This window comes from Castanea sativa, chromosome 5 (genome assembly GCF_040712315.1).
Source record: "Castanea sativa cultivar Marrone di Chiusa Pesio chromosome 5, ASM4071231v1".
Taxonomy (NCBI): domain Eukaryota; kingdom Viridiplantae; phylum Streptophyta; class Magnoliopsida; order Fagales; family Fagaceae; genus Castanea; species Castanea sativa.
In genome coordinates this window covers 7,361,793-7,433,881 of record NC_134017.1, presented here as the reverse complement: position 1 = coordinate 7,433,881, position 72,089 = coordinate 7,361,793, and the positions used below count along the sequence as shown (strand labels likewise).

The 72,089-nt window shown below is 33.9% G+C and overlaps 2 protein-coding genes, 2 long non-coding RNA genes and 1 pseudogene across 5 annotated transcripts in view; 4 read left to right on the top strand and 1 right to left on the bottom strand.

Moving 5' to 3' along the window:
* LOC142636095 (receptor-like protein EIX2) overlaps positions 1–4,014 on the top strand; it is a 9,133-nt gene extending 5,119 nt beyond the window's left edge. Inside the window, exons 4-7 of one of the 2 annotated variants that reach the window (XM_075810171.1) lie at positions 1,869–1,930; positions 2,310–2,570; positions 3,033–3,234; positions 3,439–4,014. The gene's annotated coding sequence lies outside the window, so the exon portion shown is untranslated. Of the gene's footprint in view, positions 1–1,868; positions 1,931–2,309; positions 2,571–3,032; positions 3,235–3,434 lie in introns of both variants that reach the window. The other variant, XM_075810170.1, reaches the window with a different exon arrangement.
* Positions 4,015–26,326: 22,312 nt separating this feature from the next.
* Positions 26,327–27,886, bottom strand: LOC142634653 (uncharacterized). The gene is made up of 3 exons (XM_075808944.1): positions 27,655–27,886; positions 27,326–27,552; positions 26,327–27,202 (listed from the first exon to the last, which is right to left on the bottom strand). The coding sequence occupies exons 1-3, from the start codon at positions 27,884–27,886 to the stop codon at positions 26,327–26,329; spliced, it is 1,335 nt and encodes a 444-aa protein (XP_075665059.1).
* Positions 27,887–30,293: 2,407 nt separating this feature from the next.
* LOC142636100 (uncharacterized) lies at positions 30,294–42,804 on the top strand. The gene is made up of 3 exons (XR_012844254.1): positions 30,294–30,738; positions 31,633–31,905; positions 42,701–42,804. It is a non-coding gene; the product is annotated as an uncharacterized LOC142636100 (long non-coding RNA).
* A 5,519-nt stretch (positions 42,805–48,323) lies between these two features.
* LOC142636101 (uncharacterized) lies at positions 48,324–49,522 on the top strand. Its single transcript, XR_012844255.1, has 5 exons — positions 48,324–48,379; positions 48,515–48,611; positions 48,701–48,802; positions 49,137–49,214; positions 49,293–49,522. It is a non-coding gene; the product is annotated as an uncharacterized LOC142636101 (long non-coding RNA).
* Positions 49,523–67,691: 18,169 nt separating this feature from the next.
* LOC142636094 (receptor-like protein EIX2) lies at positions 67,692–70,415 on the top strand (annotated as a pseudogene).
* Positions 70,416–72,089: the final 1,674 nt, after the last annotated feature.

Genomic DNA, 72,089 nt, shown 5'->3' with positions numbered 1-72,089 from the left:
TTCCTTAAACAGATTTAGTTGTTTAAAATATTTAAAAGTTATTCAAGTAGAGTTGAAGTCAACATCCAATCATTTTTGAACTAGAGTGTCAACAAAAGAAGTCTACTTTTGGGCAGTGAAGTGGAGGGGAAGATGCCTTGGGGGTGCTTAACTTGATTTTATGGAAGGCATCTTCAATGAGTATTTAATCACCGTTTCCAGAATACTTGTTTGGAGTTTGTTGGTGTATCTAATGCTCTATCTGTTATTTCTAGCTTCTATAAGGTCTTTCTAGAAATCATATTTTTGTGTTTGTGATGTGATTCATAGGTAGTTCTATACTTTTTAACCTTTGTACTTCTAAATTAATATTCTTAGATGAATTGTTGATTATATATTTATTGGAATGATAATATGCTCTAGTTGTTAGATTTCTTGCAAACATCAATGTTGCGAATGAGTATTTCCCCCTGTTTTAAGAACAATGTGGCAGGTGAGATTGAGGGTTCAAGACCCACCCATGTGTGCAACTTACCAATAAAACAAAAGGATTACTTTCAAGCTTTGATAATATTAATACATTATAGAGTATCTCTTGGCTTCTTTTTATTGAAGTTAAAGCTCTAAAATAGTATTCATTCTTTTTTGAATGCCATTCTTATTACAGCTAAACAAGAAATTCAACCAGTTAGTAACCTAAAACATGACATTATTAGGGTTGAAACCTTGGAAATCAAATTGATTATAAAGAATATGTGAAGTTCTCAGTTTTGATTGACATTCGTCAGGGCCTTGGTTGGAAGTGTATTGGAGGTAACACATATAGAGGTCCAGATTATTTTACTGCAAGAAAGTGCTAGATTGTGATCAATTCTCACTTTAGTATTTGGATGGCATGTTGCTGGCTAACAATTACATGGATATGTGGGAAAAAAAAAGGGTATCAATATCTCTTGGAAGTACAAGGATGTCCTCCAAGCTGGACTCATGCCCTCCAGTTTAATCTCCTTAAGTGGTTAGAACTAATTGTTTTTCTTTTAATTATATGGTTAATGTTTCAAACTTTTTCCTGAATATATTTCCCAATAACATCAAATCAACCCTTGCCGCATCATAGGTTGGATGAGAGGGTTCAACTGGGTGCTTGTTCCGTAATACATAGCTGTCATGTATGTTTGAATGTTACAAAATTCATTACAAGTGCGCATACAAGCAGTACCCCATATCATAGTCTCTGTACTGGAATCAAATTAGAATGTTTCAGCACCCAGATTTTATTACAAGACTATCAGTTTTTGCTTAATGTACTAGACTATATGTATTTGTTGAGCTTGGACATGATCATGTATCGCCACACTCTTCTGCATCTTGTGGTGCAGAGGCTCTCAACATTTCCATCATCTAACACTTTCATTTGATTTTTCTTGTTGAACTTGCTGTCTTCAATAATTATTGAACTGCTCCTCGTATTTAATAAGTTGTTTTTTTATTTTATTTTATCAAATTGTCACAATGAACAGTTTTTACTAATGCCACTATTAACATAGCTAAACAATGCCCTTTTTGGCCTACATGTAGAAAACACATGAAGTTAGAATGCAATTTATGTCATTTTAATTTTTATAATAAAACTTATGAATTTGTGAAGAGAATGGTTTATATGTACAACGCATATTTTTTTGACCATAATTGCATTATTTGGGTTTTAAGTACCTATCTTTTGTTTAGGTACTGAAGAAGTCTCAATTAATTATTACAAAAATTCCACATTTGGTTCTGATTATTTAAGAGCTTGTGGGTGTGTCATGTGTGTTCTTGTTCTCCCATTAAAGTACCAATTACTAATAATTTTTCTACATATCGTTGAATTGTGTTGAACTCCCTGACAGACTAAAGGACCTCATTGTTTACAAGCTTGATGGTAAAATACTTCACAAGGAAGCCAGCCAAGGTATATGTTTGGATGGTGTCATAGCCTTCTAGCCTGGTGTAACTTTGAGAATAACCCATTTTTAATAATCAAAATCATAAGCTCTTTTTGTCATAAGTAAATAAATTAATTTTAAGGCCTTTGTTTTAATATAAATTATGTTTACAAAGTTAAAATTAAATAAATTTTCACAATTGTGTTTGGATGAGCTTATTTTGACTGCCTTACTTTGATAAAAAAAAATAAGCTGTAGAACAGTACAACTATTCTTAAGAAATTAATACAACTTTTGTTTGTTCCCTACTTTGCCACTTGGCTTCATGTGAATTTATGCTACCTTTGTTGCTCAGGGTATGACTTCATAGGGTGTGCTTTAATCACAATTTTTTTCTCATGACAGACTTGAACATCCAGCTACAACCATTTGGGAAGGAATGCTGAAGAGGCACATGTAGAGGAGATCATAGAATGGCTAGTAAAGCCTCTCTTGTTGATCAACAGAGCCAAGTCCAAGAAAATGTCCATGCTCAGGTTAAAATTTTCGCCATGTCTATGGATGAAATTCTTATTCCTGATAATAAAAGGATAGGTGATGCACATGAATTGCCTCCACAACCAGCAGCTGCTCCTCGTTGGAATGGGGAACCTACTGACCGTCCTGGTAAGGTTCTATTTGCAATTCGGAAAGTTTTTCCAATGCTGCATTATGAGCTTGAAGTTGTGTGAGTGCAGCATGAGATGTTCAGGATCTTAGAATTTTCTTGTGACCCATCCTTTCTATGTTTGAAGTAGTGGGACTATCTTGATTCAAGGGAAAGATCTTTTTTTATATTTTTTGTTGATTACCTTAACTTCTTGACTAGTTTTCTTGAACAAATTTAGTTATTTAAAAAGTTTAAAGTTATTCAAGTAGAGTTAATGTTAACATCCAATCACTTTTGAATTGAAGTGTTGGCAACAGTAATCTACAATTGGGCAGCAAAGTGTGGGAACTATTTCTTGGGGATGCTTAAATTGATTTTATGGAAGGCATATCAAGGAAAACTATTTCTTGGGGATACTTAAATTGATTTTATGCTAGGTAGTGCTAAAGATGACTCTAAAAATTCCAGCTTCTATATAGGTATGGGAGTTGGATTCACAACTGGCTTTTGGGCAATTTGTGGAGCTCTCTTCTTCAATAGGACTTGGAGGCATGCTTTTTTCAAATTTGCTGATGACATAAAAGATCGGATGTATGTGACTACAGTGATAAAGATGAATTGGTTATCTAAAAAGGCAAGAGTCTGCCTGAGTATGTGAAAGGCATCATTATCTACCTAAAGGTATTATTTCAAGTATTATGTCCTTAATATTGGTTGGTTCATGTTAATGTAGCTTTGAATATATGATTTAATTTGTAGCTAATGTTATAGTCATTTGGATTTTATTTCACAAATATAGATTATCTTTAACTTTTGTCTATATTTGTTGTTAGCCCATTGCGTTTGAAATAAAGTTCATTTATGAATTTATACTTTGATAGGTAGATAGTGGAGGAGGGGAAGATGAGTTTCAACTATAGATGAATCATGCACCATAAAGGATACCATTACCACTATGCTACTATTGGACTTTGTCTAGAGATATTTGAAGTGGACAAAGAGGGAACTCATTGGAATACCCTCAATTGAACGAAAGTTGTACTATGACAATAGAAATTGTTTCTCATATACATAATGCATCAAATAGGTGGTGTAGACCATTAGTAGTATCATCAGCAACACTTTAAGCCTTCAAGATCTTTTTCTTAGTTGTTTTTTCTGTTGGGTTAGAAGAGACTGTAATGCAGTAGCCCATAATGCTGCCAGGCTCTGCCTTTTATCATCTAAGTCCTTTATAAGTTACAATAAACTCAGTCTCCCTGATGTTCTTAGATCTGCTTGTGAGGTTGACTGATCCCATTTGTATCCTGCTCCAGTTTGATTAATGAAATTGAAGATTATCCACACAAAAAAAGAAAAAGAAAAAAAGAAGGTGGTGTAGAGTGCCTTTTTTTTCTTTTTCAAATACAATGCGTAGCATGATTTCTCACCTCATGTTGTAAGCTTTAATTCCATAGGAAGATTTACTAATAGAATATCAAAGAGGTGGGCTTAACACGAATTCCTATAATTTTGACATGGCGTTATTTAAATTGAAGTTATGATTGATGCCTAGATATTCATGTTGCTAACCTAATACTCACATCACGTTATTATTGAATATTGAAATTCATTGTTTATTCTTCAGGAGGTGACACTGGTTAATGCTCTTTTTACAAAAGAAACCTTCTTGATCTCATTTCATTATGATTTTATCATAAAATACTCATGAACAAAACGAAACAGACTATGACTCCTGTATAGGATGTGTAAGAACTATTTATCTATATAGTGCTAGTCACTTAAAGAAAAAAAAAATATTGTTTATCTTTTTCCTTATTTTGACTAAGTTAAGTAGATTGACTAAGTGTTTCTTATGTACTTGTTTATCGTAATTGTTTTGCTTGTAATGTAAGTTGTTTTGGTATTTAATTAAAAAAAAAAAAACACTATAGTCGCAAATATATGAATAATAATGTTGTCAACCGAGTAAACTCAAAAGTTTATGACATGGTCACTTTTGCATATTTGAGGGATAGATAATTTCCTATATAAAAAAAAAAAAAAAAAATTATTAGCATGAAAGGTATATTAACTCCACCTTTTTATTTTCTAGTCCCTTAAAACTTAAAAGTCAAATGAACATTCAAAATGTGACATGGTTAGTCTTGCATATTTGAGTGTTTAATAACCTATTAGGTTGAAATATAGAGAGACTTACGCAAGCCATTGATGAAATATTTAGAGAGAGAGAGAGAGAGAGAGACAGAGAGAGAGAGAGAGAGAGATGTTGCAAATTATAGAAGCCACTTTTTGAGTTTTTGGTAACGAGCTATATGAGAGTGTTTTATTTATTTATTTCGCGGTGGTGATGGTTTTTTATTTATGTATTTATTTATTTTGGGTAAAGTAATTAATTTGTATTAAATTTTTAAATATGAAATTTGAAGTGTATTTTAAAATATTAAGTATGAATTTTGTTTATTATATTTTTCTTTTTTCAACAGCTTATGGAGATATTTGTTGTACTAATTGTTTTGTTACTTGATAAATTTTGCAATTTATATTCTAAATTTATCAATTTTTTTATTAACCATGGTTAAACTTTTGTAATGAGATTTTTATACTAGAAAGTTAGAATATTCATTACTAATATAAATAAAAGGGGTGGGGAGGGGGAGGAGGGAGTTGTTAATTTTTTTCAAATCTTAAGGGATGGATGTTTTTTTCATTCAAGTTTGGGGTTGGGTGTCGTTCTCTCAAACCTTAAGGAAGGGAAGTGTAACCACTACATAGTTTTTTTTAAAACTTTTATGTTAAATATATTACAAAATAAGCTAAAAATTAATTTATTTAAAAAATCTAAAATTTTTATTATTAATTAAAAAAAACACTAAGAAAAATTAAAATTTTTTTTAAACAATTCCTAAGGACACAAGTCTTTTTTTTTTTTTTTTTGTGGATAACCGCTCACAAGTCTTAAACAATATGTTTAGAAAGGTTTTTTTCTATTTTTATTTTTTTCTTCAAGTTTTAGTTTAAATTAGAAACTGGACTTTCTATATTTTACCCAAAAATTAATTCAGTTTTTTAGCCTTAGATTAATTAAGTCCTACGCCTTTCGATTTATTTATTTTAATGTAGTCATTTCTTTTAGAGAAATGGTATGTTCACAACATTTTCATAACAAATCTTAAATGGTAGGTTGTTAATGGTTGTTATGGGCAGACAAAAAAGTAATTTCAATTTTGAACTCAAATTAGAACAAATAACAATGTACCATCTATAATTTGTTGTGAAATTATAATGAAAAATATTGTGAATATAATACTTCTCTTTTGTTTACTTCCTTTAAAGTGGTTGTCATTAAGTATCCCAAAACAACATGATTTAGGTATTTTGAATTTCTAATTCAACGTCATTTTAGAATACTTAATGGCACAATGCAATGCCATGGAATTTGATGGAAGGAAAGTTATAAACATGAAATAAATAAATCAAAAGTTACAAGATTGAATTGAACTATAAATAAAGTTAAATGGTGAAATTTATAATCTAGTTTTTTTTTTTTCAATAAAAAAATCAATAATTTCAATATATTCTTTCATATTCCTGTTTTAGATCTTCAAGTTTTCAACTCAGAAAATGCTGAAACTAATATAAATTGTATTATAAAATATTTACAAATTGACAAAAAAAAAAATGATTAGTGGATTTAAAAAACATAAATAATGAATGACTGATTTATTTTTTATAATTAGTGATACATTAGTTTGTAAAAATTATATAGTAAAATTTGTAGTATCTTTAAAGTTACTCTTTCAACTTTTCAAAAAAATCATTTTCTTGAATGTAAATTTCTTTTAATATCGAGTCTCAAGGATAAAAATAAAAATAAAAAAGGTTAGTTACTAAAGAATAATTATTATAAAGAATCTTGCTTATATAAAAAAGGATAAAAGAAAATTATTGATGTCTTGAATAATTGCTAAAGAATAGTACTCTTATAGAAAGGATGCCATAAGTTCCAATTCTATGGATATATAAATAACATTGTGTCACGTTTGAAATAAGTTGGTTTAATTACAAATCTAGCTCATCTTCTAACTACATTTATGCATGTTTCACTACCTTGATTGTTTCCTTTATTCCCTTCTTCCCTATGTGCATGGTTTACACGCTATTTCCTAAACTTCCTCAAATCATCTTTCTTTCTTTTTTATTTTATTTTATTTATTTTAATTTTTAAAATCAATAATGTGGCTCACACTTAACTAATTTTTGTATTCTTTAAATGAATTAAGATTTAACAGACACAATGCTCCACTAATTTCTTTTTGAAGGAAAATTATGGCCAAGACGTTGACAAGAACCTCTTAGTAAATATGCTCTTCTTATTTCTTATTTCATCTCAATAATTAAGATGAAAAAATGAAACGTTTTCCCACAGCTTAAGATCAGAAAGAAGATTATTTAAGTCAATACGAATTTTCTTAAAAAATGAATTTTGCATTACAAGTGATTTTATTATAAGAAATTTGTTTGTAGTGCTAGCAAAAGAATAAAGAGTAAACTATAAGTTCATTCAATATATTCAACTTAGTTATTCAACTGTTACATTAATCATGTTTTACAAAGTATTCCAGTATTACTTTGGTGCATATGCGTGTGTAAAAAATGCATCAAATAAATTCAACTAATTTAGCTAAGACTATAGTAAACACTAAATAGACTTCTATTTTAAAAATGTGTGTTTTTAGAAAAAAATAATGATTTTAAAATATGCCTTTTGAAAAGAAAATTTGAAAAATCACAATTATACATTTGACTTGAGCTTTTGGGATGATTTGCATTTTTTTGGGCAATTTTTGAGAAATGCTATGTCCACAAAATTTTCATAATACTTTTATAACAAATCCTAAATCGTAAGTTGTTATTGATTCTAACTGGAACCTACCAATAAAATTATCTTTTTTGTTCACTATTAATAGCCACCAGTAACAATCTGTCACTTAGGATTTGTTTGTGAAATTGCTAAACATAACATTTCTCACAATTTTTTGTTTCAATCTTCAACGGACCAAACTTTTGGAGTGATCAAATTTTTTTTTAATGGGCTCAAATTTTTATTTAGGGTGTTCAAGTCTTTTTTAGAGTGGTTTAGAATTTTTTTCTAGGGTAGTCAACAACAACACATATTAATTTAGAATTTAATTTTTTTTAAGGTATATATAAAAATAATTTCAAGTCAAAGTGGTCATGTGACCACCCTAATTAACAAGTATAGTCGCCTTTGATGAACAATCTCTACACGGTTACTTGAAAGATGGTTCACAAATGAACTTAACGCAACATCTCATCACTTGTGTGTGGTGAGCATTGATCTTTGGAGGTTTTGCTTAAGCCTTATTATTACTAATTTAATCATGTTCTTAAGAGCACACACACATGATATTTTACTCCATCATGAACATTAGAATCCAAACAAATGTACTCAACATGAATTTATGGTCTTAGATAAAAATTAATGGTCAACAAGTCACCCAACCAAAAAACAAAAGATGTCAATAAGTCAAATTCTTGATAATTTTGATATTGATAAAAAATCTCTACACAGTTATGTGAGAGACGGTCGTCAAATTAACCTAACACTACATCTCATCACTTGTGTGTGGTGAGCATTGATCTTTGGGAGTTGGGCTTAAAGCCAATATTATCACTAATTTAATCATGTCATTAAGAGCACATTCACATGATATTCTACTTAATCATAAGGCTTAAAGTTCATGAATTTTCGGCCTTACATGAAATTATGTCACATGGTGGAAAATATTGCATGATGGATTAATTGTCAACAAGTCATCTACACGATTACATGAAAGATGATTGTTGAATGAACCTAACACTAAATCTTATCACTTGTGTGTGGTGAGCATTGATCTCTAGGGGTTTGGCTTAAAGCATATATTATCACTAATTTAATCATGTCATTAAGAGCATGTTCATGGTATTCTACTCAATCATGATCCTTTAGTTCTTGATAATGTCCTCAACATGAATTTACAGCCTTAGATCAAAATTATGCCACACAGTGTGACGTAGGACACAGTTTAATATTTCATTTTTGTAATTATTTAACTTTAGTATTTTTATGTAATTTTTGTTATTTTAGGTTTAAGTGATTTATTTCCTTATTTTAGGTGATTTAACGTTTTTTTAGTCAAAGTAAGGTTTTACATGCTTTTGTAGCCGCCTTAGGGTTTCTAGCCACCCTAGGTTTTCTTTTTACTATTTAAACTCATTGTAGCCTCCAAAGACAATTAACTTTTGACACTATTTTTCAATAAACACAGACTTTTGTTAAATTCTTTCTCTGGTAGATTCCAGTTTATCTCCTTGTGGATTCAGGGAAAACCCTCGTGGATTTGAGGTTTACTACCAGAAGCTAATAGTTTAGTTTCTGTTTCATCAAGAGAGCATCGTGTGTGCTTTCTTCAAGCTTCTGCGACATCACAGTGGATTATATTGCTTAATGGATTAATGGTCAATAAGTCACTCAACCAAAAAACAAAAGATATCAATAAGTCAAATAATTAATGATTCTAATATTGATGAAAAATCTCTACGAGGTTACGTGAAAGACCAACACTACATCTCATCAGTTGTGTATGGTGAGCATTGACCGATGGGGTTTTGGCTTAAAGCCTATATTATCACTAATTTAATTGTCATTCAGAGCACATACACATGATATTCTACTTAATAATGAGCCTTAAGTCTCAAAAAAATTTGCTCAACATGAATTTCTGACCATGCATCAAAATCATGTCACATGGTGGAAAAATATTGCATAATGGCTTAATGGTCAACAAGTCACCCAACCAAAAAAAAAAAAAATTTATTAATTCAAATTCTTGATGATTATGATATTGATGGAAAATCGCTATTTTGTTATGTGAAAGACAGACATCAAATGAACCGAACACCAAATCTCATCACTTGTGTGGTTAGCATTGATCCTTGTGGGCATTGCCACAGTTTGAAGTGCCCAAATTTGGCTCATGAGTAGATCTAAAATAAAAATTACCACAGAACTCTCTCCAATTAATATCCAACTGCTAAATTTAAATACATCTTACTATTTATATTTACTACTAGTAAACTGAGCAGAAGAATCTATCTTGAAACAGTAATGAGCCTGCAATGCAATCATGTCATTAACGCCCCTAAACATATATGCATATGCATAACAGAGGAATATAAGAACACATGCACGAGATTTAACTTGATCATGGGCATTACTTTTGTGCAAAATAGTATGTGAAAACGAAAGAAGAGACCAAAGTGCGGATGGTTAGAAGTTAGAACAAAGCCATATCAGATCAAGGGAAAAAAGCCTATCTTGGTACAATTATCAAACAATTTACAGGCAAACATAGGTATAATTGGCAAACAAGTCTCCGAACGAACAAAAGTATTCAACAATTCGAAGTTTGGATATAACTATCACTCCGTGGTTACGCGAGAGATAGGCATTGGTCTTTGTCGTTTGGCTTTAAGTCAACAAGTCAAAGTCTTCATAAAAAAACAAAAAAAAGTGACTTTTTAAGAATCACTTATCACAAGCTCTATAAATCTCCAATTGAATCACCACCACCAGCTTCTTTTCCTTCAAAGTTCTCTTTCAACCCTTTCTCTTATCTAAATTCAGGGAAAAAAAAAAAAACCATTCTCTTCTCTTCCACTGTTCTTGCTCTATCATGGTTGCCTCTTTTGCAATTCATTTGCTTTTCTTACCATTGTTCTTTATCATAACCTTCAGTTTATGTTTCTTCAAAGCAGAGTCAAACGTTTCTTGTTGTGAAAAAGAGAAAAACACACTTCTAGGCTTCCAACGAGGTTTAACTGATCCTTATAAACTGAGCTTAGTCTCATCCTGGTCTGACCAAGAAGATTGCTGCAGGTGGGAAGGAGTTCACTGTGACAACAAAACTGCTCAAAGTCACAGAGCTATCAGTAAAATATGTAGGCGTAAGATTAATCCTTCATTGGTTGAGTTAGAATTTTTGAATTACTTGGACTTGAGCGAGAATTTCTTTAATTGTACTTCTATTTCAAGTTTCCTTGGATCAATGGTCAGTTTGACACATCTTGACCTCAATGATGCCCAATTTTGTGGACACATTCCTCATCAGCTTGGGAACCTTTCGAGCCTTCTCTATCTAAATCTTAAAGAAAATAATGGCCTTTATGTTGATAACCTTCATTGGATGTTTCATCTCTCTTCCATGTAACACCTTGATCTAAGCCACACCGACCTTCATTGAGAGGTTGATTGGCTTCAAATTGTAAGTTCACTCTCATCTCTTTTGGAGCTAATCTTAAACAATTGTCAACTTGATAGTTTAACTCCATCGGTTGGAATTGTCAATTCCACGTCTCTTCGGGTCCTTGATCTTTCTGAAAATCTTTTCAATCAAGAGATACCTAGTTGGTTCTCTAATCGTTGTACAAGTCTCTTAGAATATCTCGATCTTAGGGATAATTCTTTGAGCGGAAAAATTCTAGATTTGCTAGGGCAGCTTAAGCATCTAACGGGTCTCGATCTTAGCGATAATTCTTCAAGTGGTCCTATTAATCCTTCATCCCTTGGGAATTACTCTCAAATGCAAGCCTTACTCCTTGGTGTAAATAAATTAAATGGCACCGTTCCAAAGAGTCTTGGACTTCTCTCAAATCTATTTGCGATATCTATTTCACATAATTTCTTCACAGGCAGTCTTGATGAAGCACATTTCTCCAAATTAGAGAAATTAAAAGAACTGGAAATCTCTTATACACCTTTGTTCTTTAACGTGAATTCCATTTGGGTTCCTCCTTTTCAACTTGAATATGTTTCCCTGATCTCCTGCAAGATAGGTCCCAACAAATTATATATATTTACTTTAAGCATGCTACAAAGTATTATTATATTTGAAATGTAATCAAACATTAAAGGAAAATTAAACATTTGTATACAATTATTGCAAAATATGTAGATGAACAAAAAATATATAATAAATGAATGCTTCCTCTGTACAAATCCTGATAGACAAATATATCATTTTTTTTATTGAATAAATATATTCCTTATACTCTATAATCTAGAATATTAAATGATACTCATATTCTACATGAGCACAAAGTAATTAAAATTTAAGAGTTAAAGGAGGAAAAATATCAAGAGAATACAATTTTTCTAAAAAATATAAAGGAAAAAACTCATAACAAACATTAGGGATAATAATTTAATGATTAGCTATTTTTAGAGATAATTTTATTACTAAATTCATCCATAAGTTATAAATACCCTTTCTCTCGCAAACTTTAAAAAATTGCTATGCAAAAGCAGCATTAAATAGAGAACTACTAAAATGTTTTCACATCAATATCTAGAAATTCCTAAGAAAACAATATTCTCATGATAATGCCATTGCATTCTTTGTTGACCCTTTGAAAAGATATTGTGCTATTTCACTTAACAGTTGTCATAAACAATGGTGTGGTTTGTCTTTACACACAATGGCAAAACGAGATCTTTTGTGCACAACTGCTAATCTCCACTTGAAAATATTATCTGCAAAATAATAGAATTCATAACCAAAAAATAATTCATTTAAAAGGATATAAAAGGAATCAATATCTATTTTCTCCTGTTAATGGAGACTTGCAATTCATATGCACTATCCACTTCCCTCCCTTTACCACCCATCCAAAACGATGGTTCCTAAAACGGGGATGTTTTTATTATTGTTTGTATTCAAATCATGATTGTCATAACCCAACCAATTGAGAAACTTGGGAAAAGAAGCTTTCTTAGGTCAATCAATACATTTATGTAACTAAAATTCATTGTGATATGCAATAGAAGTAGTAGCTACAAACACAAATCTAAATCTTTATCCTTATCCATCATAATTTATCCTCAAAACTAACCACATACCACTTCGACTCCGGGAAAAATTATGAAAAGACTAGGGTAAAAGTTCTAAAATTATAAACCTCCCACTCATATCAAACGGATGCTTAGATCAATGACCACTACAATTTTGAATCTTACCCATTATAAATAACCTAAAATTTACACATGCAAAAATGTTGCTTTATTATTGGGGGGAAAAATTAGAGTCAAAGATTATCTGCCTAGATAGGACCATGTCTCAAACCCGAAATCAAACTTCAACCTTAATTTTTTCAACAGCATACCAAGTATGTTTTAAATGTAAGTTTGCATTTGACAGAATTTAAGTAGCTAAAAATATTCATAAAACTAACATCTAGTTATATTATAAGTGTTTCCAATCACATTTCTTTAATAATATATAATCATAATTAAGTTTATGACAATTACATGTTGTGTTTAACTATTAGGTCTAGCAAGATGAGTCGGATTTTTTGGTCTAACAATTCATTATGAAACAAACTCTATAGAACTGAAGCCAAAATTTACGTAAAAAAAAGTCATCCCGATTTCCCATAAACCTAAAGTAGAGGAAATGGATTTTAAATTCAAATATTGTTCTACTTGTAGAATCCTCACTCTACTTTAATGGTAATATGAAACTCACAAATTTTTCCCTAAGTGCAAGCATAAAATCATACCTAGATATGCAAAAATTTTCCATCTCGATCAATGGATCATTTTTTTTTTTTGAGAACATGCCGTGGATCATTTAAAACTGATATGCTTCACCTAATACTGCAAACATAAAAAATAATGAATGAACTTGCATAAATATAAAGAATAAAAGGCATGGTTTATCATTGTCAACCAAGTTCTAAGGGAAAAAGTATTGAGAAGGGGGCAAATTTTTTTTTTTTTTTTTCTAATTCATTTAAAATGAGGTATGTGCGTAGGAAAATCAAGGAAGAGAGATTATCTTTTGCCCACTATAATAATTTCACACAGCAATAGATGACAGATGACAAAGTAAAACACCTTGCATCAAACAACTGAACTTATATGTCTACTTTAAATGTAGTCTAAATTTTAAAGCAAATTTAGTATAATTTACGTCAATGGCCATTCATCTCTCAAAGAATACACGAAATTAAAACCCATAAGAAGAATATAAAAATATAGAACTTTATATCCAATTAAACTGAAAATCCTCAAAGAATACGAAATTAAAACGCAGAAGAAAAATATCAAAATTCTAGGGAATGCCTCCATAGGTTTTTCTTTGCCTTTTGATATCTTAAACTGCTTTAACATTAATGTTGGCAATGGAAAAGAATACTGAATACACCAGATTTTGCAATTCCACAATAACCAATTCTAAACAAAATAGAAGAAGATTAAGAAAGAAAATCTCAAGCACATAGGAAAGAGAAATTGCCTAAACTTTAATAACTATATATATATATATTTAAAAGAGAGGAAAGAAACAATGTTAATTTATGAATAGCATACTTACTTGGTTATGAACTCTTATCGCAAAAAAGAATCAGTAAAACCGGAAGAACAAACAAAAAAAGTCAATTTTACAATATAGAATAATATAGTACGGAGATATATTTGGGTTTGATTGAATTGTAGGGTCTTACCCATAGCGGTTCCACTGTCTAACGGTGGCTGTAGGCTGGTGGAGACATCCCTCTATTCTGTCTCTCCACGCTTTACAAAACCCATACCCTAATAACAACTCAGGTGGTAGTATTTGAACTTCTAGGGTGCTTCCTTGACTTCAACCAAAAAAAAGAATAGAGAGGAAAAAGGGTTAGGAATCAAAATCCCAAAATTAACAACAAACCTAATTATAGACAATAGGAAAAGAAATTAGTCATAGATTAATTAAAAATTACCGATAGAGAATGGTCTGATACTGAGGTCAAGTTGGAGATGGCAGACATGGTCATGCCCTTGCAGGGTATTACTTTGTTGGGTCTACGTATGAGAGATTGACAGTGGGAAGAACGATGGATGAGAGAGGGGACAGGTTATGTGTAGCATATGAATAAATGCAAATCATGAAAGGTTGGTTTTAAATTTAAATTGTAAAAAAACACTATATAATAAAAATGGAAAATATTACTGCACGATTGTGCGTATGAGATGAACTAATAACCATTGCTCTAATCAAAATACAACCAAAACTATAAATAAATAACTGAACATTCACACTGGAGTTTTGAAAATATTTGGCTACATATTTATTTGAATCTTTGAGAGAGATTAAGAACGTTATCTTTAAAGAAGTTTTTTTTTTTTTGATAAGTGGTCCCTGAAGTTTGCCCTATGTGCGCAATTGGTCTCTTAAGTTTGAAGCGAGCATAATTGTTCCCTCAAGTTTTAAAACTCAATTGTATTAGTCCTTTTACCAACTGCCATTAGTGGTGTTACATCTTTAAAGAAGTTTTTTATAAGCCAAACATTAAAAAGGATCACCTAAGCCACAAATATCAAATAAAAGGGAACAATGAGAGACATAGATGTCAAAAAGTTAGTGATTAGTAAATTGTGAATTTCTCAAAACCACTTTTTTTAAAATAAAGATGAAAAAGTTACTTTCCCACCAACAATGAAAACCCAACAGGAACTCAATATGCCACCAAAAAAAGAAAAAAAAAGAAAGAAAGAATCTTTATAGCTATCAATGATGAAACAGAATAATAACAGAGCAAAACCACAACAGCATTAAAACATTTTGTATTGCTTGCCTAATACATTAGGCATTCAGGATAGTCAGCTTCATTTGCATCCTTCCTCATATGTAGAAATTCCCATTCTCACAAGTGGGCAAATATGGCCTTAGCTTCTTCAACAACTGGTGGTGTTGTTGATGAACTTTTTGAACCAATCTGTAGAGCATTAATAACCACACTTGAATCACCCTAAAAATATTCCTCCAAATTCCCACTTCCAAGGAAAATTGGGTAAAATTTTAACTAAGCCATTACCCCACCATAATTCACAAAAACAAAAACTCAATTAAAATTAGAAGGGAAAGTTTCTTGTACCTAGCATATATCTTCTTGGCTGCCTCTTGCTTTGCACATCCTTCTCAAAACACACTCTAATTTAAAAAACCTAAGCAATCCCAATCAAAACCAAAATATTACCCATTGAAAACTTGTAAAAGACAAACTTCGCATACACATATACAAAGAGAGAGAGAGAGAGAGAGAGAGAGAGAGAGAGAGAGAGAGAGAGAGAGAGAGACTTTGTAGTCAGAACTGAAAGGAGTGGTGCATAGGTCTGAAATAGGTGGACAACTTAGGTGCAAAATACCGCTAATTTTGTTGGGATTTTGTTTGCAGGAAGAGAAGTTACAGAGGAGGCAGACTACAATAGGTTTGAGGAAAAGAAGAAACAGAACAAAGACTTTTTTTTTTATAGGTAAACAGAAAAAATATATTAATGATAAAACAAAAAGAGAAAAGTACAAGATGTTCATGATGATGAACAACAGCGAAAAAAAATGCACACAGCACAACACTAAGAGGGAAATCAAGAAATAAAGCTAAGGGAAGACATAAACTCAAAGATCGAAAAACAATCAGTAAAACCCTAACAACGCAACCACTCCAAAAGATTGCGATGACTTAACACCTTTAATTCATCCAACGTTTTCTCCTTGTCCTCAAAAGATCAGCGATTTCATTCCAACCACATAGTCCATAACAAGCACCCTGAACCAAATTTCAAATGTCTAACTTATGCTTTCCAAGCCACTGATGCCAATAAGATAACAAACCTGCCATTGAACCTGGCATGACCCAATGAAAACCAAAAGCCTGAAGCATAAAAGACCATAGGGAATGAGTAACAGGACAATGAAGAAGAAGGTGGTCTACCAACTCCCCATCACAGCGATACATACAACACCAATTAGTTAAGGGGCGATCCTTAAGCATTAGATTATCCAAAGTGAGGATCTGACCATGAGCAGCTGTCCACAAAAAGACCACCACATGCTTAGGAATCTTTGGTTTCCAAATCCCCTTCCAAGGAAACAAAGAATTTGAATCACCCCGAATCGCATTATAGTAAGACCGAGTGTCAAACTTACCATCACCTTCTAGCCGCCAGCAAAGAGTATCTCTCCTCTCATCCCGAGGAATACGAGTTTGGATAACTTGAAGCAAAGAATAAGAAGCAGCCAACTCCCAATCTTCAAAAGCTCTATAAAACCTTAAATTCCACACTCTAACAATACCCCCTTCTGGAATCCACAAGACCTCAGAGATGTAAGCATCCTTGATCACTGAACACACATAGAGCTCAGGATAGAGATCTTTTAGAGTATTATTACCAATCCACCTATCCTGCCAAAAACGGATACGAGTGCTTTCGCCCACTACAAAAGATAGATGCTTAGAAAAGCTCTCCCACCCTTCATTAATGCTTCTCCAAAGGCCACACCCATGAGTCCTCCTGCAGACTTTAGTACTCCACCCTCTCGCCATATTTAGTAGAGATAACTCTTCGCCAGAGATCGGTAACTTCATGACCATATCTCCACAGCCATTTCCCTAATAAAGCTTGATTGAAAGACACCACACTTCTTATCCCCAATTCACCCATCTCAACACGTAAACACACATTTTCTCAAGCCACCAAAGGATACTTGAAACTCCCCTCCGAAGACCCCCATAGAAAATTCCTTTGAAGACTTTCCAATTTAGCAGCCACAGCTTTAGGAATAGTAAAAAGAGATAAAAAGTACATAGGGAGGAAGAAAATTACAAAACCTGAACCTAAAATTAATTACATTATTAATGTAGAGACCTAAATTAATTGAGAATAGCCTAGAGAGATGTCGAGGCCAGGTAAGAGATCGAGAACAACGGCAACCATGTTTGTCTCTTTTCCTCTATATATTTCTTAATTGATTCCCTGAAAATTTTGTAGACTACCAGCAAAATTGTTCCCTCAATATGAGTTGTTATCTGAGTAAGAGTCAACTGAAAAATTATCTTAAACCTAATAAACAATTAGTGAGCATCAAACACACCAAATTTTAATCAACCCATCATAATTTTTCTTTTCTTTCTCAACTAAGGGTCATATCAACAACTAAGTTTGCTTTCATAGCATCCAATGCATTCTTAATTAATTTTATTTGTAGGTATTGATCAGAATATATTGGGTAGACTTCAGAAATAAGAATGACGAGCAAACCTACTAAATGGCTGATTTGCAATAGTGTAAAAAAATCAAGTTTTTAAGAATTAACCCACATAATAACAATTTTAACTAACCAAAAATCATAGCTTTAATTAACAAAACAAAAAGGGCACATGAAGCCAAATAAAAAATCACAAAATTTAGACCAAAAAATAAGAAAAAACCTAAAAACTTAAACCATTGTCTCATAATGTTAACTCTAACTATTAGAACTTTTTTATTTATTTATGACTATTACTATAATGTATGTAGTTCGTAAAACCTAACAAAATCCACATGACTATTGTTTCTTCTTACAAAAACCATAATCTCATTGTATTTGTGACGTTTTCCTTTTACTAAGGCATATTCAGAAACAATAAAACTTAAAGGGAGAAGGCAATGAAGATTCAAGTTCAAATAGATTTGACTATGGTTGCAAGGTATATCTAAGGCATAGGAAGTTTGCTATTTCATGCAATTCATGCAAATTTGACCATTAGAGAAAACTTACCATTATAATAGTGCATTCTTCTGCATCCTTCTGCTTTTCTAGTTACATCAATAGAGTCAATCTCTATTTCATGCAACTCAACCTCAACATTGCAAGTAAAGGTGTTGCCCACCCTCATAAGATATTTCTGCAGGAGTAAGGGAATCGATTAAGATAGACGGTTCAATTGCACACATCCACACACACTACTGTCTCTGTATATTTGTAAATGTGATTTGCAGACATATAAATGTTCAACTTGTAGTATATTTATAACTATTCTGCATTTTAATCTTTCTGAACAAAATATAAAGCAAGTGATGGTTCAATATTAATGGTTTGAAAGAATATTTACGTTTTTGGTGGGCTAACAACAAAAAAGTAGATAAAGGCTAGGTTGCACCGACATGCCATTTTTGGTGTTGTGTCAGACACCGAAACCGATACGACTTGTCGGACTCCAATATCCAAGCAGTGTCTCTCTTTTTTTTTTTTTTGCATCTCCGACACGGCTCCGATGCAGCTTTGACACGTCTGACACGCCAGCAATGAAAAAGAAGAAGAAGAAGAAAATCATAGATTTTGAAACCCACATCTCAAATTCTAAACCCACCCCCCCTCTAACCTATGCCCGCTGCTGCTGGCCTCTGTCCCTCGCCGGAGCTAGATCGGGCCAATTGGCGAGCTCCATAGACGTTGACGCCACCCTTGTCCCTTCCGATCTCTCTCTCTCTCTGTCTCTCTCGGTGTGGACAACAGGTTTGACCACTTCTCTTCTCTCTCTCTGTTTTTTTTTTCTTTCTTTCAAATATTTGGGTGAATCTGAATGGGTCACTATTTACTAACGCGTTTTGTGTTATAACTTATAACGCGTTTTGTGTGTGTGTGTGTGTGTGTGTGTGTTTTTTTTTTTTTTTTAATCCCATGTATAAGTCACTATGTTATACTTATTATTATGATTTTTTTTTTTTTAAATTTTGTTTCTTCACTTAGCCTTTTATTTTTCCTTATAAATTATAATGTTTATAATGAATTTAGTGATTTATTTTTGTGTAGTCCTTACATAATTTAAATTCTAGACATAAACATATTTTTTGTCTAAAAATATTTAAAAATATGCATAAATATAAAATTGAATTAATTATTTAATTGTCGTGTCCACGCCGTGTCGTATCCTTATTTTTCAAAAATTGCCGAATTCTCATGTCCGTGTCCGTGTCTATGCATCATAGGATAAGGGTAATCACATGTCACATACCGATCTCTAGCATGCCAATATAGGCTCCAGTAGCAAAGCTTCTTGAATGGCAAATTGTCCACTTTGTAAATTGTAATGGATCAAATGCTGGCTTTGCAAACTAACCCACAATTCAACCAACCTGTAAACACAACTATAATACAAAACTCACAACCCAAATCCAATACCCAAAAGTTTGAATTTTTGGGACCGTGAGAAGTGCTTTCGCAGTGAAGAGAGACAAATCTAAATTAGACAAAAGAAAGAGCGGGGAGGAAGTGTTTTATCGACTATGAATTATATTAACAAACAAACACAATATAACTTACAGATTTTTTGGGTGCATATCGCACTCTTTAAATCCAAATTGACTTTAGAAACCAATAATACTAAAACTAAAAGTCAATTGACAACAGTTAATAAATTAAAATTGAAACTAAAACTAAATTGAATAAAAGTTAAAATGATTTACAAATATCTAATGTGTTGAACCTGTTGTGTTGTTCTGGCCTTGCAATTGCCATTATTTTTTTTCCAAACAGAAGGCAATGCGCCGAATAATTGAATTATCAAATACCACTCTACCTCATTTATCTCTGCTAATTATTCAAAATAAAAGCACCCCCAAACGTGACCCTAAATCAAAATCAAGCCAATTGAAATGCCAAAAGCCTAAATCATATTTAATTGGAAGTAAAAAAAAAAAAAAAAATGGAAACATTACTGGTAAAGCTTTTGGAGAAAGACCAGTCTGATCATGGTAAACATGTTCTTGATGTCAAACTGTAAGGCAGTGACTTTGAAAAGATGGTAGCAGGATGCTATACAATGGGAGGAAGCAGGCCTAATGGTGAACTACAGTCTGATAAGCAAAGAGGAAAGCTTTTGTGAGAAGTCAGCCTGATTTTAAGGGACCTAAGAGGACATGGATGCACCGGTTCAAAAAAAATGAGCTAGATAGTGCTATGATTAGCAGACTTGATCACTTTCATACTATGATGCACGGACACAAACACGGACACGGGGATTCGGCAATTTTTGAAAAATAAGGATACGACACGGCGTGGACACTACAATTAAATAATTAATTAAATTTTATATTTATGCCTATTTTTTAATATTTTTAGACAAAAAAATATGTTTATGTCTAGAATTTAAATTATGTAAGGACTACACACAAAAAAAAATCACTAAATTCATAATAAACATTATAATTTATAAGGAAAAATAAAAGGCTGAGTGAAGAAACAAAAAAAATTTTAAAAAAAATTCATAATAATAAGTATAACACAGTGACTTATACGTGGGATTAAAAACACACACACACACACACACTCACACAAAACGTGTTATAAGTTATAACACAAAACGCGTTAGTAAATAGTAACCCATTCAAATTCACCCAAACATCTGAAAGAAAGAAAGAAAAAAAAAACAGAGAGAGAGAAGAGAAGTGGTCGGACCTGTTGTCCATGCCGAGAGAGAGAGAGAGAGAGAGAGAGAGATAGAGAGGGACAAGGGTGGCATCGACGTCTATGGAGCTCGCCGATCGGCCCGATCTAGCTCCAACGAGGGATAGAGGCCAGCGGCAGTGAGCAGAGGTTAGAGGGAGGGTGGGTTGAGAACTTGAGATGTGGGTTTCAAAATCTGTGATTTTCTTCTTTTCTTTTCTTTTTTTTCATTGCTGGCGTGTCGGATGTGTCAGAGCCGTGTTGGAGATGCAAAAAAAGAAAAAAAAAAAAAAGACACTGCTCGAACACCGAAGTTCGGCGAGTCATATTGGTTCCAGTGTTCGACACGTGTCGGACACCGACACGATGCCAAAAATGGCGTGTCGGTGCAACCTAGCTTTCATAAGCCATTACGAAAAAAATATTGGGCGAGTCAACATGATTACAAAACTTGTGTAAAAAACCATACTAACCAATCAAAAATTTCATTAGACTTCTAATACTTGTTTGAGCAAGAAAATAAACACATAAGGAGGAAAACCAAGGTTTAAACCCTCCTATCATTGGCCTTGTCAACCAAAATTCCCAAAAAAGAAACAGTACTCAAGGCAGTTTCATACCCTTAAACACTTCTACCTTCTGCATAACATTAAATTTTTTTTTTCTTTTTTGCTACTAAGCATGGTGCTCAAAAACTTTCAAAAACTACAACATGGCCGTACAACTGAACTGCAAGCAGTAGGAAAGGGCAATCACAAATTTAAAAATATTTGATTTCTAAGGACCATGCTATCAACAACTTATCAAGGAAAACTCATAACAAAATGAATTGCATGGTTAACATTGGGAATAAGGGCCAAATCTAACACTAACCCTGGTCCCATAGGCCATAAATTCAATCATGCAGGCCATACTCTGTAATTATTGAATCAGCACATATAGCTGATTACATACATACTTTCAGATCAATCCTTACGTGCCATAATTATACAATTATAAATAACCATATATCTTAGGCTACAAACTTAAGTGGACCTCGAGGCAACTTGTACAAAACTTGAACTTAAGGCCATTCTTAGGACCTAGCAGTTGCCATGCAAAAATGCCTATGTTGGATTATGTTGGATAAGTTTGATTGGATCAATTTCAAACTTAGCTTTTGTTCCAATTAAACACTAACAATCTATTATTAACCCAATAAGTAAGCAATTCATGCACATGCTAATCTGATTTCAAAAAAAGCTCTAGAGAATTACTACAATAAGTAAACCATTTAGCAAAATATTTTCATATAATATGATCTTCTCGAGGCATTTTATCAAACACACATCAAGCATTATTGTTGCAACCACTGCTGCATATAATCTTATCAAAGAACTACCCACAAATACATTCAAATCAAAAGCCAGCAACTAAATCCTTTGATAGACTAAGTTCTCCAAACTCTTTGACAATACCCAACTCCAAAATTTTTCTAGAAACAACATTAGCTTAGCTCTTCCCATATTCTAATCAAAAGTGAATTCGCCAAGTAAAAACTATAAGGTAGCTTATCAAAATCATAACTCAGCCCACTTCATGATTATTAAAAAATTTAAGAAAAAAAAAACCCAATCTTGGAGCGCCTGACCTGACCTTGTTACTAGAGCATAGTCGGGAATGGAGGAGTATACTCGTTGCCGTAGAGGACAAAGGCGCAATATTAGGAGAGGAAGGAAGTGAGAATTGGCGAGAGACATTTGTGGGTCTGATAGTAATATATCAAAAAGCACTCGAATGGTTTGGTTTGGCTTATGAGGGATAGAGAGGTTATCGGGTTTTGTTTGTAAATTAGAGAAAAGAAAGAAAGGGGAGAAGTAGATTCGGTGAGGGTAGCAAATTGATGACTGAAGGCAGTAACAGGGGAGGGTTGGTGGAAACGATGGAGATTGGATAAATATTAGGGGTTGAAGGTTGAGAAAAGGAGAAAAATTTGTTATTGAAAGAGAGTCAAATAAGAGTGGCTTTTTATCACAAATATATATAAATGAATGTTGCGACGCCAATAGAGAGAGTGAAAGCAAGCTTGCCTCAAAGAATAGTAATAAAACCACCCTTTGGTAAACAAAAAGACCGGCAAAGGTAGAAATTTTGGAGATAGCGATTGGATGGAGAGAGAAGAGAGCAATTGAGCAATAGGGTTTTTCAGTCGAGAGAACCTTCGGTTAGGAGCTGGCATAAAGAGCCTTCTTTATGCCACCAATAAATAAATACCACATCATATTTCTATTGAAAACCCAATACACTCTAGCACACATAATTATAACTCAATTAAACTCAAAATCCTCAAACACAATCAGGCCTAAAGAACTAAATAGCTCCAACGTCTAAACCCATTTCATCTCCTCCTCTCCTCTCCTTGTTAGGAACTAGAGGTTCCTAATGGGGATGAGTATGAATTGTAGGGGGATTGATGGGAATTGTAGGGAAATTGACTTAATTCGAGGTAGTTACCTTCCATAGAGAAATAGAGAGATTAAAAGAAAGAGAGAGATGCACTAATACACTAAGAAGTTGGTTTGTTCTTCAATTGATATCTCATATTGGATCACAATCATGTATTTATAGGAGATTGTCTCTAATCTCATTGGCCCACATGATCTCATTCTATTGGTTCTATTAATCCTCATGTGCATTAATAATTCCAACATGTGCTAAATGTGATTAACATTGGTTCTATTATTCCCCATGTGTATTAATAATTCAAACATGTGCTACATGTGATTAACATGCTTGGAATTGTAACTAACTAACTAAATCTCCATACACTCCTCACAATCTTATATTTGCTTTGTGGGCTATATACCAACCAACATAAAGCAAATAAAACACCCACACAGAAAACTGAAAAGCCACAAAATAGGAAAGAAAGACTAAAATTTTTCCCCTTCTATTCTAGATAACACACTCATATAATACATTCATGTCAAAACAAGAACAAGTAGTCAATATATGACCAAGAATCGCCCAAAATCAAGAATCATATTGCCAAACCAGCATCGTTTAGAAATCACAAAAAGAACAATCACAAATTGATAACAAATATACACCCACATTAGAAATCAACGTTTAGAAGAGAAAAATCAATAACTAATCAACACCCAGATGAGAAAAAGGCAAACCCATAATGTTAACAACAAGTATAGAGCCAAAAGAATCAAAATAACGAAGATCCATTAAGTAAGAAACCTTGAACGACGAGGTGGAGCTCCGGTGCGGCGACGCCAGCTCCTAACCGACATGTGTGGCAGCTTCAATGGCGAGGTGGAGGTCCGATGGTATAAGGAGAGGAGGTGGAATGGGTTTAGGCGTTGGAGCTGTTTAGTTCTTCAAGTCTGATACGTGTTTGAGATTGGGTTATAATTGTGTGTGTTCGAGTGCATTGGGTTTTCAATAGAAATATGATGTGGCGTTTATTCATTGGTGGCGTAAAGAAGGCTCTTTACGCCAGCTCCTTACTGAAGGTTTTCTCTTTTCAGTTTGGGGGTTTTATGTGTATTGGTGTTGTAGTCAGGTTTTTTCCAGAGTGTTTGAGGATTTTAGTTTTTTTTTTTTAAGCTACAGTAAAATTTTTGGGTCAGACATAATAAGTTTTTTTAAATAATACTGATTTGTAAAAATGTGGAAGTTAAAATTAAAAAAGAAGAAGTCAAAACTAAGTCAAAGCCTTAAGTTATATAATAATAATAATAATAATAATAATAATAATAATAATAATCTATATATATATATATAATCGAAACCTCTGAAACTCTCACAATTTTTCACGTCAGTATAATATTTAAATAAAATTATCATTTTATTTAAATAAAATCATTATTTTTTAAATAAAATTATTATTTTTAGTTTAAAATTAACCAGGAATGAAACTCTATTTCTTTAATAAGCCCAACTTAAACTCAAACTCAACATTATCATTTTTTTAAATAAAATTATTTTTGTTTAATAAAAACTTAAAAATGAGTGAAACTCTATCTTAAATGTTGATAATCTATATAAAAACAAAAATCATGATAGGACTCAACAAAAAAGAAAAAAGAAAAAAGACTAACTTTGAAAAAAAAGAGACTCACGTTGATAATCGGGGGTTGGGTTTTTGGGTTGAAATTTCTACTAATTATTTTTTTTTTATTATACATGGCAGATAAAACATCTCTATTTTTTTGGAGAAAAATCAAAGATGCAACCTATGTCTTCCAGCCCAGGGAACAATAAATTTTTATTGGGTATGTTAGACTCACGTTGATAATCGTGGGTTTGGTTTTTGGGTTGAAATTTCTACTAATTATTTTTTTTAATTATACATGATAGATAAAGCATCTCTATTTTTTGGAGAAAAATTAAGGGATAATTACACTTTATTCACCTGTGGTTTGCCTTTAATTTGATGTGCCTACCCGTGGTTTAAATTTTGACACTTTACCTACCTGTGATTCCCACCGTTACTGTGCCATAACCCACCTCTCCCTCAGCCGTCACTCCAACACAGAATATGTAAAAAACAAAAGCCCAAATAGATCAAAACACACTCACTCCCATCCAACCCAACTTGCTCACCAAACGAAGATATTACACAATGCAATGCGCTTCACTTGAGACTCTAGACCGAGAACCATCTGGGCTTTGATCGTGCAAGTAACCCGAGGAAGAAAGAGCTTTGATTATGGGTTCATCTGTTGCTTAAGTGAGCTTCAAGTTTTGGTTTTTTACTTTCATATGCTCTGTTCATCTGATTTTTTGAAACCTAGGGTTTAAAAAAAAAAAATTGAAATTGGGTTGTTGCAAGGACAATTTAAATGCAAATCTATGTTTTGTTTTTTTGTTTGTTTTTGTATTCATTAATGTGGGACTGCTGGACCTTTCCTTCATCAATGTGGGGCTGCATGAACCTAAGTCTCTTTATCTTGTACTTGTACTGTGAGGGAACTTGTTTTAGTTAAAATTAAAGTTAATACCTTTGCTATTTTAGTTGGGATTATCCTTCCTTCTAAGAGGTAATGATGCAGGTTACATACCACTTTCATAAATAGTGACTGGAAGATCTTTTTGAGCATGATTAATTAAGGATGAAGAGAACTAGTTTGCCCTAGATCTAGTTGGAGGTTGAGTTGCTGCCTCAGATCTATTGTTTGGTGCAGGTTAAGATGCAGTTTGACCAAAAGCTCTATATGCAGGCTGAGATCTAGTACTAGGTGGCTGAGATGCAGTTTGATGTGTTGCAGTCTGCTTTGTTTTTGTAGATTTACTGCCTTGTGCCTACAAAGAGGGTTGTATAAGTTACATACACATGAAATACTTGAGGAAATGAATATAGTTCAAAGCATGGAAATACTTACGACTTTTGATTTAGTAAGTCTATCTCTTCTCTGCCATGGAGTTTCACTAGTGATGTCTGCCTTGTACCCTCTTGCATTATGTCCTTCTTTCTAGCACTTCCCATGCTTGATTGTCTTGTTCATCCTAGAAACTCTATAAGGGTTCCTTGGCTCTCCAGGATCTCTTTTTCTTTGCTTTGGTGGTTTGCTAGGTGGTTTATACACATAAGGAGCAACAGGAGTAGGTTGGTTAGTCTCAACCCACTCAGTCTGGCCAGACATTGGCTGTATTATCTCTTTGTTAGTTTTAACAAATGTCTCTTTCAAGTAACAAGGATGCACATAGTTCTCCACTTTCTCCAGGTTCTTAACAATAGCAGAGATCCCATGTTTGCAAGGAAGTCCTGTTAAATCCCAAATCCTATAGCTGCATGCTTTCCTAGCCAAGTCAACCACGTGTCTCTCACAACCATTATCAACCTCATACATGAAGCTACCTGCTGGAGTAGCACTGAAAGGTATAGATTCATGTTTTAACTTCTCTAATTTGTCTTGAAGATTAGGACACAGCTTTCTTGTGTATTTTGCTAGACCTTTCATCTTTTTGTATTGTTTGGTCATAAGCCTAACTCTGATCCACTCCAACATTGCTAAAATTGGCTTATCCCTAGCTTCTAAGATCATGGCATTAAAAGACTCACTCAAGTTATTAGCTAAATAGTCACACAAAGCTCTACTACTAAAGTGAGACTTAGACCATTGTGCACGGTTGATGTCAGCAAGATACTCCCATGCCTTGACATCCAAATCCTTCAGTTCCTGCATTCTTCTCTTAAACTCCCTGATTGTTGTGGCTCCAGCACATCTCCACAGTGCATCCTTCAACTCCAAGCCCTTATAATCCACTTTAAAATTATTATAGATATGCTTCACACAATACCTATGCTCAGAAGTTGGGAACAACATCTCAATTGCAGGTATAAGTCCCTAATTCATATACAAAACAGATCAAGTAAATATGTTAGCTAAACATGTTAAAATGAACTGAGGCATGTATTATTGAACTTTAAATATATGGGTTAAATATGTTAGTACAATTGTAGGTCATACCTTTTGTCTATCAGTGATGAAAACCAGATTAAGTTGCTTCGGATTCCCAATGTCATTATAAAACTGCTGCAGAAACCATACCCATGAATCTTTGTTCTCTTGCTCAACAACAGCAAATGCAACTGGAAAAATGTTATCATTTGCATCTCTAGCTATGGCAGAAAGTATTTGCCTCTCAAATCTCCCTTTCAGGTGGCACCCATCTAAACCAATGATTAGTCTACAACCTCCCAAAAAACCAACTTTTTGTGCATTATATCTGATATACATTCTCTTAAATTGGGGCTATGCATTTTTATCTTTCATTTCAATTTGCAAAATAACCCTACTTCTTTTATTATTCAATGTTATCATCTCAGCATAATCCCTAAGCTTCCCATATTGCAACTGTTCATCCCCAGTAATCAAGTCAGTAGCTTTCCTTTTTGCCCTATACACCTGACTGTAACTTATGTTAATTTCAAGTGCTTGCTTCACATGATGTTGAACAGCAGCCACTTTCCAATTGAGATTTTTGTCAAACTCCTCCATAAACTTCTTTGCAACATAACTTGAAGTCATTTGGTTGTGTTTGAAGGATTTAGGGTAGGTGCACTCTGGATTGAATGTTTTTATTTGGAATGTCAACTCCCCAGATAGTTGAGATGCATAACACCTCCATCCACATTCATTTATGCAATAAACTGATATCTTCTTCTTCTCATTCAACTTGAACTTGATATCTACTGGCTTCTTTATAGCATATTCCCTCAATGCCTCCCTAAATACCTAAGAGTTTGGAAACTTCATTCCTTTCTTTAACTTTGGTTTTCTCATGTCAGTTTGGACATTAAACTCAGGTTCTTTTGCAGTAGTTGGTGCTGGTTGATCATCATCAAACCCTACTAGACTTTCCATGTCATCTTCAAGAGGTGGGTCATTGTCAGCTGCAGTAGTCCTATGTGGGGCTACATACACAGGTAGATTCTCATGTGTAGATGGCCCATCATCTCCCTCAGAGGGCCTATGTGGGGCTGCTGCATTAACACTAACTCCATCACGTGTAGATGACCCATCATCTACATTTCCAAATACATCATCATCAAAATTTGGCCCTTTAAACCCTTCCTCCAACCAATCAAATCTTGTCCACCATCACCTTCAGCATCCACATTAGCTCCCTTATGCATCTCATGCACATCATCATCATTCTAACCCACCTTATGCACATCATCACCATTTTGAGGTGCCTCATGCACATCATCATCATTTGCTACTTCCTCATTACCAAATGGTTGTTCAACTGCAAGTGGCTCCTCACCACCCTCAACATATAGTGTTATCTTATCTGTAGGGCATGCAGCATGACTCTCACACATATAAACTACATTATCATCTCCATTTATAAGCCTTAACCCTTGCTCCAAATTACCTCCAGGAATAAGATAATGAAATCTACTTGTACTAACTGCCCCCACATCAGAACAAATATCTTGTATTTCAAAATAACTAAGTTTATCTGAGTCAACATTATCAATAAAAGAAATACTACCTCCTAAATATACCAAATCTGGGTTCCACACAAACTGGCCACCATGATGAATCTCAAAATTGAATGTCAAGTCAACCATTTGCATATAAAATACAATAGAATAAAGTATGAGATGGGCTTGCATGTGGAAAAGTATCATGTGGTCCTGTGGTCCACACAAAGCACAACACAAAAACAGACAATATTATTAAAAGTTTTTGTTTTGTTTTTGGGAGACAAACCCATGGAAAGGGAAAGCAGAAAAGCAATAATCAATACTATGGTCCAGCAGCTCCACATTGAAGAATAGAAGCAAAAACCCAATTTCATGAGAAAACATAGCTTAGAATTGAACCTATCTGCATTGCCCCTTTTTTTTTCTCTTTTAAATTTTTATTTTATTTTATGACAAGCATATTCCTTTGCTGGTGGCTCAAAATGGATGTTATTGGCACAGAACATATTTTTATGACAAGCATATTCCTTTTTTTCACATTTGGTTTGAAAATCAGAGTATATATGTTGGCATAGAACATATTCATAGTATGTAAAACATAGTAATCCTCAGGTTTAATAGAACAAAAAGCTTGTACTTTAGGAAGCAAAAACCAGTTGTTTAACAAGTTCCATGGTAGATCACAACTTGTACTTTAGGAAGCAAAAACCAGTTTGATGAAATTGAAACATAGTTGTTCAACAAGCACTACTAGTTCGATCACAACACTACCAGTTAGATCACAAGCAGTACTAGTTCCATGGTTAAGCAAAAACCCAATTTGGAAGACAGAATTTTAAAACCCAATTTAAAACCCTAGGTTTCAAAAATTAAAAAGTAATAATCCTGATCTACCTGCAACAACTGAATAGAGGAGCAACTGTGTCTCCTTCTTTCTCGGCTCGGTTTGCATGCACGATCAAAACTTAGTTATCTCAAGTGAAGCGAAGCGCATTGCATTGTCTTAGGTGATTCTAATCTACCTGCCACAGCTGAACAAAGGAGCAACTGTGTCTTCTTCTTCCTCGGCTCGGTTTGCATACACGATCAAAACCCAGTTATCTCAAGTGAAGCCCATTGTAGGATCTTAGTTTGGTGAGCAAGCCGGATGGGAGTGAGTGAGTTTTGATTTGTTTGGGTTTTTATTTTTTACATATTTGTGTTAAAGTAATGGCAGAGGGAGAGGTGAGTTACGGCACAGTAACCGTGAGAATCACGAGTGGGTAAAGTATCAAAATTTAAACCACGGGTAGGCACATCAAATTAGAGGCAAATCACAGATGGATAAAGTGTAATTATCCAAAAAATTAAAGATGCAATATGTCTTCCAGCATAAGGAAAGATAAATTTTTACTGGGAGTGGCCATAGGTACCATATTAGTAGCTGCGTTTATAAAACATGGCCATAGGCCTTATCTGGAAAAAGGGGAAAAAAAGAATTTGCCTATAGCTGCTATAGGATTGGCATAAATATAAAATAAAAAACTGATCATTTTTTTTTTGTTCACCATCAATCTCTTGCTATAGTCACGCTCGTGCTTCTCCAAACAGTCACCAAAACACGCGACAACACTCTCATCCGATCTCCGATCTCTTCACGCCTCGAGCATCCGATCTCCGATCCATGCCGTCGAGTACTGCAAGAAGCACGTCGAGGCCGCCGACCTATTGTATACAGCCTGGGTAAGAAAATGTCATTTAAAAAATCTCCCCCAAAATCAAAGCCCAGCCCAGCCCATTAAAAACTTAAAAATGTCATTTAAAATCTCCCCCAAAACCAAAGCCCCTAGTCTGAAATTTTCTCGATACAGAAACAGAGAGACTCGCCGTGTCGTGCCGTGCGACGCCGAGTAAGGAAGACAGCCGTGTCCTCCGCGACGCTGATTGAGGAATTCGACTCCTTTCTCGGTGATTATTTTTCTGGTTCCCGTGTCAATCTATGAATGTTTTTCTCGTTTTCTTGTTAGTTCATGTTTAGCTGCGGTTTTCGAGAAACTTTGATCGAAAATGAAAATGGGTTTTATAGTTTTTGTTGGGTTTGTTCATGAGTTGCTGTTGTTTCTTAGAAAAAATTTGATAGAAAATGAAAATGGGTTTTTTTTTTTTTTTTTTTTTTTGGGTTCCCTATTGTATACAGCCTGTGTACTTGGGCAGTGCTTTTTTCTTTTTGATTTTTAATGAATTTATTTACTTATCCAAAAAGAAAAAGAGATGATGCAAATATTTTAATTCTGCTTGGATGAAGAAATGTGTAATAGGAGATAAAACGAGGTAAACTGCATGACTCTGTTGGTGATGATAGAAAATTCCAGCTATGATGCAGTGAGAGGTTGTCTGGAAGTGGACCTTAAACATTATAAGTGCATCTGAGACTAGTTATTTCCCATATGAATGCTACTGTGTCAGAGGTCTCTTCGCATGGGAAACAATTACTCACAGGACTGAGTGGATGCCATAAGTTGATGCCTGGATCCACAATTTATGAGGAGATAAAAAAAAGTAGACTATAATAAGAAACCCTTGAGCTAAATAACAGAAAGGAGTTTAAAACTTGAGAAAAATAGCCTTTTAAATTTTTGCATATTTTTCCTGTAAACTTATGAGACTTCTGATGTGTGCTAAACTAGACAAATTTAAACTTTTAGGTTTTGACTTTCTCCTATTGTGGTTGTTGAACCTTTTGTCTTCATACTAATCATGATATACGCGATCAAGCATGTATTGCTAGTTTGCTTATGTGTTTCGTTTTTAAATTAAAATTATAATTGAGTATTGTTTTAGTTACCAGAACAATGATTGCAGCTTTTGAAGCCTGCTTCGCAATTATATGAGATAAAGACTCAAAATGTTTCCTTCTATTGATTCGTGGTACTCATAGCATTAAAGATACACTAACAGCAGCAACTGGAGCGGTGGTCCCTTTTCACCACTCAGTTTTACATGATCGTGGAATAAGCAATTTAGTTTTAGGATATGCTCATTGTGGAATGGTTGCTGCTGCTTGTTGGATTGCAAAGCTTAGCGCTTCTTTTTCTGCTCAAAGCTCTTGAAAAATATCCTGACTACAAAGTTAAGGTATGGGCTGTTAGTTATAATTTGATATTATAAATCACTATTTAATTGTGCTAATTCTGCTGATAACTTTTCTTTCTGTCAAACAAATTAAAATGGCATACTTTTTGACTTCTTTGTCCTCCTTTGCATAAAGAAGCTTTATTTATACTGTTTTTTCTTACTTATCAAAAAATAAAATAGAATAACATGGCATCTTGTTGTAGATCTTAATCTTTTCTTTTTGGATGGATAATAAAAGGATAAAAAGCATAAATTAATTTTCTTGATGTTTTCCTATTAAAAATTTCATTTTTATTTTTTATTTTTTTATGTTTCTGCTTGTATTTCCGTGAATATTACATTCAATATTATCTTTTCTAGTTCAACCTATGAAGGAATCTCGTGTTACCAAGCATCTTATGTTATTGACAGTACCGCACTACCCCTTCCCTGAAGCTTACCTTGTGCAGTTATATCCTCTCTAGTAGCCTGCCACAGCATAGTTAGAATGACGAATAAAATCAATTTTCACTATTATTTAAAGCACCTACCATGAGGTTCAAAATATCACTATTATTTACAAAGTTCTGTAAATAAGGCTTATCAAATATCAAAGAAGACTACCGTTGAAAAATCTGACCTCAACCTATCTGGCATGCTCTCATCCGCCCTTGCCCACATTCACCTCCTCTACAATCTCTGTTGCCACCAATAGTCTCTGGCCCTATCCCCCTAACCTCTCCCCTCTCTACCAATGCTAAAATGTCCAATGCATCAGCAAAAAATTCCTCATAGATCAGATTTCACCCCAATACATCTAAACAACAAGATCAACTTTGACCCTATCATGGGTCAGCTTGAGTACATCTCAAGTTCTTTCTCAGGTTGTTGTTCACTCGTTTGTCCAATTGCATCTATTTCCACCACAGATATAACAAATGCAGTGAGCTTGTTGACCCATCTCTTCAATTTAGAAATTGATTACATGGGTGAAAAGGAGGTTTAAAGATAAGAGTTTTAGAGAGAGGGAGAGAGTGAGTCGTACTAAATAAGACTGAATACCCCACCAGCAAAGTAGTTTCTAGATTCAAGAACTTAAGGCAGGACAAACCCACCATAGCTCCTACTCCGTCAAGTTTAACCAGGCAATTTGGAGACCTTGAATTGTATTGTCACATTACTTCTTTTATATACTTAATGGTACTGTATCCTCCTTTTATAGACAATGGTCCTATCGGTGTGGATATATTGCTTTAGTATATATTTGTGTGGAATGCTTTAAGATTTAATCATTCTAAAGATTAAGCTTGATTTGAAAATTTTAAAAATGATTTTTAAAGTCTAATTAGCTTGATGGTAGATGGGATGAGTTTCTAATCAACTATGGATGTTTCTCAATTTTTGTGTGGATTTAGATAAATGGAATTTCCAACTTAAATCCAAACAATGGAAATTATTATGTTTTTTAATAAGACAAAACAGTGGAATTAATAATTGATGGGATTTTAAATGATGAGATTATAAATCCATTCATTTTAGATTTTCCTTGTAAATATCAATTACTTCATCCAAACACAAGGTAAGTGATCTGACTTAGTTAAAGAAATATTTCTAAGGGGACAATAGCAGAAATTAGAGAAGATCCAAAGATTAAGAAAGGAGGATTGGGAGGGGGGTGGGGGGAGAAAAGAACCGTCTAGTATAGAAGACATGTTTCCCAATATGCTTTAAATAATGTCACAACAATAGTGAACTCATAGAAGTCACAGAAAAGCAATCCATCCAAATGCATCGATATAATGAGCTCAATCAAAGGAAGGTATGATAACCACACTCATCTCCCAGACCAAATACATAAGAAATTATTGATTAGATGTAAATTTTATATCTTAATAAGCTGGATAAATTGAAATTAAAATCAACAACTTCAGGTGTTGATTCAAGAACTAGTACTACTAGACATTGGTGCCAGTAGGTTTTCTTCTTCTCTTGTCTTGGTGGTCAGGTTATGATTTTTTTTTCCTTTGTATTTCTATCCTACTTTATGGTGTTGTTCAATTAGTAATTAATAAATGACTCACCCCCTCCCCCCTCCCTCCGCCAACTATCCCCCTCCACCTTACCCCTTCCCTCCACCACAACCACTACCATCTCTCTCCTTCCCTGCCAACCCAGCCTCCACCGGTGACATATCCAATTCTACCCCTTGCCTCCCAAAATTTTTTCCCTACTCCACAACAAGTCCTTCCCCCATATCCTTGCCCTCTCACACAACCCTTCTATTGGCCAATTCAGTTCAGTCAGTACATTCCTCATTATACCCAAACCTAGACCTCCTTACCCTTAAATCCCAAGCCTACACAGCACTTGCCAAAACCCACTCCCAAGCCTTTTTCAGCCAAACCAGGGGTACCAGAGGTGAAACACTCTTTTTCTTTTCGTATTGATTCAAAGTCATTTCTCTTGGCTTTTGATGGGGGACGTATGGATGCTTATGCCATTACTGAAAAAAGGGGTAGGCATCATGGCTCTATCCGGGTTGGTAGATCGGGGTTGGATTGGACCATTGCTTGTTTGGTAGAGCTGTGCTGGTGGGACTTTAGCAAGAAACACCTTTTCAAACGGTTTCATGAGCAATATAAAATCTTGGAGTTTTCTAGTAGGTCGAACAAGAGTGGTCTTTTTGTTGAAATCTCTGAGTATCATAATGGGGCAAGATGTGGTTGTTTGTGTGTCCCGGAAGGGAGGAACAAGGGCGGTTGGGCTTTCCTTGAAATGAAGCTATGTGAATTCTTTTTGGGAAAATCAGCTTCTAGGCTGGGGAAGGAGGTGGTTGCTGGCGGTGGTGGGCTAGAAAAATCCACCGGAAATTCAAGGAATCAAGTTTGGAAAAATCTTAATGGAGACGTGAAATCAGGAAGGGAGTTATGTCTGGAGAATCAGTTTCCAAATATTCATGGGAATTTAAATCAGAAGGAGAGTTTTGGGGGGATTTGACTTTCTTCAAAATTCAAATAAGCATCCCATAAATAGTTGCCCCTTACGTGGCCCTTCTGCCAAATGGATCCAGGCCCACTTCTCCTTAAAAATTACTGCTGCTTTTGATGGGAATACACAACGTAAGGTCCGCTGGAGTACTTTTGTCAAACCAATAGGAGCTAAGTTGGGCCCAGTAATATTTGATCAAGCTCAGCGGGCTAAACCAACTAAAGCCCAAAATGAGTTTATTAAAAATCTGGAAAGGTTGACTGAAAGAAGTTCATGGGAGGTGGGCGAAGGGTCGGGGTCACATGCCTCAACTGAGAAGGTTCTGAAGCTGTCACCGAGCACCGACTAGTTGGGTGAGGACCTCCCAAGGGTCGATGGGTGTGTCGATGAGATTTTGACTCGCGATTCTTCGGCGGGATCCTAGTGTAGTGAAGGACCGGACCCCCATGGCTTAGCCGAGAAGCTTCTGATGGTGTTTCCAGGTTTCGGCGAGACGGGTGGAGTCCTTCCAAGGTCTGATGGGTATGGTGATGAGGTTGGGGCTGTCGGTGGTCTTTTGGTGGGCCCTAAATCAAGCGGGGCTGAGGTGAGTTGTTTGGGTGACACTGTGCTTGTCGCCGATAGTCCAGCGGAGGACTTCCCAAACTCCGGGGCTGTTCTAAACTCTGATGGGTAGTTTGTCAACGCTGAGCCCATTGCTTCCCCATTGCTTCCCCATCGCTTTCGGTTTTTGAATTCTCTGATATGATCCGCCACCATAAGCTGCTGGGTAAAAATTGTTTCTCCTCTTTTTGAGCTGGGTTTTAATTCTTAGGAAGATGAACTTTTGTTGTTGGATTGGGTCAACCCCACGAGGTCTGGTAAGGATGAGGAGGGTAGGAATGCTTTGGATTGTGTACCTCTGGCTAAGTGGGATCCTCATGGGGGTTTGGAAATAGTATTAGAGGCTACACTGGATGATTTTCTTGTGGGGGAGGATCTAGAACCTTCAGTGTGGGTGAAGAGAAAGATTAAAGGCTTTAGTAAATTTGTGGGATTTCCTATTGATTCGTGTGAGCAGCAGTGCATTGCCTTCTTTCAAAAGCTTGAGAAAGTGTGGAAAAATCAAGCTACGGCAGGTAGTCTTCGCCACAATACCTCTTCAACTAAAAAAAGGTATGATGGAATTGAGGAATTTAGTTTCTTCAGTCAACTATGAGGGGCAATCTGGTCGACAAACCAGAGGGATTGAGAATTTTTGTGGGGTGGGTTCAGTTCGTTGTCCATGAATTTGAAAATCTTCTCTTGGAATGTGAGAGGATTAAACAATCCTCAAAAGAGGGATATGGTGAAGAATTTACTCAAGGAGTGGAAGTGTGATGTAGTGTGTTTCCAAGAAACTAAATTGGATTTTGTCAATTCTGCTGTTGTGAAAAGTCTTTGGAGTAGCCCTTTTGTTGATTGGGTAGCTTTGGATGCCATTCATACAGCAGGGGGGTTATTTTGGCATGGGACACGAGGGTATATAAAAAAATGGATTGTCTAGTTGGGTGCTTTTCTGTTTCTATTTTGTAAGAGGGTGTGGCAAACGGTTTTGCTTGGATATGTACAGGGGTGTATGGTCCGAATGCTGATGGTCTTAGGGATGCTTTGTGGACTAAACTTGATAGTGTGAGAAGCAGGTGGAGTGCAGTTTGGCGTGTTTTTGGTGATTTTAATATCATCAGATATCTAGTAGAGCCTAGGTTGCACTGACACGGCATTTTTGCCAACGTACCGGTAAGACTCGCCGGACACCGGTGTCTGAGCAGTGTCTTTTTTTTTTTTTTTTTTTTTTTTTTTTTTTTTTTTTTTTTTTTTTTTTTTTTTTTTTTTTTTTTTTTTTTTTTTTTTTTTTTTTTTTTTTTTTTTTTTTTTTTTTTTTTTTTTTTTTTTTGGACACGGCGCCAACGTGGTGGACATGCCAGCAATGGAAAATAAAAAAAAACAAAAACCCACACAGCCCATAAGTGAGAAGTGAAATATTAGAAACCCACACAGCCCAACCTTTGATTTCCCTCTGCCCGCTGCCTTCTGTCCCTCGTTGGAGCTACATCGAGCCGATCGGCGAGCTCCCTCTCTCCCTCTGTTCCTTCCGATCTCTCTCTCTCTCGACGTGGACAGGTTCAAGCTTCTTCTCTTCTCTCTTTATGTTTCGCGATTTCTTTTTTTCTTTTTTCTTTCTTTTATCTGCTGATTGCTTAGGACCTTTGGTTTGGTGTATTGTGGCGTGTTATATTTATAACACCCAAAGCTTTTTTTTTTTTTTAATCCCACTCACTGTGTTATACTTTACTGTGTATATATATATATATATATATTTTTTTTTTTTTTTTTCTTCTTTACTCAACCTTGCCTTATAAATTATAATGTTAATTATGAATTTAGTGATTTTTGTTTTTGTGTGTCCTGTTATAGTTTTATTTATTTATTAAAGTTAAATATTGTAGGTGATTTTACTAAAGCTTGTTTTTGTGATTTTTGTTTTTGTGTGTCCTGCTTATTTCCTTTCATGTTTTTTGTTTGATATTGAATGTAGCCTATTTAAACTTTGGTTTGTACTCTAAACATTTTATGTGTATTATTGTACTTCTTTGGGTGTTAGTTTACTTATTTGTAGTTCGTACATAATTTAAATTCTAGATATAAACGTATTTTATGTCTAAAAATATTAAAAAATATGCCTAAATATAAAATTTAATTAATTATTTAATTGCCGTGTCTATGCCGTGTCGTGTCCTAGTTTTTCAAAAATTGCCGTATCGCGGTATCCGTGTCCGTGTCCGTGCATCATAGAGTAGAGCGTCTTGGTTGCACTTCTTTTAGTCCAGCCATGTTCAATTCTCAAACTTTATTGAGAGGAATTTTTTGGTTGATATACCTTTGGTGGGGGGCGAGTCTACATGGTTCCATGACTCAGAGAACCCTTCTATGTCTAGAATTGATAGTGTTGGTATCCGCTGATTGGGAGGATCACTTTTTGGATGTGACTCAAAGGCCTCTTCCTCAAGTGATTTTGGACCACTGTCCTCTTCTAGTGGAGGCAGGTGGAATGTTGAGGGGAAAGACTTCTTTCAAATTTGAGAATATGTGGCTTAAGGTGGAGGGATTTGTGGATCTAGTGTGAGGTTGGTGGAACGAATACCATTTTGTGGGTCTCCTAGTTATGTTCTAGCTTGCAAATTGAAGGCTCTTAAGGGAGATTTGAAACATTAAAATAAACATCTATTTGGGGATGTGTCTTTTAGGAAAAAATGCTTGCTGTCTGAGCTTTTGGACTTAGATTTGAGAGAAGGGATGCGATCTTTTTCACCGGCAGATAGTGCAAGAAGAGCTGAGATTAAGGCTGATATTGAGTATTTAGCTTCTTTGGAGGAGATTTCTTGGAGGCAGAAATCGAAGGCTTTGTACTTAAAAGAAGGGGATAATAATATTGGGTTTTTTCATAGGCTTGCTAATTCTCATAGACGTACAAATACTATGAGAGCTGTGGAGGTTGAGGGCATTTTGTATGAGGATGAGTTTGCAATTCAGGATCAAGTGGTGGATTTTATAAGTCTTTGTACTAGGAGACCGAATCTTGGGGGCCCACTATTGATGGTTTAGAGTTTGCAAATCTGGATGAAATCAAGAGGCTTACTTTAGAAAGGGAGTTTGAGAAAGAGATCATTGCAGCCCTACGGGAGGCTAAGGGTGATAAGGCTCCCGGTCCAAATGACTTTAATATGGCTTTATTTCAAAATTGCTGGTGTGTTCTTGAGAAGGAGATCTTGGCTTTTTTTGCAGACTTCCACAAAGAATGTATCTTTGAAAAATCTCTCAATGACACCTTTTTGTGTTTGATATCCAAGAAGCTTAGTGTAGTCAATATTAGAGATTTCGCCTTATCAGCCTTGTGGGTAGTTTGTACAAGCTACTTTCAAAGGTCTTGGCACATAGACTACGTTGTGTTTTGGATAAACTTATTTCCAACTCCCAGAATTCTTTTGTTGGGGGTATCAGGTTAATGTTGTCTAGGTTTGTTGCACACAATGTTGTAAAGGAGAAGACTACAGTAGATCTGATGAAGGCTTTGTCTGGTATGTATGAAAAGCCATCAGCAAACAACAAGGTGCATTTGATGAAGAAACTGTTCAATCTGAAGATGGAAGAGAACGCATCAGTAGCACAACATCTGAATGAATTCTACACTATCACAAATCAATTGTCGTCTGTAGAAATTGATTTTGATGATGAGATCTGTGCACTGATCGTTTTAGCTTCTTTGCCAAACAGTTGGGAGGCAAATTACCGAACTACGTAAATATTGTCTTATGCGTGTGATTACTTTTTCTTTGGCGTGTGTTTTTCTCTATATTCTTTGTTCTCACAGGTTTAGGAATTCGTGGAAACTCCCTACAGGAAGAAGACAGATTCTTGACTCTGTTCTTATCGCAAATGAATGCTTGGACATTAGATTGAAGAGTGGTATTTGGGGTGTGAATATTAAATTGGATATTGAGAAGGCTTATGATCATGTGAGTTGGAGTGACTTATTTTACCTTATGGAGAGGATGGCTTTTGGGGAGAAGTGGGGGAGATGGATGAAGATGTGTATTTCTACCGCCCGTTTTTCAGTGCTTATTAATGGGTCTCCAGCTGGCTTCTTTGGCAACTCTCGTGGTCTTCGCCAAGGGGATCATTTATCTCCACTCCTATTCTTGTTGGTAATGGAGGTGTTGAGTAGGTTGTTGAAAATGACAAAAGATGGAGGCTTTCTCAGTGGATTCCAAGCAAGTCCCAATACAAGTGGAGGTTTGCATATCTCTCACCTTTTGTTTGCTGATGATACTATTCTCTTTTGTGATGCATCCAAGGAACAATTACTACATATTCGTATGGTTCTAATTTTCTTTGAAGCTATCACAAGATTGAAAGTAAATGTTAGTAAGAGTGAGATTGTGCCGGTTGGTGAGGTTGGGAATTTGGATGCCTTATCTTGTATTTTATGTTGTAAGGTAGGATGTTTACCCATGTCTTATTTGGGTATGCATTTGGGGGCACATTATAAGGATTCCTCAATATGGAACCCTATCATTGAATGGATGGAAAAAAAGCTCGCAGGTTGGAAGCAGTTATATTTGTCAAAAGGGGGTAGACTTACTTTATTGAAGAGTACCTTATCAAGTCTCTCTACTTATTTTTTATCTTTGTTCACTATTCCACAACATGTGGCGGATAGATTAGAGAGGATTCCTGGGAAGCACGGGTGTGGCGTTTGGGCCGCCGCACCCGCGTCCGACGCGGCCCGACGCGGGGACGTGCAGGCGACGCCGCTGCCTGCGCGTCTGTGCCGTGTCAGGCATTAAAAAATTAGTTTTTTCGGCGCGATTCGTGCCGATATGGCGCCGATTCGGGCAGACGCGCTCGAAATCGGGCCGATTCGCGCCGAATCGGTCCGTATCGGGTGAAATCGGCCGATACCGGCGAAATCTGCCGAAATCGGCTGATACCGGCCGAAATTCAAAAAAAAAAAAAAACAGGTGCGTATGGCTGAAAAAAAAAAAAAAAAGGTGCAAACGCACCACTTGGAAAAAAACCAAGACCCAACCCTCTCCCTCTTCATTTTTCTTGCGCCTCTCTCCCACTTTCTACCTTCACTCTTCAGCTAGGCTCTCTCCTATTCTCTGTATTCTAGTCATTATTTACCAATGCTCTTAAATTTGGTATATATTTATATAATGTGAAAAAAGTATGTTTAGCAATATATTAAAAATATAAATAAAAATATTTTTAATAATTTTTTAATCGCCGCACCCCGCTGCACCCGCACCCTACTTTTTCAAAAATTGCCGAGTCCCGCACCCGCACCCGCACCCGCACCCGCACCCGAATCCCGAAACGCACCCGTGCTTCATAGGAGGATTCAGAGGAATTTCTTTTGGGGGAGATCTAATGATGTTTTTAAATTCTCACTTGTTGCTTGGGAGAAAGTTGTGTGGCCAGTGAAGGCTTGGGGATTCGGAAGATTGAGCTGTTTAACCAAGCTTTTCTTGGGAAGTGGCTATGGCGATTTGGGAATGAGGTCACAAGTTTATGGAGGCAAGTTATAGCTTCCAAATATGGGGAGGCCAGTGGGGGATGGTGTACTAGAGTTGTTAGAGGAACGCATGGATGTGGTATGTGGAAGAACATTAGGAAGTGGGCTGAGAGCTTCTTTGGTCATGTGTTGTATGCGGCGGGTGAGGGTTTCCGTATCAGATTCCGGTATGACCCTTAGAGTAGCCCTACTGCCTTGAAAGATTTATATCTGGCAATGTTTGCTATTGCTGTGGATAAGGTAGCTACAATTTTTGATATGGTTGAGTTTGCTATGGATGGGGGTGGTAGAAGCTAGAACTTACGCTTCCGTCATGCTTTTCATGATTGGGAGACAGGGATCTTTTATGATTTTTTTGCGTATATCTCATCCAAGTTACCTAGAGGGAGTGATGATACCATGATATGGCAATTTAATCGTAGTGGTGTTTTTGATGTGTGCTCTTTCTATTTTTCATTGCTAGCAGCCCCGTTGGTGTCTTTTCCTTGGAAGAGGATTTGGTGTGTTAAGGAACCTAAAAGGGTGGCTTTCTTCTTATGGACAGCTGCTAAGGGTGAGATTCTTACTATAAACAACCTCGTTAAGAAGAATTTACCTCTTGTTAATTGGTGCTGCCTTTGTTGATGTGAAGAGGAAACTATGGATCACTTATTGATCCATTGTAAGTATGCTCATACCTTGTGGAGTGAAGTCCTTCGTTTGTTTGGGGTTAAGTGGGTGATGCCGAAGAATGTTGTTTCTCTTCTCTCTGCATGGTGGAATTGGTTGGGGCGTCACACTTCAAAAGTGTGGAATATGGTTTCAGCATGTCTTATGTGATTAATTTGGAAGGAGCGCAATGCCCAAACTTTTGAGAAAATTGAGAGACTTGTAGACTGTGTGAAGTCTTTGCTACTTAGGACTTTGTTTGAGTGGTCCCGTATTTGGGGATTTACGCATTGTCATTCTTTGTTTGAATTACTTAATTCTGTTAGTATTTCTTTTTGATTAGTTTGTATTCTTTTCAGTGCTGTGAGTTTACTATCGTAAATTCATTGTACTTTTATTACCAATAAAGTTTGTTATTACATATCAAAAAAAAGACATTGGTGCCAGTGACAACTTCACCTTGAGCCTGAAGCAAAAGACTAGATCCTCAGAAATTCTGTTCTTTATATAAAATTAATCTCCTTAATATGAGATGAAAGACTGTAGAATTGCAAATCTCAAGTCACAAGGAAATCTCAAGAAAAGGCTCAAGTTTAGTTTGTGAGCTACAGATTCAACTAGAAATGCTCTTGTTCATGTTGATAGCAAATGGGAAATATGGAGTTTAACAATTGGAACAAGTAGCAACAATTAATCGTATTCAACAGGAGGACCATAATTACAAATTACGAACAGGGGCATTGAATTTCAATACATGAGATAAATTTAACACTCTGATACAAACTACATTGCTTTGCTAGGATATGATATTTGCAGGTACTTTGCTTTGCTAGATCTTCTCTGTAACATATAGGGATAAGATCCACTCCATTTATATCCTCCAATTCCTTCCAATTTTTAGCTAGATGGGAGAGGATCCTTTCCCTAAGATATAAACCTCTAATTCTTTGTTACTCTCTACCATGCTATGTTATCATCCAGTCAGTTTTGAAATTTAAATTACTGTACTGAATTAGTTCATGCAATATATGCTTTCATATATATAATTTTTTTTGCCTTAGTTTTTCATTTTGTCATTTTCAGATTGTTGGGCATTCACTTGGTGGTGGTACTGCTGCGCTGTTGACATATATTTTACGAGAACAAAAAGAATTATCCTTGACGACTTGTGTCACATTTGCCCTAGGTATGTTCTGATCAAGCCTGTTGCCTATGCTTGCTTTCTATTTCTACTGATAGCTTTGTTTTTAGTTGTTTTACAAAGTCTTCATAAACTTTTGTAACTAGATTTACCTATAAAGGATTAAGAAGGTTATGGGGACAAAGGATTATCAATGTGTGCACCTGCCTTTTTTCCTCATTTTGTGGCATCTTACTTGATGATTATCTTCAGTGAAGTCAGAATGATGTGGATTTCCAAATTAAAAATGACTTTATCCCCTAGTTTGCAGCTTTTGTTTCCGTTGTATGTTCCTTCTATCAGTTAGGTTTCAGATGGTAGTGGAAATTGTGAATTATTTCTATGGAGAAACAGAAAAGGCTCTGATAGATATGATGGCTAATTTATCTAATTATCAAGTGAACACTCAAGGATGAAGAAGATGCTCTATAACATTAGGAATACAAGATATGACATAACTAAGGACACCGGATAAAGTTTATTTGCATGGCATATAAGCCTGAGAAACTTAATCCGGAAACTAGATCACGAATATGACAGTTGCTTTTAAACCATAAGCTGGAAACTTAATCCGAAGGTTCAAGAAAATGAAAATCAAATAATCACATAATGTTATCAACCATGTGCTGATTGCTTGATCAGATATTTCTTCCATATATCTAACAGTCAACCAACGAATGTCTCTCCCTCTTATTGTTCTTTGTTTCCTTTTTTTTTTTTTTTTTGCTGGGCATCAAATTAATTATATAAGTCTGCACCATTTAGCTACAAAATTTCACGTTTACATTAGCTAGATCACAAAAGATTGTGACTTTTTTTTTTGATAGGTAAAAAAGATATATATTCAAGAACACTACCTTATGCTGATAAACATAAGGCAGAGAGAAAAATACATAGGGAAAAGAATGAGTAAAAAGAAAAGGAAAGGAAAAGAAACTAAGTACACAGGAGAGAGCTAAGGAACATAGGGAGAGAATCACTAGAGGTGAGTCCCCAAGCCTAGACCAATCAAACAGAGTGCCACTAAAAGAGGCCAATAGTTGGTCATCCGAACTTTCCATGTCCTCGAATGTCCTCTTATTTTGCTCCCTCCAGAGACACCACATCAAGCATAAAGGAGCTAAATTCCAAATGCTAGACAAATGCTTTCCAGGCCAATTCCACCAACTGAATAGAGTATCCACAACTGATCTAGGCAAGACCCAAGAAAATCCAAAGGATCTAAATAACAAACTCCATAGTCGAGAAGCCTTTCCACAATGTAGTAAAAAATAATCCGCCGTCTCCTCATTACTGCGGCACATGATATACCAATCGACAAAATCTAACCCTCTACCCCTCAAATTATCCCCTGTAAGGATCCTATCCCATATTGCAGTCCACACAAAGAAGGAAACACGCCGAGGTGCCTTAACCTTCCAAACACCTTTCCAAGGGAAAATAATGGGCTAGGGGCTTCTCATCTTATTGTAAAATGAACGAATATCAAAGTCTCTATTCTTTGTCAACTTCCATCGCATACGATTTCCATTCTCTGTAGGAGGAAGATTAGAACCCAAGGTACGGAGAAAATCATTCACCCCACCCATTTCCCAATCATTTGGTCTCCAAATAAAATGAACATTCCAGCTTCTCCGCTCCTCAATCCCCAACCGTTCAAGAAAAGAGGCCACCGATGCCTCTTTATTGGATGCAATCCCATACATGCTCGGAAAAGATAGTTGTAATGGAGACTCCCCACACAATTGATCAGTCCAAAGCTTCACTCTATCCCCCACCCCTACCTCAAAGCAAGTATTCTTGCTAAAATCCTCCCATCCCATGCGGATACTTCTTCACAAGCCACACCATGCTCCCCTCTACCTAGCTTGGACTTCCATCCCCCCCATTCTTCCCCAAACTTGAGGGCTATAACCCTTCTCCAAAGTCTTGTCTCCTCAATTCCAAACCTCCATAACCACTTCCCTAGTAAAGTTTTATTAAAAGTAGTTAATTTCCTTACTCCTAATCCACCATTTTTCAAAGGTGCACACACCTTGTCCCATCCCACCAAATGAAACTTGGAGTTCCCCCACAAGGAATCCTTTTGCAACCTCTTAATTTTATTGGCCACATGCGTAGGGATGGTAAAAAGAGACAAATAATAAGTGGGGAGACTAGATAAAGTGCTTTTAAGTAATGTTAGTCTTTCACCTTTTGACAAATACATCTTCCAACCGGCCAACTTACGCTCAAATTTTCCAAGATAGGATTCCAAACAGTAAGGGACTTGTAGGATGCCCCCAAAGGCATACCAAGATAGGTCATAGGCAAAGATCCAATCCGGCATCCCAAAATCTCTGCTAGGACATGGACATTAGGAACCTCCCCAATGGGAACCATCTCACTTTTCAACGCATTAACCTTTAAACCTGTCACTGCCTGGAAACAAAGAAGAAGCATCCGAATATGAAGAATCTGCTCCTCATCAGCATCGCAAAACAGAATCGTATCATCCGCAAACAAAAGATGCGATACACATACCCCTCCCCCCCCCCCCCCCGGTCTACCGTCAACCCTAAAGCCTCAAAACAAACCAGCCTCTTCAACTCTTTTCATCATCTTACTGAGAACCTCCATCATAACCAGAAACAACATTGGCGAAAGCGGGTCCCCTTGTCTCAATCCCCTCGAACTCTCCCAAAAAAATCAGCTAGAGACCCATTAAACAAAACAGAGAATTGGGCTGTAGATATGCATGTGCGGATTTACCTACACCACCTCACCCCAAATCCCATTCTCTTCAACAAATCAAGAAGAGCCTCCCAGTTCACATGATCATAAGCTTTCTCAATATCTAATTTACAGATAACCCCCGGAAGCTTACTCTTCACCCTACTATCAACAAACTCATTAGCAATGAGAACTGAATCAAGAATTTGTCTACCACCCACAAAACTGTTCTGAGACTCAGATATCAATTGATCCAAAACCTCTTTCATGCAGTTTGCCAACACCTTGGCCAAAATCTTGTAGACACTCCCCACCAAACTAATAGGTCTAAAATCTTGAATATTGGAAGCACCATTCTTTTTAGGGATTAAGGCTATGAAAGTTGCATTAAGAGATTTTTCAAACTTATTGTGTTGATAAAACTCTTCAAACACAGCTAAGATATCTCTTTTCAAAACTCCCCAACAATGGTGATAAAAAGCCAAAGAGAAACCATCAAGACCTGGAGCTTTATCTCCTTCCATCTCTTTGACAACTCGAAGGACCTCCTCCTGTTCAAACCTCCGTTCAAGCCAGTCCCTCTCCAACCCTTCTATCTGATCAAACTCCAATCCTTCCACAAAAGGCCTCCACTCCTCTGTCTCCTTGTACAAATTTTTATAAAACTGTACAGCTTGGTCAGCCATCTCGGATTCGTCCTCATAGATAACCCCATTCACTTCCAACATACTAATATGGTTATACCTTCTCCGAGAATTGGCCATCTTGTGGAAAAATTTGGTATTGTTATCTCTTTCCTTAATGCAAAGCATCCTCGATTTCTGTCTCCATGAAACCTCTTCCAAAGAGAGAAGGTTCTGTATTTGAGATCTCAACCCTGCCCTCTCACCTAACTCCTCTTCAGAAAGGCCATGCTCCCCTTCCTTAACATCCAATAATTTCAAAGCCTCCAGCAATTGTAATAGTTTGAGAACATGTGGAGTCATCAATTGACGACTCTTGTGCACGGAAGTCACAATCAATTGTAACAGTTTGCTTAAACTGCATATATTCCAGGAGGTGTAGTACAAGAAAAGTTCTCTGATGGAGCTTCCAAGGAAAATATTTATAGACCTGGATTTTATGAAAGTCAACTGAAACTGAACCGCTTGTCCAAGTACCTTTCGCTTGCCAATATCCTGCCTACTCTAATAGTTAAAACACATTAGAAAGTAGTCCATGTAAAAGAACTAAAAAAGCATATATATATATATATATATATATATATATATATATATATAAGCTTACCTTCTTGAAATGAAGGTCTACCTTATCCAGGCTGCTTGTAAAAGTTGCTTTATACAGTAGTAAACTTATACAGTAGTAAACATCAGATTCTCAACTTCAGAGCTTAGAATGTGTGAAAATAAGGTCATAACAAATATATATATATGTGTGTGTGTGTGTATATATATATATATGTGTGTGTGTGTGTATATATATATATATATTATACACCTATTGTACAGATAAAAAGTGAAAGCCAAGCAAATGGTACTCCTAAAGTGATTCTTTCCTAAAGGACTCTATAGTCCATACAACAACCAAGCATTAGTACTGAATTATTTGATTTCAAGTTCTTCCCTTTTTATGGTCTTCAGGAAGTCTATCTCTAATTTATAATAGTTCATAAAATTCATTTTTTAATTTTATATTATAAGGTTTAATTTGAAATCTCTTCTAAAATATGTTGGTAAAAATAATTACTTTTCACATTTTTACATCCCTATAGTTGGCCTGTAGTTGAGTAGACTCTAACACCAACCTCCTTGTGGTTTTCTAAAATGACACTTCCCCTAAACAGTTTATGAAAGGAAACTTCATTCATTAAGGTTTGTATAAATGCAACATGTAACTTTCCATTAACATAAAATTTCATTTTTAAAAAGATTCCTATAAATTATACTTCTAAAAACTACTCCAAAAACTATTCCAAAGAATCCAAACATAAAAACTACATGGACAGCTTTTCTTCTTGACCCACAACGCTGAATAACAACTATACTGGGAAATTTTGACAACTAATTGAACTTGGGTTAACCATTTTTTATTTACCAACATGGGGCATCCTTTTGTTGCTACTTGCTAGATATGATTGTTGCCAGTAAGACAGAAAATTACTATTAAAAAAAATCAACATAGTTAATTATAAAACTTACTTGGAAGAAGATGAAATCTTACTTAGTTCTAACCTTGCTGGCTGCATTGCAGTCTTTGGCCTCTTTAGATATATGCAAATATAACTATAATGGCTGGCCATTTTGCCTCCTACTTTTGCGAGTTCCACATGTAGTCTGGGACGACCTAGACTACAAACAATGGGGATTGTGAAACAAATTGTTATAATTTATATGATGTTGTTTCACATGTGATTTTTCACCTTGTTTAACACTTCTATTATTATTATTGTTATTATTTTTTATTTATTTATTTTTCTTTCTGTTAAACCTGCTTGAATTTGATGAACCCTTGCTGACACTAATGTGTGTCAAGGAAATTTTGTGGATTGCCGGTTGGGGAAGAACGTTTTTCCATTGAGTTAGATGAGAACAACCAAGTGTGGTATGAACTACTTTCCTTTTCGAAACCTGCCCACTTTTCTGAGCTCACTATAACATAATGGCTTAATTGTTTATATTATTTTATTTTCTTCTATTTTTAGGCACTTATTCATGGGTTGATGGTTTTTCTAACTTGAAGAATTTTTGTTAAACAAATTTGCAGCCTGAAGAATCAGAGATATTCTCAAGCCTACATAGACTTAAAGAAACTGGAAGATGTTTTCGACTTTGCAGAGTTTTTTGTTGGACATGTCTTTGTTAATGAGAAGGGTAACTAATAATGACATGCCTTATTCTTTACATTACAAGTTTACAAACAGATGTGTTTTATGTTGTTGAAGTGGTTTGATTCAGTGAATATCATTGTATGAATTAATTAAGTTAATATCATTGTATGAATCTCAGGTGCTTAGTATAAGGTTTAAGTTGAATATGCTCCTTCACAGAAGGCTCCAAAGTCAACTACTAAAAAGGATGGTTGTGATTGGGACCATATATAAATGTATTTTTTCAGTTTGCATTCACATTTACTTAGAATACCATTGTACTAGATTTTGTTATTAATACCTACCTTTTTATTTTATGAAAAAGTAGATCCTGATTATCTAGGGTTCCTCAAAATTATTGCAAGGCCGGCTGAGCATCTACCTAGTGCAGAAATACAGTTGGAGTGAAAAGAAGCAGAGCAAGCTGGTTTGTAATTATTTTTAATGACTTTGAATGTGTGTGTGTATATATATTAGTTAGATAATCTCATATCGGAATATAGTCGTGTATAATTTTGGCCCAAAATTATAACTTTGTTGCACCCAAGCTCCCTTTATTTATTAATTTTTGGGCCACCGTGGTGCCTATTGTATGTAATGATTTGAGTTTCCTATTTTGGTGCCACCCTGGTGCCGCATAAGGTTGTGTCCAAATGATGTGGAGTGTCATAACGAAAAGTGGACACAACTTATTAATTATTTGTGTTTAAGAGACATATTTTTTCCTATAGATTTATTAGTTTCTCCATACTTATTTCTAGGTGCTGCAAAAGAAGCTCATATCATTACACCACTTATGGAATATGTTCGTCAGAAACGAGCCATTGAGTGGTGTCCAGGTAATGTGCTATATATTTTCGTATCTTCTCTTCATTACCTTGCGGTCTATCTTAAAGAAAAATGTTCTTTTATTGCAGTTTAGTTCGACAGAGTTGTTTGTTGCTGATTTTGTGATGTAATTAGATTATTATTGTCGTTCTTTTTGCTTGGCTGCCTTCTTTGGGTTTTTATTCTTTTTCTTCTCTTTTAGATTTCATTGATCATTGTACTCTACACCATGATTGATGGTCTCTAGTATAAGTCCTGTATATGTTGTGTTTTTTTTTTCTTTTCAATGAATTGCGTTATTTATCAAAAAAAAAAAAAAAAAAATTATGAAATAGAACACTGGATTGTTAGGAAACCCCTTTGTATCTCATCATTCATACTGTGCTTATACTTATTGTGTATGGGTTAGTGCTTATTCTATTTTGTTTTCTAAATAAATTTAGAGTTAGTGTTTGCTTGGTAATGTTAAGGCCCTGAAAATCAATGAATAATATCAAAAGAAAGGAATGTTGAGATTGACAGTCAGTGTAGTCACCACCACTTGGAAGGTTTAAAAAAAAAAAAATTGCATGTGCGTGGGGAAAGGAATAAAAGGTGGGTGTGGACTATTGGTGGAAAGGAATACAAGGTGGGTGTGGACTGCATGAACATTGGAGAACTGTGAAGGCCAAGAAAAGAAATAGACCACTAGAATATGTGACTTGCTGTATTGGTAATTCTGTAAACGGAAAATAATTTGATTCTCTACTAGTATTGCAAGTTGATTGTGATAAACCTGTTATTGTTGTTGAAGAGTTAGTTTAAGTATTTTGAGTAGTAGTTTTTTTTTTTTTTTTTGGTGTGAAAATAAACAATGGAATGCCTTCTTTGAAAGGGTAAATATTGAAAGGTTGATGATTTTATAGTTGCATTTGTAAAACCTATTAAAAAATTCTATAGCCGCGTTTTCAAAATGAGGCTGTAGGCTGAGGATCTATAGTCGCGTTTTAAAAACGTGGCTATAGACAATTCAAACAAATAAATAAAAACCCTATAGTTGCATTCTCAAAATGTGGCTGTTATAGACCAAATTGACTTATAGCCATGTTTTTAGGAGCTAAGCTATAGCCCACTTTTTTTTCTTTTTTTTTTGTAGTATGGTCTTGAATTCAGAACTTGTTGGCTGTTTATCTCACCAATATTAATAAAAAGGAGTCAATGCTTAGATTCCAACCCTATCAATTTTCATTAAATAATCCCTAACACAGCAATTTAATAACTACTACTACTACTATAGGTTCCAGTTAGCTCAACTGGTAAAGTTTTTGATAGTTGTATAAGAGATCGGGGGTTCAATCCTGATTAAATAATCCCTACACAAAAAACTGATTGGTGTTTTGGTCTGATGATAAAGAGTTATCATCAGGAATGGACGCCACAGGTTTTAAACTCAAAAAAAAAAAAAAAAAAAAAAAACTGCTACTACTGAACATGGATCACACATTGGGACTACCATTTAATTACTACTACTAATGAATATAGATCACACATTGGGATTTAAATCAACAGCCAATCATTTGCAAAACCAAACCTAAAATCTAATAAGTCCCATAAAATCCTACATTAATCAAAGCCCAAAATAGCAAACATATCATAGGTCCATAAACTTAACTCTTGGTTGAGTTTTCGTCACAAACATTGCCGAATATTGACTAACACAACCAATATGATTCTCATCATTTGGAGCTAAAACAACCCCCATCATGTCCAATTAAAGCCTCCTACCAACTGCCACAAGATCCTAAATTGATCAAAACCTTAAACTGGATAACGTTTCATAGTCAAATAAGCCTAACACAGCCAATCTGATCCCCACCACCTAAATTACTACGACTAATCCACACAGTTCACACATTTTGAACCCAAATCAACCACCCATCATTTCCAAAACCAATCCTAAACTCTCCTACAGCTGCCACGACATCCTACATTGATCAAAACCCCAAAAATGGCTAAAATTTCATAGTCAAATAATTCTAACACAAAAATGTGATCCCCACCATCTAATCACAACAGCTATTACACATAAATCACACAATTTGGATATAAATCAAACCCCAATCATTCCCAGAACGAATCCTAGAGTCTCCCAACAACTGCCACAAGATCCAACATTGATCAAAACCCCAAAGTGGATAACATTTCACAGCCAATGCGACACATAGATCACAAAATTTGAACCCAAATCAACCACCCATCAATTCTAAAACCAATCCCAAGCTTATCCAAAAAGGAAACCATTCTTAAATTTGACCATTGAATGTCTCCTTTCATGTTTATGAGGTGTACACTCATTTTTATTGTCACTTTGTTTGGACTATCTTTTGAACGAGTAATTCTTAGGTACTCCCGGAGCACGGAGAATGGTGCTCCCTCCTCTCACATTCATGGTGGGGTCCGCTCATTAAATTCATGGTGGGGTCCACCATGAATGCGAGAGGAGGGAGTACCATTTCACTATACTCCGGGACTACCTAAGAATTTTCCCTTTTGAACGGTTTGCCATTTAAGATTTAACCATTTTTTCCTTTACCAATTTGTGTGGAGTCAACTATTTTTCGTTGTATTGATATCATCAACATCTAGAAAAATTATCATTATATAATTGTCGGGGACGTTTTTGCGACAAGGGCAAAAAATGCGAGAATGACCTAAATCTTCCCTTTAGTTCTTTAAAAGTGATTATTTGTGGAGAATCAAGCCCAAAATTTCAAATGTATAATAAACAAAGGCTAATGGTGCTTTAACAAGAGAGAAATCAAAATGCTAATAACAAAAATGCTGAAAAATGCAGAGAAACACAACAGGTCTGAAACTTTGACCCATAGTCAGCGAGAAGAGGAAATTGAAAGAAGTTGTGAGGAAGAGAGGGAAGGTTCTCCTGTACCCATATTTCCATTCCTAAGCTTCGGAATTGTGAGAATGTTGGTTGATTGAATGGGTTTTTGCTCTAAAGTTTCAGCTACGTGGGTAAAACGTGGTTCGTTCATTTAAGCTGAGGAAAGAGTTTTGTATTGAGTTTGGGGTGTTGCTAATGACTGGTTTTTTGGTAGTAGTAGAGACTTTTATCCACCATGATACTAATTTGATGTCTTGACTTGGGTTGCTTTTGTTTAGGGAATAGCTTGCATGCATTTAACATGATTTGGGAAATAAATGGGGTTTGCTCTAATTGGCTGCCTTTCGTCAGCCATTTTAGATTATTGGAATACTCACCTAAGTAAGGGCTAGCAGCTGGAGTTGGCGAATAAGAGTCAACTATATTTTAAAGGAAAAAATGGTTTAGGGCAGAAACTTTGGGTTACAAATAGCCAGAGTATAAAAACTCTTTTGGGGTGGAAATTTTGGGTATAAGATCTCGTCCATGAACCTGAGGTGCTACTATTATCCCTTACCCACTTGGTACCACACTTCCTCAATTTTCCCAATAAATCATATGGGATTGGGCTATACTTAAAAAATATATAATATAATACATTAATTGAGCCCACAAGGAAGTCGGGCTTGGTTGAATCAGGCTTATACAAAATGTGTCACGAAAATGGGTATCAACAATAACCACAAAAATATTTTGTTTCACAATTACAACAATATCAAGTAAATCTACCTCCACTTCCTTTAGTTTAGGTTAGTGTAAATAAATAAAATTTCAAGGCAAAAGAAGGTGAAAAAAAAAAATCAACTATTACACAGACAAAGTTTTCAATATTACTAGTAGGATTCAACTTTATTTGGCTCATTAATGATTATTGTTTAAAAAATATAATAGAAAGAACACGGCATCTAGAAGTTGGATATTTGACATATGGTCTTATATGAAAATTATGTCACACGGTAGAAAATGTGTAATGGTTGAAAAGTCACCTCTCACCCCAGGATGGGGTGGGAGTTAAAGAAAAAGAAGCTAGAAAGTCGATAACATTGATATTGATGAAGAAAATCTATGCGGTTTATGTGAAAAATGATCGTTAAGTGAAATGATAGTCCTCTGTTCCACTATGAGTATTCAATTTTATGCACCACAAATGTAATATACTATGGGTCTTATTTCTTTCCACTTTGATTACTTTATTAGAAAACGTGGTGTGTAGTAATTTGCAATAAACGAAGGATAAAAGTGGAACATGGAACTTTTATTTTGTCCAATAAACCTAGCACATCTCATCACTTGTCTTTGGCAAATATTGATCTAGCAGGGTTTGGTTTACTATCACTAAAAGAATTATGCCATTAAGAGCACACATGCATACGCATAAGATTTTTCACCATCATGAACCTTAGGTTCTGGACAAATGTCCTCCACATGAATTTCTGAATGTGTATTTTTGACCTAACAAGTATATTGCTTAATTATTGTATCGAATATGAACTCAACTGGAAGAAGAGAATGTAGGGAATAATGATCCCATATTTTGAAAAAACACCCCACAAGCACTTATATTTATGGAGTAACCTTCATGCTAAGAGTGCGTAGTGGTGACCATCTTTTAAAATGGTGTCCATTTAACCATTATTTCGTTTGCCAGTTTGTGTGGAGTCACCATTCCTTCGTTGCAATGATATCACTAGCAGAAAAATTATCATTATATAACAATAATAAGTTTTCTTTAAATCTTCCTCCACTTCCTTTAGTTTAAGTTAAATAAATAAAAGTTCAAGGCAAAAGAAGGTGAAAAAAGGAATCAAATATTAGGTAGACAAAGTTTTCAATATTACTAGTGGGAGCCAACTTTATTTGGCTCATCAATGATTGTTTTTGAAAAAATATAATAAAAAGAACACGGCATCTAGAAGTTAGACATTTGACATATGATTTTACATGGAAATTATGCCACATGGTAGAAAATGTGTAGTGGTTAACAACTCACCTCCCACCCCAGGATTGGAGTGGGGGTTAAGGCAAAAGAAGTCAAAAAGTTTTTTTTTTTTTTAATTTTTAGAAACAAGTCAGAAAGTTGATAACATTGATACTAATAAAGAAAATCTGTGGTTTATATAAAAACTAATAGTCCTTTGTTTCACTATGAATATTCAATTTTATGCTCCACCAATTGTAATACTATGGGTCTTATTCCACTTTGATTAATTTATTAGAAAAAGTGGCATGTGGCAAATTGCAATAAGAGCATAGCAATAATAAATGCTATGTTTTAACTTTAGATATATAAATGTAGATTTGAGGGGAGATAATTGCATTGTATTAATTTAATGTGTTTTATATATTATTACATTTATAAAGTGTAGATTCCATTAAATAGTAAGTATTTGTATACATCTTATACGTCATAAAAAGTGATATAGAAAAAAAGCTACCTACAATAGATCGTTTGAAACCATTTGTTCTTTGGATGACTTGGTTAGTTGGTTATGCTCAATCCATCACCACTTACCAATTAGGTGGTGTTTCATTTGCGTAATGCTAGATTTCATGGAATCACATACATGGGAATGTTAAGGTTGGTTATTGAACACATGGGGTTCCACTGTATCTACCCTGAAATGGTAATTATACTGCAATCGTGTCTTTCTTTATGGGTGCAATCATGTTAGTAAGGCCACTAAACAGTAACACTTGCATAAATGAAGAATTGGAAAGCACATAAATGAGATTTTAATCAACCATGGGCATTACTCTTTTGCTAAACGTGCGGAAGGTTAGAACAAAGCTATATATATACACTATGCTCATGGGAAAAAGCCTTTCTTCAAACAATTTTATCAAACACTTTACAGGCTTAATCATTATTGGAGTATTTTTTAATTGTTTTTTAAAAAATACCTTACAAGTAAACTGTGAGATGTCCATTGGCAAATAAAAGTCATTGAACCAAAAAAAGAAGAAGAAGCAATTAAGGGTATGTTTGGTAGTGACTTTTACACAACAGTTTTTAGTGTTCATTGGTAAACAACTTACAGGTAAACTGTGAGATGTCCATTGGTACTCTCATTTTCTAATATTCTGTCAAGGTTCATTGCTTGTTAGAATTGTGTTGCTAAATAATTAAAATTTTCATATTTTAATACTGAAAACTAAATAACAATACTTAAACACTACTACTAATTGAGCCCTAAGTCACTAAACACAAAAAAGAAAACAAAAAGTAGTCAACAAATCAAAGTCTTGAACTGCAATTCCTATGCAATTTCGTGAAACATGAGGATTGGTCTTTGGCATTTGGTTGAGGTCATCCGGTCAAAAGTCTTCATTAAAATTAAAAGGGTAACAACACTTTCTTCTAGGGAGAAATGACACTCCATTGATATCCAATTGCATTTTATTAAATTAATATTAAAAATATTGTGTACTATCATACCATATTTCTAAAATTATCTTATTTTCAAAGTTTTGAATTTATGTTTTTGATATACTCTCATGTTCTAATATTCCGTCAAGGCTTATTGCTTGTTAGAATTGTGTTGCTAAATAATTAAAATTTTCATATTTTAATACTGAAAACTAAATAACAATACTTAAACACTACTATCAATTGAGCCCTAAGTCACTGAACACAAAAAAGAAAACAAAAAGTAGTCAACAAATCAAAGTCTTGAACTGCAATTCCTACGCAATTTCGTGAAACATGAGGATTGGTCTTTGGCATTTGGTTGAACTCATCCAGTCAAAAGCCTTCATTAAAATTAAAAGGGTAACTGCACTTTCTTCTAGGGAGAAATGACACTCCATTGATATCCAATTGCATTTTATTAAATTAATATTAAAAATGTTGTGTACTGTCATACCATATTTCTAAAATTATCTTATTTTCAAAATTTTGAATTTGTGTTTTTGATATACTCTCATTTTCTAATATTCCGACAAGGCTCATTGCTTGTTAGAATTGTGTTGCTAAATAATTAAATTTTTCATATTTTAATAAATTAAACTTTTGAGTCCATTGATAATTTAACCTTGCTTAATTATTGTATCAACAACACTGTAATGGAAATTCTTCACCAAAAACCAACCTTTAGCGTGAAAATTTTGAATGAAATATTAATTCCACCGTCGTATCATAGGCCACTAAATAGTGTTTCACATGCACATCGGATGAATTTAAAAGCACAAGTCAACAAGTCAAGTTCTTTATTAAAATAATATAATAATAAGGAAAAGGACAAAGGGTTTGAAGAATCACTATATATATCTTTAGAACCTAAAAAATAACTTAAATGACCCTTAAACCTAAAAAAATGGCTGAAATGACTTTATAACCTAAAAAGTGACTGAAATACTCTTAAAACCTAAAAAATGACCATAATACACTTGAAACCTAAAAAATGATCGAAATACTTATAGAACCTTAAAAATGACCAAAATGACCTTAAAACTAAAAAAATGACCGAAATACCCTTAAAACCTAAAAATGACCAAAATGAACTTGAAACCTAAAAAATGACAAAAATGAACTTGTAACCTAAAAAGTGACTAAAATACCCTTAGGACCTAAAAAAATGACTGTAATGCACTTAAAACCTAAAAATGACAAAAATACCCTCAAAACCTAGAAAATGACCAAAATACCATGACTGAATAACAACCGAAATACCCCTAAAACCTAAAAATTGATAGAAATACCCTTATAACCTAAAAAATGACCGTGATGCCATTGAAACCAAAAAATAACCAAAATGACCCTAAAACCTTTATTTGCAAGACCAAAATGACAATAAAAATTTTATATAACTACTCTACTTGCTTCCCCCCCCCCCCCCCCCCCTTAAAAGTCTCAGTGGAACTCATAAAATTTTCTTTTGTAATTAAGTTGTTGTATTTTGGTGTATACTTATTGTAATTTAAAAGATGATAAATTATCTATAAAAAAACTATCTAGTACACACACACACACACATTATTTTTTTAAGTTTTATTTTAAAATTATCGCAAAAAAAATTTAAGGTTGTGTTTGGATGGCAACATTTGGATTTGGATTTGGATTTTAAATCAATGGATTTAAAATGCCTTGATTTGAAATCCATTGATTGTAAAATTCCTTGTTTGGGTCTTTTTATAAAACTCAAGATTTGAAATTCATAATTTGAATTTCCATTATTTGGATACCTAAATTTGGATTTGGATTTAGAATTGGATTTAAGATCATAAAATATTTTTTTCCAATTATTATTTTTCTTAAACCTTCTACATTTTAATTTTAGTAACATTTTTAATAAATACACGAGGTAATAAAAAAGCTATTGATAATCCAATTGACAAGATGATGACTAAAAATCTGTCATCATAGACAACTAATAATTTGCTATTAGTTACAACTTGGACTTGAAAAATATGAATTTATCATATAACTAAAAACAATTTTTATTGTTCCATAATAATCATTATCAATGGCAAGGACAATCATAATCGATCTAGAAATTATGGACATTTGACCCCAAAATTTATAACCAACTTTCATGTACTACAAATAGGTCTCTTGTTGTAAAGTATCTAAAGGAAGAAGCCATACTACAAAGAAATCCATTATAAGTATCTTAACTACTACTTACTTTGCTACTTTCTCATCACAAGAAGGAAAAAAATTCATTGACAACGGAAATCCATTACAATGTATTTCCTTCAAATCTATATTTGAATACCATCATGGAATGAGACAATCAAAAGCAGCTTGCAATGGGTCTTCATGTCTAGATCATTCATCCCTAAGTTTTCAACACGGCAACTTATAACTTGTAGGAATTTCTTATTGTCCCTTCAGCAACTCAAGTGGTAAAGGAAATATCTGCATTTACATGGTATAACTATCAACACTTAGAAAAATAAGATGTGGTCACCACCTTGATTAACAAGTAGAGCCACCCCTAACAGTGGAAAATATTGCATAATGGATCAATGGACAACAAGTCAAAAAAAGAGAGCCACATTCTAGATGATTCTGACATTGATGAATAATAGCTACGCGGTTACTTGAAAGATGGATGTCAAATGAACCTAACGCAACATCTCATCACTTGTGTGTGGTGAGCATTGATCTTTGGGGGTTTTGCTTAAAGCCTATATTATCACTAATTTATTCATGTCATTAAGAGCACACTCACATGATATTCAACTCAATCATGAGGCTTAAGTTCATGAATTTTTGGCCTTACATGAGATTATGTCACATGGTGAAAAATATTGCATAATGGATTCATGGTCAACAAGTCACCCAATTAAAAAACAAAAGATGTCAATAAGACAAATTCTTAATGATTTTGATATTGTTGAAAAATCTCTACACGGTTACATGAAAGATGATCGTCAAATGAACCTAACACTACATCTTTTCACTTGTGTATGCTGAGCATTGATCTCTAGGGGTTTGGCTAAAAGCATATATTATCACTAATTTAATCAAGTCATTAAGACCACATACACATGACTTGAGATTGTACTCAATAATGAGCCTTAAGTTCCCAAAACAATTTCCTCAACATGAATTTTTGGCCCTACATAAAAATTATATCACATGGTGGAAAATATTGCATAATAGATTAATGGTCAACAAGTCACCCAATAAAAACAATAATTCAACAATTCAAATTCTAGATGATTATGATATTGATGGAAAATCTCTACATTATTACGTGAAAGATGGTTCTGAAATGAACCTAATACTACGGGCCTATTTGAGAAAGGTTTATTTAGTTGAAACTGAAAATTTGTTGTTGAAAATGTAGAAAATAAAATTTAAAAGCTAGTTGAATAGTACAATGAGATCTATGAATAATTCCAATTGTACAATGAGACCCATAAATAGTAAAAAAAAAAAAAACTACAAAATTAAATAAATTTTTTTTAAAATTATGAAACCAAAAATAAATGCAAAAGAGTAACAAGACCATGAAAATCAATTAATTTGTGTTGTGTTCACATTTTTAATACTATGAAATAAAAGTATGTCCAACTCTCTCATTGTCATACACTTATCAATAGTGCGACATTAAAACATGGTGTAAGCAAGTGTGTATGCATGTGTCTTATAGATGATTTAAAACCATGGTAGAATATGGTTTTACATTGCGTACCAAGTATTCTCTCTACTTATATACCCAAAACAAAAACTATCCAACCAAATGACTCAAGCCTAAATCATATTTAATCCCTTAATTTTGAAAAAAAAAATACTTATAGGGGTTTCGGCGTCTTGATGGTAGTGGGAGGCCAATATGACGGAGGCGGCAGCCCCTTAGATTTCTCTTTCTCTCTCTTTCAAATGTTTTGTTAGTCTTAGGTCTTTTATTCTGGTAATATGTAGTGAAACAATGCGGTTTATTTAACAATCCATAACATTTTTGTGTCTCTCTATCTCTCTCCAAGGCCTTATTTGGTTAGTTATTACTATTAGTCTTTAATTATTATTATTTTTCATTTTTTTAAATATTAAAAAGGTGGGTATGCTAAAAGGCATGAAAAAGAGAGAAATATGTGATGTAAGCTTAGGCTATAAATGAGAAATTAATGAGATAATAGTAAAATAAGTTAATGTAAACTTTTGAGTAACAGTAAAAAAAACTTAATGAAAGAGGTAAAAAAATGCTAAATGCAAAATTAGAATGTCTATATATATAGAGTGATTATTCATTTATAACTCCTAATCACTAATCATCATAAGTCTCAAAAAACTGTGATAGGACTTTATCACATGTACATAATAAGCATAGATTTTTTTTATCTTTATTTTTTTTTAAAGGATATTGCTATTGTGTTCACCCTTATAAGAATTTAAGCACAGATTAAATTTTCATTATTTTTGACAATTTTTCTTTGATTCCTTTATAATTTATATATTGTGTTGGTTTAAATAAAGTTTTTCTCAAGCTTTCAGAGGATGGACTTTAGATAAGATGTTCAACTTTTATACACTAAGCCTTGACTGTAAGTCTTGTACATGGAACAAATCGAGATAAGAAATTAAGAATATGGTCCATTTCGGTCGGCCTTAGCTTGATTTGTCTGGACATCAATTTTCTCTCTTGCCAAAAGTCCGACTTATTTTAGGTGGAAGTTTCCTTGATTATTACTTGTATACAAAATTCCAGGATCATTAAATTGGAATAGGTCCTTACTGACCTAATTAATTGGAATAGGATGAAATTTCTTCACATCCACGATAAACATTGTGTACACTCCAAACTTTTTCTGCATCTCGTAATAATACGTTGTGGAATGGAGTCATCTAAGTCCAACATGATTGAGAGTTGTAGTTGAGACTATGGCCCATAAGCTTTACTATTCAATACTTTGTGAGAAAAATTAAACACTCATTTGATATAACAGGAGACTATGGAAGTTGACACTGCATACACTGGGGTTTGTTCTTGATGTTGTGAAATTGTTGTAGGTATTAAAAACTCTAGTTTGATTAGTTGGCAAGTCATGTTCTTTAAGCGTGAAAAGTCTACGATGGAAAACTTTTATGTTCCTACAATAAATGTTTTGGAGAGAAAATTGTTAGCCCCTATCCCATTGGGACCCCCTATTTATACAAAGGAAAAAAGGTCCAATACTCTTGAGTATGACTTAGTTACATGTGAAATTTTTGTGCAATTGTGCCTAGATTTCTTTTAAAAATTTAATTATAATTTAAACTCTAATTTGGTGATTTTTATATGAGTTTTGTGGTTTAATATTGATTTAGTAAAGACACATTAGCCAAAAGATACGAAGGTAGAGCTATTAAATAAATCTGTACTTTCAAATTAGCAATTACCAATGGTCAATGCTACATTGTCATTTGTGGTTGTGGTATAAATAAGCGGTATGTTGTTTGGGCGACTAATTGAGGCAAAGAAATTAACCATATTAAAAGGGATTAGCAACTTTTTCTTTCTCCTTTACCATTTGTGGTATGTATATGCCTTTTTTTACATATGCTCAAGTGAAGTACCCATTAGGATTTTCCTTAATTATAATAAACATATTAATTTTTTTAAAGGAAGTTCTATATTTATTGAATGATATATATATATATATATATATATATATATATATATATATAAGTTGCGAGATTAGCATACATATTGTAATTATTTCTAAATATATAAATATATATATATATATATATATATATATATATATTGTTTTCCTTGAGCAAAAGCAGTTGCGATGGAAGGGTGGAGTGAATGGTTTTTTTTTTTTTTTTTAATCTTGAGTATTTTGGGTTTTTTCAAATGAGTAATGGCTCCTCTTAGGCTCCTAAAATTTTTGGTTTATTGATTTTGTTATCTATAACTTGAGTCTTCTTTACCTAATTAAGTTTGGAATTTTTTGTAAGTACATTTTTTCTTCAAGAAAATGAATAGAAATCTCCCTTCATGTTCATGCTCATGTTAATGTTCACATTTGTATCTTTTGCAATACTCAATAAGTTGTTTACTCATGTTGTGAATTATCAATTGTAGTTTAAAAAAAGAATAAACACAATATTGTTCAATTAAACTAACTAACAGCATTCCAATCATTACGTGCACAATGGGGTGATGAAATGGTTGTTCAATTTATTTAAGAAATGTGATCTAGCTAATAGAAATTAAAAAATACAATAACTTTCATGCGTAGTCATGAATTATGCCTTTACGTATATCTTATGCATTTTATGAGTTTTATTTTATATAAATGTATTTCATAAAACTAACAAAATTTATCATAAAACCCTTCATTGTATTTCTTAAAATCACTATATAAAAATGAAAGAAGTTTTTTTTCCCTAAAACAATGTTCTCCAGTCATAATATTTACCAAAAAAGATCATACCAAAAAAAAATTGTGCAACGCATGGGCCAATAACCAGTCTATATATATATAATTAAAGCCAAAACTAAGAGAAAATTTAATTAGATTTTAAATTGGATTCCAATTATTGTCTAATTTTGTGCTACTATCCAATTTAAGAACATTGATTCCAAATACCGATGGACTCATCATTCCAAATATATTGCAATATACTAATTTTTTTTTTTTTATGAGATAGTGGCTCCTAAAAAAGGACCATATATGGGACTATGATTTCATGAACAACATGTAATTTTAAATAGAGTGATGGTAGGTTGCTATACATCTATATATTGGAGTCTAATTTTGCGCTATGTATCTCTTCTAATTTTTAAATTTGTGTGTCAAATGAATTATTAGGTGAAAAAATCAAAAAGTCTAAATTCAATTAGATTCTAAATTAAATTTTAATTAGAGTTCAATTTTGTGCCATGTGTCCCATCTAATTTTTTAAATTTTTGTAGCAAGTGAATTATTTGGTACAAAAACTGAAGAGGCTAGATCCAATTATATTTTAAATCATATATATATATATATATATATATAAAATTGTGATTGTTTTTAAATGTACATGTGCATATGCACGGGATTACACATTACTTTTATTAAATGGATGTATCAATTTTTAAACACAAAATAGGAAAATAATTAGGAAATTGATTTATTACCTTGTTGACATGACACTAATTATATTCATTACCATGTTAGTTTACAAGATTTTTATAATATAATTGGCAATAACTTTAACTTCTTAAAAAAATGAGAATGTAAAAAATTGACATTTGGCTTTTCTTTTTTTCTTTTTTTAATTTTCATTTTAAAATTAGGTAAATAGTATGTTTTGTAGATGATGTTCATGAGCACTTTAACTAAAAAGTCAAGAGTTAAACCCCATTTGGTTGGTGAGAAAGCAGAGGAAAAGAAAAGAAAAGAAATTTTCAATTTCTGCTAATAAAATGACATCTCATTTACTTATGGAGATGCAATTAATATATTTTCAAATATTTTATTTTATTTTCTAATTAAGGACACGTGATAATTCAAAGCATAGCTTAGATGGCATAAAAATATTATTTTGATATTAATGTTAGATAAATCAATTCTTTTCATGTACCGCTTAATAATGAGGATTATTTTGACAAAATACGAAAAGTTTAGAAACAAAATTGATACATTTAAGATGTTAAAAACCATTTCGATACATTATACAGGTGTTAAAGACTAAAACAGTAATCAAACATGTTTTTTACATATTTTTATTGAAAATTAAATTTTATAAAGATGTGGTTTAAAACCCAAGTTTTACTCTTTCTAATCCCAACATGTCACATCATCTTATCATGTATTAAAAAATAAGCACAACCACACTCAATCAATTATAATACTCATCTGAAAATTCAGCCAAATTGGGAGTTTATTAAGATGTTATTAATTGTAGTATGATGTACTGAGTTTTAAATAAAAAGCTGGTGTGACATCTCTTATTGGATGGTGTAAAACATGAATTTTACACCACATTCTTATCAAATTTAGACTCTTTTTATTAATATCCTCAAAGAAAAATTTATTAGTTGAATTTGGAAACTAGTATCTTGTTTGGTTGTAAGGGAGATGAAAAGGAAAGAAGGGAGGAAAAAGTAAGGGAAGAAGAGAGAGTTGTACATAGAAGGATTGCATTAATACAATTTCTTTGAAAGAAAGGTCTTCTTTGAAAAAATAAAGGGACGTTTGAAGGATTGTGCTAAGAAAATTTCTAGAACACAAATGTTTCTCAAAATTATGCGTTGTGACAAAAGTATGAAACTTCATCAAAAAAGAAAAAAAGTATGAAATATTGAGGAATCTGTCAAATTGTGTATTCTCACTTTTTAATAGAAAACTGAAAAGTGAAAATGCTTGGGACTATCACAGCACATATTGATATAGAAAAGCTTAATGAAAGAGGTAAAAAAATGCTAAATGCAAAATTAGTGCACCACTTGGAAAGACTTCATACACTTCTGTATGAGGTCTCTTTTTATAAATATATATATATATATATATATATATATATATATATATATATTGATTGATTGATTATCTTTGTCAATGTACACAACTAAGCAATCATTAAATTGTTGATCTCCCATTCAATTACTAATACCTTACCAAAATAAGTAAAAATAAAACAAAATGCATTATCCCTTTTTATGATATGTTCCAACTAATTTTTGTACTCTTTAAACTAATTAGGATTAAATTGACACAATACTCCACAAATTTTTTTTAAAGGAAATTATGGCGAAGAGGTTGACAAGAACCTCTTTATAAATATGCTCTTCTTATTTCACCTTGATCATTAAGATGAAACATTTTCCCATATCCTAGGATCTAAAAGAAAATTATTCAAGCCAATACGAATTTTCTTAGAAAATGAATCTTGAAATACAAGTGATTTCCTTATAAGAAATTTGTTCATAGTGCTAGCAAAAGAGTAAAGAGTAAACTATAAGTTCATTCAATATATTCAACTTAGGCATTCAGCTGTTACATTAATCATGTTCTACAAAGTATTCTGGTATTAATTAAGTGCATATGCATGTGTAGAAAGTGTATCAAATAAATTCAACAAATTCAGTAGAAGACTAAAGGAAGCACGAACAGACTAAGTGACTAACTATTTGAAAATGTGTTTTTTAGAAAAAAAATATAATGATTTTAAAATATGCCTTTTGAAATCAAAATTTTAAAAAAATCACAACTAAACATTTGATTTGGGCTTTTGGGCTAATTTGTATGTGTTAGGGCAATTTTTGAGAAGTGCTATATCTACAATATTTTCATAACAAACCCTAACTGGTAAGTTGTTATTGGTTCTAATTTGAAATTAGCAATGAAATTATCTTTTTGTTCACTACTATTAGCCAGTAGCAATATGCCACTTAGGATTTATTTGTGAAAATGTTGTTAACATAGCGCTTCTCACAATTTTTTGGTTCAATCTTCATTGGACCAAAATTTTATTTTTAATGGCTCAAATTTTTATTTAGGGTGTTCAAGATTTTTTTAGAGTGGTCACGAATCTTTTTTAGGGTGGTCAACAACACATATTAATTTAAAATTTAATTTTTTTAGGTATATATATATAAAATAAAATTCAAGTCAAGGTGGTCACCACCCCGATTAACAAGTAGAGCCGCCCCTAACAGTGGAAAATATTGCATAATGGATCAATGGTCAACAAGTCAAAAAAAGAGAGACAAATTCTAGATGATTCTGATTGTTTTTGGCTCATCAATGATTGTTTTTGAAAAAATATAATAAAAAGAACACGGCATCTAGAAGTTGGACATTTGACATATGGTTTTACATGGAAATTATGCCACATGGTAGAAAATGTGTAGTGGTTAACAACTCACCTCCCACCCCAGGATTGGAGTGGGGGTTAAGGTAAAAGAAGTCAAAAAGTTTTTTTTTTTTTTTTTAATTTTTAGAAACAAGTCAGAAAGTTGATAACATTGATACTAATGAAGAAAATCTGTAGTTTATATAAAAACTAATAGTCATTTGTTTCACTATGAATATTCAATTTTATGCTCCACCAATTGTAATACTATGGGTCTTATTTCTTTCCACTTTGATTAATTTATTAGAAAAAGTGGCATGTGGCAAATTGCAATAAAAGCATAGTAATAATAAATGCTATCTTTTAACTTTAGATATATAAATGTAGATTTGAGAGGAGATAATTGCATTGTATTAATTTAATGTGTTTTATATATTATTACATTTATAAAGTGTAGATTCCATTAAATAGTAAGTCTTTGTATACATCTTACGTCATAAAAAGTGATATAGAAAAAAAGCCACCTACAATAGATCGTTTGAAACCATTTGTTCTTTGGATGACTTGGTTAGTTGGTTATGCTCAACCCATCACCACTTACCAATTAGGTGGCGTTTCATTTGCATAATGCTAGATTCCATGGAATCACATACATGGGAATGTTAAGGTTGGTTATTGAACACATGGGGTTCCACTGTATCTACCCTGAAATGGTAATTATACTGCAATCGTGTCTTTCTTTAAGGGTGCAATCATGTTAGTAAGGCCACTAAACAGTAACACTTGCATAAATGAAGAATTGGAAAGCACATACATGAGATTTTAATCAACCATGGGCGTTACTCTTTTGGTAAACGTGCGGAAGGTTAGAACAAAGCTATATATATACACTATGCTCATGGGAAGAAGCCTTTCTTCAAACAATTTTATCAAACACCTTAAAGGCTTAATCATTATTGGAGTATTTTTTAATTATTTTTTAAAAAATACCTTACAGGTAAACTGTGAGATGTCCATTGGCAAATAAAAGTCATTGAACCAAAAAAAAGAAGAAGAAGCAATTAATGGTATGTTTGGTAGTGACTTTTGAACAACAGTTTTTAGTGTTCATTGGTAAACAACTTATAGGAAAACTGTGAGATGTCCATTGGTAGTGACACATATTTTTATAACACTTAAACACATATTTTTACAATACTGAAAACTGAATAACAATACTTAAACACCACTACCAATTGAGCCCTGAGTCACTGAACACAAAAAAGAAAACAAAAAGTAGTCAACAAATCAAAGTCTTGAACTGCAATTCCTACGCAATTTCGTGAAACATGAGGATTGATCTTTGGCATTTGGTTGAACTCATCCAGGCAAAAGTCTTCATTAAAATTAAAAGGGTAACTGCACTTTCTTCTAAGGAGAAATGACACTCCATTGATATCCAATTGCATTTTATTAAATTAATATTAAAAATGTTGTGTACTATCATACCATATTTCTAAAATTATCTTATTTTCAAAATTTTGAATTTGTGTTTCTGATATATTCTCATTTTCTAATATTCCGACAAGGCTCATTGTTTGTTAGAATTGTGTTGCTAAATAATTAAAATTTTCATATTTTAATACTGAAAACTAAATAGCAATACTTAAACACTACTACCAATTGAGCCCTAAGTCACTGAACACAAAAAAGAAAACAAAAAGTAGTCAACAAATCAAAGTCTTGAACTGCAATTCCTAAGCAATTTCGTGAAACATGAGGATTGGTCTTTGGCATTTGGTTGAAGTCATCCAGTCAAAAGTCTTCATTAAAATTAAAAAGGTAACTACACTTTCTTCTAGGGAGAAATGACACTCTATTTATATCCAATTGCATTTTATTAAATTAATATTAAAAATGTTGTACTATCATACCATATTTCTAAAATTATCTTATTTTCAAACTTTTGAATTTGGGTTTCTAATATACTCTCATTTTCTAATATTTCGATAAGGCTCATTGTTTGTTAGAATTATGTTGCTAAATAATTAAAATTTTCATATTTTAATAAATTAAACTTTTGAGACCATCGATAATTTAACATTGCTTCATCATTGTTTCAACAACACTGTAATGGGAAATTCTTCACCAAAAACCAACCTTTAGCGTGAAAATTTTGAATGAAATGTTAATTCCACCGTCGTATCATAGGCCACTAAATGGTGTTTCACATGCACATCGGATGAATTTAAAAGCACAAGTCAGCAAGTCAACAAGTCAAGTTCTTTATTAAGATAATATAATAATAAGGAAAAGGAGAAAGGGTTTGAAGAGTCACTATATATATATTACGATGAGCTCTAATAACTATATACCCACACTTCAGCTTTTCTTCCTTCAAACTTCCCTTCCTTCAATTCGTTACCATGGCCGCCTCTTTTGCAACTCTTCATCATGTTCTTTTTTTAGTATGGTTCCTTCCCATTGCCTTCAGTCTAAGCTTCTTCTTCTTCAAAGCAGAGTCAATCTCAAATGTCTCTTGCAATGAAAAAGACAAGCAAGCCCTTCTAACCCTCAAACGTGGTCTCACTGATCAAGAACACGTCCTCTCATCCTGGTCTGACCATAAAGATTGCTGTATTTGGGACCGAGTTTTCTGCGACAAGAAAATCGGCCGAGTCTCTGAGCTCTACCTCTATAATTCGAGCTTAGGCGGTGAGAGTAGTGGTTCGTTGCTCCAATTAGAACATTTGAATTACTTGGATTTGAGTGGCAATGACTTTAATTGCACTCCGATCCCAACTTTCCTTGGTTCAATGTTCAGTCTCACAGTTCTTGAGCTCTATGGCGCTAACTTCTGTGGACTCATTCCTCATCAGCTTGGGAACCTTTCAAGCCTTCGCTATCTGTCTCTTGGATATAATTCTGACCTCTATGTTGATAACCTTCGTTGGATGTCTGGTCTCTCTGCCATTCAAATCCTTGACCTGAACTCAGTTGACCTTCACAGAGAAGTTGATTGGCTTCAAATAATGAGTAAGTTCCCATCTCTTTCGAAGCTATACTTGGAATATTGTCAGCTTGATAGCCTGAATCCATCTCTTGGATTTGTCAATTTCACGTCTCTTCGACTCCTTCATCTTTCTGAAAATCATTTCAATCATGAGATACCTAATTGGTTCTCTAATCTCAGTACAAGCCTCTTAGGGCTTAAACTGTACAACAGTTCTTTGAAAGGCAATATACCGCCTAGCATTTTCAATTTAGAGAAATTAGAATATCTAGCCTTGTGTTTCAATAAGCTAACTGAACAAATTCCGGAGCCGTTAGGCCAACTTAAGCATCTAACATACCTTGATCTCGGATTTAATTCTTTAGATGGTCCTATACCTTCTTCCTTTGGGAATTTATCTCATATGAGAATATTATGCCTCAACCAAAATCAATTGAATGGCACCATTCCAAACAGTCTTTGGCTTCTCTCTGAGTTAGAGACGTTGTATGTCGGAAAAAATTCTTTAATGGGTACTGTAGATGAAGGGCATTTCCAAAAACTCTCAAAATTAAAGCATCTCTATATGTCTAAAACACAATTGTTCTTTAATGTCAATTCCAATTGGGATCCCCCCTTCCAACTTGACTATGCCTCCATGAGCTTAATCAAGATAGGTCCTAAATTTCCTTCATGGCTACAATCACAAAGATCCCTCAGTTTTTTAGATATGTCCATGTCAGGAATTTCAGGCAAAGCTCCGGGTTGGTTCTGGAATTGGACTTCAAACATTACATCTATCAATCTCTCTAACAACCACATAGAATGTGATGTATCAGACATTTTTTTGAGTTCTACTGTCAAAGTGCTCAATATAGCTAACAACTCATTTTATGGACCCATTTCTAGTTTCTTATGCCAAAAGAAAATTAGAAAGAATAAATTAGAAGTTTTAGATGCATCAAGCAATCTCTTATCAGGAGAACTTTCTCACTGCTGGAAGTATTGGCAGTCTTTGATCCATTTAAACTTAGGGAGCAACAATCTAGTAAGTAGAATTCCCTACTCCATGGGGCCTTTACTTAACCTCCAATCATTGGGTTTACAAAACAATAGCATCTATGGAGATATTCCTTCATCGTTGAAAAAATGCTCAAATCTGAGGCTTATTGATATGGGTGATAATCATTTGTCCATCATACCACTATGGATTGGAGAATTGACAAATCTTTTAGTTCTCCGTTTAAGATAGAGTGAGTTCAAGGGTAATATACCTCAACAAATATGCCAAATTTCTTCTCTTATAGTATTAGATCTTGCCAATAATAGCCTATCTGGATCCATACCAAATTGCTTGAAAAATATTAGCGCCATGGCATTACATGATTCCAATGTTATTTCTTTATATCCGGATGGGCATGCATCCTATGTTGAGAGTGTTCAGTTGGTTCCCAAAGGGAGAGAAATGGAATACAAAGAGAACCTTCTATTAGTTAGGCTCATAGACCTTTCAAGTAACAACTTGTCCAGATCAATCCCTTTTGAAATTTAAGATCTTTCCAAATTACGTTTTTTGAAGTTGTCTTGAAATCATTTGATGGGAAAGATACCAGAAAAAATTGGGAGTATGAAAGAGTTAGAGTCAGTTGATCTCTCACGAAATCATTTATCTGGTGCAATTCCTCCAAGCATGTCTAATATGACATTTCTTAGTGTCTTGGACTTGTCATACAACGACCTCTCAGGCAGAATTCCTTCAAGCACTCAGCTTCAATCATTTGATGCCCATAGTTACATTGGAAATCCTCAGTTATGTGGCGATCCTCTTCCAAAAAGCTGCACAATTGAGGAACAATCTTTGAATAGCTCACCAAATGGTAGTGTTGAAGATGATTCTAAAAACTCCAACTTCTACATTGGTATGGGAGTTGGATTTGCAACTGGATTTTGGGCAATTTGTGGAGCTCTCTTCTTTAATAGGACTTGGAGGCATGCTTATTTTAGGTTTGCCGATGAAATAAAAGTTTGGATTTATGTGACTGCAATGAGAAAGATGAATTTATTGGAAAAGCTAAGAGTCTGCCTTAGTAAGTGAGGCATCGTTATCTAGACAAAAGGTATTGCCTCAAGTTATATGTCCTTAATATTGGTTCTTTCATTTTGATGTTGTAGCCAGCTACTTTGAATATACAATTTAATTCATAGCTAAATGTGATAGTCATTTGGATTTTATTTCACAAATATGACATAACTTTAGCCTTGGTTTATGACATAATAGTTTTACTGAAAATACTGTTCCCTATTTTAAAAATGGGTTTCTCATTTTGGAACCAACAAACTCTACTCAATTGAACCAAATCTATGATTGACTTTGAATTGAGTTGGGTTTTGATAACAATATTTTGGAACCAACAAACTCTACTCAATTGAACCAAATCTATGATTGACTTTGAATTGAGTTGGGTTTTGATAACAATATTAGTCGATAAACTCTACTCAATAAAGTTTAAAACTTTCTTTCACTTATGCTATACTTTCTTATCTTCTTCTTCTTCTTCTTCTTCTTCTTCTTCTTTTTGTGCTTTTGTATGACCCTTTTGCTCTTTTGCAAAAAATATTCACAGGTTGTGAAAACTCTTGCAATCAAGACAATTACAATTAGAAGCAGATATAAATAAATTGTTTCTATATATATACCAGGTCAGTGTAACTATGACTTCGTCATCTGAATTATCTTGTTTGTTACCTTTGCATAGGAACTATATGCGGCTGTTGGTATTGGCCAATTTCACTAAGGATGTTGTATGTAATGTGAAAAGATAGGGACCGTATCAGCAGTGTAGACCATTTGATTGGTTTATATTAACCTCTTGAATGAATGTTTTGCCCAATTTTGTTGATATACATGATTATGTCTGAAGTAGAAACTATATGGATTTTGATGTTATGGTCAAATTAATTAAAGCAAATTTACCATAACAATGAGATCTACCTCAAATGACTTCCTCTTCGATAATAATGAGATAGAGGGTAAGGTTTTGATTCAAAACTTAATGAATGCATAATATACCAATAATAATAATAATGATATAAAAAAAAGACTATTCCCTAAGTTTCAACCCTATCAATTGTCGTATATTGTGTCAGATTTATTTGTAATAAGTGAATTTATTAGTTAAGGATTTTTATTTTTATTTTAAATTTACTCGAAAGAAGTGGTAAATTATCATTGAGATTGTGTTTGGATGACCTTATTTTGACTGTCTTACTTTGTTTAAAAATACAACTATAGTTAAAAAAAGGTGAGGCTTTAAAAAACTTTACATAAGGTGTTTGTTGAAATTAAATTTACATATTAATCTAAAACAAACATAACTTTAGCATATAAAGTTCATGGTTAGGCATCAACTATTTTCTAGTTCCTGTCTCTAAGGTATTTAAAGATAGAAGTGAATGTAGTATTATAATGATTTAGAATTTTAGGTTGGATCACCACTATTAAATATATATTTTGTGCCTATATTGGTTTCAAAACTTCTTAAATCTTAATTACTGAAAAAGTTGTATTACTTGCAAGGTGATAACAGCCAAATAATAGTAGATGTGACATAAGTTGCCTATATTGGTTTCACCTTTGTCATTCAGTGTACTACTTCATTGGTTTTCCTTTAATCTCAAATTTTTTTCTCATTAACTGTTTGGGAAGGGATGCTGATGAGGCAAAAGCAAAGGGGTTCAATGAAATGGTTTGTAAAGCCTCTCTTACTGATCAACAGAAGCAGCTC

Coding starts and splice junctions, on each gene's coding strand:
- LOC142634653 (XM_075808944.1), bottom strand. CDS start 27,886: ATGACTTCAAGTTATGTTGCAAAGAAGTTTATGGAGGAGTTTGACAAA. Junction 27,553..27,654: donor AACATTGAATAATAAAAGAA/GTAGGGTTATTT, acceptor GTTTTTTGGGAG/GTTGTAGACTAATCATTGGT. Junction 27,203..27,325: donor TCATCACTGATAGACAAAAG/GTATGACCTACA, acceptor TATATGAATTAG/GGACTTATACCTGCAATTGA.